The sequence below is a fragment of the Rhinolophus ferrumequinum genome, chromosome 18, assembly GCF_004115265.2.
Source record: "Rhinolophus ferrumequinum isolate MPI-CBG mRhiFer1 chromosome 18, mRhiFer1_v1.p, whole genome shotgun sequence".
Classification (NCBI taxonomy): Eukaryota; Metazoa; Chordata; class Mammalia; order Chiroptera; family Rhinolophidae; genus Rhinolophus; species Rhinolophus ferrumequinum.
In genome coordinates this window covers 35,622,202-35,694,290 of record NC_046301.1, presented here as the reverse complement: position 1 = coordinate 35,694,290, position 72,089 = coordinate 35,622,202, and positions in this window count along the sequence as shown.

Genomic DNA, 72,089 nt, shown 5'->3' with positions numbered 1-72,089 from the left:
CATGATTTTTATCAGGTTTGGGAATGAAAATAAGGATATACTTTTTCACAGCACTTCATGTTCCCCACGTTACGTTACTAACTTATTATTTCTGTTGGTAACTCTTGCTTAATTGTGTGGTAGGAATACAGAGCCCTGAATTTCCTCAGATAATCAATCTGCAAGGCAGAAAATCAATTTTACAACACATAAGGTTTGACTGAAAAGAGAAATCAGAGTGTAAATAATTATTGCCACACAACTAATTTCTCTTCTAAAGAACTCAGTTTGTTATATCTCCATATTCTATACCTGCAGAACTCCATTATAGATCCCTATTTTTTTGTGTGATATGTTTCTATGCCACTATATTATTTGTGATGAAACTAATGGTACAGAGAGGTTTAATCACTTGCACAAAGCCACACAGTTATTCATCAGCAGAGCCAGGACTCAGAACTGAATCTCTCTCAGATATTCTTCACTGGTTCTGCCAAGTCAAAGAGCTGAAAGGAATTTGAAGATGTTACTGAAAAGGAAGGACCCTGGGGCCAGGGAGACTGACAGAGCTCTCAGTCACACATACCTGGTGTTGGAGACAGAGTTAGCATTCTCCTGACCCTGGAGCATTACTACCTCACAAAATTCAATGGGTCCAGAACTAAGGAAATGGGAGTGCAGAGCGCAGAAACGACGTGGGAAAGCATTCCACACTTTACTTACTGAAGTATCAGCCACAAAGGGGTTGCAGGCAGATTTGCGTTTTAGGAATCTCGCTCTAGCATGGTGTAAAGGATGAATTTGACAGGTGTGAATAGGTGAGAAATGATAAGGGTATGTCCTGAGATGGTGACATGGGGCAAAGGTAAAAGGGATGGACTAATGAGATGTTTTTCATATAATAGTTCCCAGTTGTCTGCAGGGGATATGTTCCAGGACCCCCAGTGGATGCCTGAAACTGCGATGGTACAGAACTTTATACTATATTTTTTCCTATATACAGAGGGTGCCCAAAAAACGTATACACATTTTAAGAAAGGAAAAAACTGTATTAAAATTCTAATACTCAATATATACCGATAATTTCTGAAATTACAAAAGGTGCTCAGAGTGGTTATCATCAGCATCCAGACACTTCTGATTACGGTGAACTACTGCTTGAGCAACGTTGCCCAAAGTGTCCACTTGTATACATTTTTTTGGCACCCCTGGTATATACTTACCTATGATAAAGTTCAATTTATACATTAGGCAGAGTAAGATATAACAATACCTAATAATAAAATAGAACAATATACGTACTGTAATAAAAGTTACGTGAATGTGGTTTCTCTCTCTCTCAAAGTATCTTATTGTGCTGTCCTCACCCTTCCTGTGAGGATGTGAGATGATATAATGCCCACTTGATGAGATGAAGCGAGGTGAGTGAAGTCGGCATCGAGGCACAGCATTAAGGTACTAGAAGGGTGACTTGAACACAAGCACTGAAGTACCATGACACTCGATCTGATAACCAAGGTGGCTACTAGTATGTGACTAACGGGCACGGGGTGGGGAAGAGCATACGTGCGTAGAGACGATTGAAGAGTAACGTTGGGAGTGGGAAGGAGCAGGACTGGCGAGATTTCATCAGGCCACTCAGGATGGCGCGCGATTTAAAATTTATGAGTTGTTTGTTTCTGTAATTTCCATTTACTATTTCCGGGCTGTAGTTGATGGTGGTTCACTGAAACTGCAGACAGCGAAACCACAGGTAAGGTGTGTCGGGGGGGGGGGGGCTGCTGAAGTTGGCATTACCTGCCTATTACAGATAAGGAAGAAAAAAAAAGACTGAGGCAACGATAAGTTAAAAAAAAACACAAAAAACAAAAAACAACAGAAAACTTTCCTGAGACCTGCTGTGAGTAAAGCCACGTTTGAACTAGGATAGACTGGCTTTAGTGTTTAGATTCTGAAACACTGGGCTATGCACCTCCCAGGACATCTTCGATGAAGTAAACCAAAGAGCATTTGCGAGACAACTGTGGGTTGAACACTAGAAAGGTGCTGTGATGATTGCGTTACCGTCCTAGGATCCAGCTATAAATTTTGGGGCCAGCTAGAGAGGCTCCATGTTCACAAAACTGATGGCAGGTCAGACAGACAAGAGCCTTGAGGATGTCTCTAACAGTTTTTTGGTGGAGAGGTGAAGAATGAGTAGATATGTTTGGGAGCTTACAAGGAGAAGTTGGGTACCTGTAACCCAGCTCCTTCCTCTCCCCCTTGCTTCAAGGGAGAAAGCTGCCCACGGGGAGCCACAGTCTCCTCAGCTTTTCCATGCTGTCAGGACAGGGTTGAGGTGATGTGGTTTTGTTTCTGAATGGACTGGTGATTGTCTCATTCTGGGGTTTGGTATTAGGAAGTCTAACGGCCTGCAGATATGATCTATGTCCATCAACCTAGGCTTTATCAGTAAGACATGCGATACTTTGGCTCTCCTTCAGCTGACTCTCTTGTCTTAGTATTTCCCAGTTGGCTCAGAACTCAGTGTGGAGGAGAGGTTCCAGTTATCAGATGACCTCACAGACTCCAACATCTCTGCACCAATGGGTTGAAGCTTAGGTGGTTCACAAGAAGTGCAGCTTGTAACAGTGACGAGTGAGGTTCCTGACCTTGGCTGGTGCCTGCAGTGCTGACGATTCTGTACTAAATGCTAGACATGCTCAGTTTTCACTATGGTGAGTTGCTGCAGAGTTTAGCAATTTGTCCCCAGTCAAGGGACTGCTTTTAAACAGGTGATACTGTTTTTCTACTGGCACAGGAGCAGGCGCCAGGGTCTGAGCTGAGGTCTGGACCTTTGGCAAATCTGTGGGGATCTAGAGGGCAGATTGCTTAGAGGGTGTAGCGAGCATGGGATTATGGGGAAGAGTCTTCCCCTGTGGCCTTTAGCTATTAGGGAGCAGAACAATATTGACCCTTTGAAAGCTGCGACAAGTTGGTCTTTGCATGGGCTAAAGAGCCCTGGTGATATCCCACCTTTTACCAACACACCAGATCTAGGTAGGAGCAGATGGCTGCCTCAATTTCTGTTTTGTACTTCAGTTGTTTTATCTGCTTTCCCAGGCAAGAGAGGGAAGGACCCATCTTGAATTCATGTGGCTTGTCCACAGCAAAAGAAGCCAGGCACAAAAGAGTATATACTGTCTGATTCCATTTATATGATGTTCAAAAACCAGGCATAACTAATTTGTGATGATACATATCAGAATACTTGGTTTCTTTTGGAGGTTATCACTGAATGGGTTTCTGAGAAGGTTTCTGGGGTATGTAAATGTTCTACCCCTTGATCCAGGTATTGATTGCTCAGTTATATACATAGATAAAAACGCAGTGAGGTGTGTACTTAAAAGTTGTGTATTATATCTTAATTTTAAAAGAAAGCATTTATGTGGACATAGGTGCACGCATAGGGCTTCTCAGTGCAAGCAACTTAGCGGCATGTTCCCAGTCTGAAGTAATTACCCCATTTGGTCCCTTAATTACCAAAGGATACACAGCTTACCGGGGGAAAGGTCTTGTTAGACTCTGTAATACCCTACTGTGGGGAGGGAGTCCCCGAGAGCAGTTTCCAGGCTCTCGATCTCATGTGGGAAGGTTCTGGCTTGGGTAATAGATGGCCATCAGCTGTGACTCGTTGGCCATTAGCCACTAATATAACTGCTATGGCTACGCTGGCAAGGGGATTGTTGATTGGTTGGCAGAGAACCAGATTGCAGATCGTGTGGCTCCTGCTTCCTGTTTCTCCAACCCAGCCGCCAGCGAGAATATAGTGGTGTGACTCCCCTATCCATGACTCCGTGGGTGTTCCTTTGTGGCCTCACCATATCCTGTGTTCTTGTACGGGGAGGGGGAGCTGAGATCCTGCATGACTCCTACTGTTTTCAAGTTTACTATTTATTTATTTATTTATTTATTTATTTATTTATGATGCCTTCTTGGTCCTTCTCAGCTGTTCTGGAGACTCACCAGTGGAGGGTGATGACCCCAACATGTTCCCTAGTGTTTACCACACAAATAGATCAATCCAAGGTTAATGTCCCATCTTCTAGTAGGGCAGGTCCTCTAGCCAGCCTGAAGTTTATTCCTGTACCAGCTATAAAATATATGTGCAATATTGCAAATTTCTGCCCGTATACAACAATTATCCCAACCAGATGTTGGCAAACTTTCGGTAGAGGACCAGATAGTCATTATTTTCTGCTTTGCTGGCCATATGATCTTACTTCTTCTTGAATGCAGGCATAGACAATATATAAACAAATGAGTGTGGCTGTGTTCCAATAGAACTTTTATTTACAAAATCAGGTGGTGGGCCAGATTTGACCTAGGGGCCAGGTCAGGTGGGCAAACCCCTGGTCTGAACTGTGCAATCATCCTAAAAAGTTGACATGAAAATGCTCATATTCCATTTTTCTCTTTTTCCTTTTTTTTGTTTTGTTTTGTTTTGGTTTGGTTTGGTTTTACAAGGAGACTGCGGTTTGGTAAGGTGCATGAGCTTCCCAGGTTATTCATGAAGTGGTGAATAATTTCCAACTGGAGCTCAGATGAGGATTTACATTCATGCCATTGACACTTTATTGTTGTGTTTTAAGGTCTGTGAGAGTAGGGGCCATGTCTAGTAGTGCTTAGCATTCAACAAGGTTGCTCAATACATATTTTCTCACTTGAGCATTTTTGTATAATTTCAAATCTTGAAACATGTTCCTATTCAGGCTTCCTTATGAGATTATAATCAGACAATAGGGATGAATAAAAAATCAGAAATCAAGATTTAGATTCTGGTGTTTTGCAAGCTAGCTGTGTGACTTGAAACCACTTGCCGGCTGAGGCTTCATGTGGCAGTTATTCCAGGGATCTAAATTTTAAAAGAGGACACCTAAAGCAGGTAACGTTCTAACTCAGTTTTCAGTGGACCCAAATGGTACACAGATGAAGGAAATAATTCAGAAGAGCATTTTAGATCACACTGTACTGGTATTCTCACCTTGTTTATTAAGATGACATGTGACTATAGCCACACTAAGTGACATGAAAGGCCTATCAATCATCCCATCTTTTTGAAGCCAATAACAGATTAGGGAGAGTTTTCAGACCAAGAAATAAGATTAGTCATTGTTAAATACTGTCCTATCACAGGATGCAAATATGCATTTCCTTCCCCTCAGTGTTTCTGAACTCTACCCAAGAATGAACAACACTCATGTTTTTTCCCATATTTATATAAAGGAACTAACAGGCAATTGTTTGAGTGGCTGCTTTATTGTCTTCACTTAGATCTTATTAATTAATCCAAAACACAGCTGGGGGTTGCATGTGAACAATCCATTTTTACTACTTTGTTCTTGAGATGCCCCTTTCAAAGTGTGTGAAACATAGCACTCAGGAAAAAGGAAGGAGAAAATGATGTTTTTGTGGTATAAGTTATCTACTCTTTTCTTGCTGCAAAAATATATTTTAAGGGGAAAGTACATTACCCTTCAATTTAAAAGAAATGCAACCATATTTTTTCTCAATGCAGTTTGGCTAGATTGGGCATCACAGTGTCACCGAGGACCTCCATGGAAAAGTGAGACAGACAAGTAGAGTGGCAGAAGGGTGGTGAAAATCCACTTTGCTTCCTTCACGATTTCACTTAAGGCCTCATAGCTTTCACGTAGGGCCGGCCCTGCAAGACAAATATTTCTTACTTGCATATTCTAAGGTCGTTTTGCTAGAGATAAATTTACAGTCTTTGTTGTCCTCCAAACTATTCTGTATCTGAAGAATCCTCCCCACGTATAAATCTAATCGTGTTAATTAGCTACTTGGAAATCCTTCAGGTATTCCTCATTGCCTAGAGGAAATGGTAGACCCTCCTTAGCTTGGAACATCGTCCTTTCATGATCTGTCTCTCCTTGACTTAAAGAAATGTTCTATTTTCACATGAACTGCATCCATTCTAAACGGACTTTATCTCTACATGCCGATGTGTTTCTAGACTCACTGCCTTTGCACATGTTGTATCTTCTACTTAGAATACCCTTTCTCTGGTCGTCTCCCTAAATAAGCACTCATTCTAACTCTGATATCACTGCCTTTGGGAAATGTTTTGGACTTTCTTAGCAAGAGATTGCCATTTTCTCTGTACTACGTAAGGATGGCTACAAAAGGACAACTTTTCCTGAGTGTCAGCCTCCCCCACTAGACTTAGTACCCCAACAAGGTCTGTTTACTTTTGTATCCTTAGTGTTTGGCACTGTGTAGAATTTCATTAGCGTGTGTTAGAAATAGTGAATGGCTATTTTATAAAGGAGAAGATAATTTTAATTTCTAATATTCTGTTTTATGTTGTTAACATAAAAAATATTTTTTTCATAATTTTAGTTACAATTTTTAAACATTTATTTTTTAGTGAGACATAGTTGACGTATAACATTATATTAGTTTCAAGTCTACAGCAAAATGTTTTGATATTTGTGTAATTGTAAAATGATCTCCACAATAATTGTACTTAACATTTGTCACCATGTGAAAATTTTTTTCTTGTGATGAGAACTTTTAAGATTTATTCTCAGCAACTTTCAAATATGCAACACAGTATTAACTATAGTCACCATGCTGTATATTACATCCCCATGATTTATTTAGTCTATAATTGGAAGTTTGTACATTTTGACCCCCATTACCCATTTTGCCCATCCCCCACCCTCCTCCTCTGGCAACCTCCGATCTGTTCTCTGTATCCCAATAGAAGTGTTTAGAGGGCAGAGACTAAGTCTCATTTATATTGGTATTTCTTATGCTAACATGATGCCTGGTGGTAACACTTAATAAATATTTAGTGGATGAGTGGTGAAATGGATGATGAGGTATAACGATCCAACAGATGCCAAGGCTCAAACTTCATCTATCACTGTACATGACAAAAGAAACCGAGGGAGTTGATGGCAGTGCCAAAGATGCAGCGCTCCTCTCTCTTTAGATGAATGTCTAATGAGATGGCAAAGGGTCTCACAGCCATTACTCAAATGCTGGCCTGGGGTTAGCATAGTGAAACATGCACTGTTGAAGTCCTTAGTTCATTCATGTATTGATTTAACAAATATTTATTGGACCACAGTCCTAATCTGAAACTTGTGAGGCCAGATGGGTTTCACGATTCAGATTTTTTTCAGGTTTTAGATTGGTAATGTACCATATAGTATATAAAATGGGGTCTAGGGCAGTACTGTGTAATAAAATGAAGCACAGTAATAGTTTTGGAGAAAAGTGCATTTCCATTTACAGTATCTTGTGAAATAAATGAAAACTATAAATAGGCTTATGCGGGATCAGGTCAGGTTTTAACCTCGAATGAGTTCAGGTCAGATCAGGTTTTGCTGCTAACTGTGTTATGAAAAACTTTCCATTTTCAGAGCCTTGGGGGTTTTGGAATAGTGGATAAGGGATTGTAGAACTTTAACGATGTTTCTCTGAAAGAAATTTCCTCCAGAAATAGAAATTTAGAAATACATCCAACAAATATATATTTCATCAGTGTTTCGAATATGGTTTTACTGAACAAAAATCATCTCAATAATTATTAAAACCTGAAGGAAAATAAATGCAAATGTACTTTTTAATGAAAAGATAAGCCTTGATATCACATGTATTATTCTTAACCAATAAGTAGGGTAGAGGGTTTCTAATTCCAAAATAGCTGTTACTTGCCATCTTTACTAAGGGGAAAAACTGGTGAAGGGCAGGACAAGCACAACAGTAAAGGAACAAAAGGAAGTAGCTAAAATTAGAGGTTGTACTGTTCCAGAGTCTGGGAATTAAATTTGTACTGTACCTGCAAATGCTCCAGAATTGTTACTTTTTCCTGTTATTTAACACTGGACATTCCTTTATCTGTGCAGGATGCATGTTTTTACAGCTGAAAACAAAAAGCAAGTAGATGTAAGGAACAGCTGCACTGTGTAAAAAGTGGAGAACAATATTCTCTCATTAAACTTTAAGCCTCATTGCCCCTATCCAGATGGTGTCTAAAGTTATACCACTTGGTAAAAATCTCATTAAAAGCTGATAAGAAAAATACACCATACTTCCCTCAGTTCTGGTTCCCAAATGCCTTTAAACTGTTCAACCCTAGTCTCCAACTTTCTTGGCTTTTGTGGGGAAATTAAGAGTCTATAGTTGAGCTACTTTTACAAGGAGCTTCTTCAGAGCCTACCAAAGTGTCTTGAGAAAAGTGTCACACAGAGGAGCTTGAAATACTTGTAAATCTTGTGTGCTCACATGGATTGGGATTATGTGACACTGTGAATGGTGCAGAGTTCACCGAGTCCCAGCCATCTCTTCCTCCCGTTTCCCTCTTGTTGTTTTCTCTGTCCTTATTTACCCCATCCTCCTAACCTGCCCTGGCTTGCTCACTCCCTCATGTCATCCTCAGGCTCTTTCTACGTGTATTCTCTGCTTTGATCAGTAATGGCTCACTAACACACACATGGTCGGGGCCGGCCTGGAGAATATCTGGGAACTTTTACAGAGACAGTACTTTTCTTCTGTCTTTCTTCTGAGCTTTCTCATACGACCAGACATGGCTGATTCTCCTTGTTTATGTTTATATGAGGGTAACAGTGACAAGGAGAAGGGAGGAGTGTCTCTTTCCCCACCACTCTGACACTTAGAAAGGTCACCAGGGAAGACAGGTGCTGCAATCTTTGTCTAAATAGTCAGACAGACAAGAATGTGCAGTATACAATTTTTTTCTCCCTTAAAGCTTTTCCTCCTCTTTATTTACTATGGTGGTATTGAGACTAATTTTAGGAGGAAGCAAAGGTTCACTTGTGTTATAGTGCTCCTAGTGCCAGGGCAGGGGAAGTGTACAGAAGGGAAATTGTTACAGTTTAAGCGTTATTTTTCAATTAAGGGATGAAGGACTCTGCCCTCATATAAAGGATTTCAGGGATCAAAGTAGATGGAAGATTCACTTCCACAGGGCTGTGTGATCTTGATAGAACTAAAGGCATTCATTTATGTGTGAGGCTGACTCCTGAGCAGGGCATATCTCTGTGAGGTCCCAGCAAAAACCAGCAGTGGAAAGAATCATTGCTTTGGAAACAAGCTCATACTCGAACTCTTTCATAGAAGGCATCTGTTATGATTGAGCATTTAGTAAAATCAAAACACCATGACTCTCGGGCCTCACACACGCAGAGACTTCAGAATAAGGATGTTTGGGAGTAATGATACAGCAGTCATTTACTGAGCACCTACACATGCAGGTACTTAGCTAAGCAACTTACATGGATTCTTAATGCCATCGTCACAATACTCTATGAGATGGGTACTATCCATATTCCCCGTTGGATGGATGGAGCCACTGAGACCTAGAGCAGATCAGGAGCTTTTACGTGGTCATAGGGCTGCTGAGTGGGGAGCAGGCAGGCTGGCTGCAGAGCCCCATGCGCAGCCCTGTAATATTTGTGGTGGAGGAGAGGCGGGAACCACAGCCTTTCACCTTATGTACAAGCTAAAGACATGGCCGAGGGCAAGGGTGACGGTGGCTGCAGGGAAAGATGACTTTGGTCTTTCAGCACATTGATCTGGCAGGATAGTCTCAGTGTTTGCAGTTTCTATGAACAACTGCATGCTAATAAAATATACAGATCAGTGATAATCCAAATTTAAAATAACCCTGAAGAATTAAAGGAGAAGCATAGAGAACAGATGACCCTTTCTTTAGGTTTTGTCCATCACTGCAGGCTGAGCTACCTGTTTTTGAGAAAAAGCAAAGCTGGGGTTGGGGTGGGGCCTGGAGCCTGTTACATAAAATCTGCCCTCATTTTCTTTTGACATCTTAACAAGTCTGGGAATGTAAATAGTTGAACAAGAAAAACAAGATCCAAGTCCAAGTGGAGGATAGGAAGGTGTGAGTGAAGGAAGTAGAGCAAAGGTGAGAGCTGAAGCCTTCTCAGGAAGGAGGCCTGAGGGTCTCTGAACCTTCCTTTTGGATACAGACAATGATGCTTTTTCCATTTACGTAAAGTGCTATAATGTTGGAGGTTCAGTGGTCTCTCACCAGTAAGACTGCGGCCCTTAAGCCTTTTAGGAATAGAAATTCAGCCCCAGAAGTGGGTTGAGAAAATTCTGGGGAAACAGAGGACTGGCACAAACTCAGTAGAACTGGCTCTATGAAGGCAGTGGACAACCTGAGCTGGAGACTTCTGTGGCCAGAGGGTGGGAGAAGGCTCTGTTCTGGGGGGAGGAAGCAATGGAAGATGACTGGAAAGGAAATCAAGTTACTGTCCTGATTCTGCTAAAGAAAGAACAGCACAAGAAAACCAGTTCCTTGGTTTACATTCTTTCCAAGTTTTATGCATTTCACAAATTCAGTCTGCTCAGGTATTTCTCATACAATTTTGATAATTTAAGACTTTCAGTAGGAGTCAACAGCTGATAGGTACTTACTGTTACATATGTCCCGTCAGGAAGTCGACATCACGCTGTGACAGACTTGAAAGCAATAGTGAGCAAACATTTCAGTGGCTTGTAACAGAGTTGAAAGGGCATCAATAGCCAGTCTTGGGCTTGAATCCTGGCTCTGTGAGTTACTTCTGTGTCTTCGGTCACTTTGCAAATCTCTTGGAGGCTCACTTTCCTCATTTTTTTAATGGACATACAATCTACCTTGAGTGATTGTGATGAAGATGAAATGAGATGAATAGAAGTGCCATGATGTTCAACAAATAACAAATAGTAGGTATTATTATCAGTGAGCAGATCTCTGACAGGAGCAATATTTATGTATGGATCGAAGCTCCCAACCTAGAGCTAGCAAAAGAGAACAGGGCATGGATATTCTGAACATAATTTATGTGTGATGTAGAATGCTTTGTACATATTCCTTCAAGCCTACGTATCTTGCCAATTACGGGCCATTCTAGCTAATGCTGGAATTAGTTTGCCTTTCTCAGCAATCTCTGGTAGCTTGTTTGGTAGGGACAGTGGCCCAGAAGCATTCTGAGGAGTTTGGGAATAAATGTGTTCATGGAATTCAGCTTCAGTGAGAGTGATCTCCCTGCCTCCCGTCCCCACCCCTGAAATGGTTATCTATAAAGAAGAAATCCTTTGGAATTTTTTTCCCCTTAGGTGTTCATTGTTTATTTTTAGTCATTCCCTTACTTCTCATGTGTTCTGTAATCTTAGCAGGACCAAAATAAGTTTCCTCCCTCTGACTGCTCACAAATGGCAATACGATAGTGTCTTGGATGTTATAACATATTGTATCACTCCCATAGGCACAAGGAGACTCGTTTTCTCAGATTTCACTTCATCTCTTCTACATCATCCAGGAGAAAAATAAAACCATGAGGCAGAATGTCCTCATCGACCAAGCATCCGTTTAATGTCTTCCCTTTTGCTTTGTGGTACTATGACCTCTGATCTTGGCCATGTGGTCTTCAGGGTTTCAATCATCATTGTCCTAACCAAATGTACACACTTCCACCCGTAGTTATTGAAACTCACCTTGTGTGTTTTCACTTTAATTTGAAGGAATACTAGCTACATAATGCTCTTTAATCCTAATAATCGGCAAGCCAACAAATAAAGCCTGGAACAATGCCTGATTGCCCGTCGCTTGCTTCAGACGATCACTGTTTCTAATCCCCTCACCTTCCCCCTTACCCCCACCCCCCCCCCGCCCATCTAGCAACCCTCAGTTTTTCCTCTGTGTCTCCAAAACTGTTTCTGATTAGTTCATTCACTTATTCTTTTCTTTAGATTCCGCATCACTTGTAAAATTGGGGTTGTAAACTGTACAATACTGTAACATTGAGATACCCAGTAAATCACAGTAATTATAACAAGTTTGCTTTCGTCAGTGGGTTGTTAAGCAGGAACACCCCCAAATAAATTGGTTTTAAGTTCGAGTTAGCCCTTGGTGCCCATGTTGAAGAAGTATGGTGGTACCTTGATTTTTGAACGTAATCTGTTCCGGAAGACCGTTCGAGTTCCGAAACGTTCAAAAACAGCCGATGGCTAGGCCTCAGGATCTTGCACTCAGCGGAAGCCGCGTGACGTGTTCGACTTCTAAGGCGTGTTTGAAAACCAAAGCATTTTCATCATAGAAAGCAAACAATTGCCTAGTATGAATGAGAATAGAAAGAGTTATCACCGCCACATGTGGTAATGTGTCTTAAGTTGAAGGGAGCCATGGGAACTTGTATTATCATCCGCCTGTGATCTGATACTGGTGTTCTTTCTCAAGCATCATCCTAAGGAGAACCTTGTGGAGAAAAATGTAAGGCCTTCCATTGGTTGAGTCACTGGTTTGGTGATTCTTTTTTTTTTTTTTTTTAGTTTCAGGTGCACAAGACAAAGTAACACTTAGACGTTTATCATTTACATCCCTCACACTGTGTGAACCCCCCGCCCCCATCCACTATCCCTCTGACATCGCACAGAGCCATTACATTTCCACTGTCTCTATTCCTAATGCTGTACTCCACTTCTCGTAAGTATATACATACATATATATATATATATATATATTTATATATATATATATAAAAAATTATAGTTGGCATTCATTATTGTTCAGCTTCAGGTGTACAGTGCAGTGATCAGGCATCTACATCATCCCTGATGTAGACAAGTGTCCATCAGATACCTACAAAATCTTTACAACATTATTGATTACGTTCCCCAAATTAATTTTCAAAACCCGGTGGCCATCTTGTGGTTACTGACTGTTTTCTATCCCCTCACCTTCCCCCTTATCCCCACACCCCTCCCATCTAGCAACCCTCAATTTTTCCTCTTTGTCTCCAAAACTGTTTCTGATTAGTTCATTCACTTATTCTTTTCTTTAGATTCCGCATATAAGTGAGATCATATGGTATTTGTCTTTCTCTGTCTGATTTATTTCACTTAACATAATGTTCTCTAGGTCCATCCATGTTGTTGCAAATGGTAAGGTTTTTCTTGATATTTTGAAATTTTACAAAAATGCTTAATCTACATTATGTTAAATAATCCTCACTATGAAGTAGATGTTAGATCCATTTTCACAGATGAAGAAATGGAGGCTCAGAGTCAATAAATTGTCCAGTGTCACATGGTTGATTAATGGCAGGACCAGGATTTGAGTTCTGATCGATTTGACAGGTTAGCTCATGTTCTTTTCTCTGGGACATGTTGTCTGGTGTGAAGTTCAGGGGGAATATTAAATCAATAAAGCATTATCATATTCCCATCATCAAAAAAGCTTATACTCTCCTGGGTGAAACAAGCCATACAAATAAGTTCTAAAGAGAACAGAGTAAGTAAGTTTAATTGCATACAAAAATGTCAATTGGTTTAAGCTATGTACTTCACATGGCAAGCTATTGTATATTGCCACAAAATATCTGGCAAACTACAGCCTGGGGCCAAATTTGGCTATGCTCATAAACGTACATACCATCTATGGCTGTTCTGTTGCTACAGTAGTGGCAGAGGTGAGTAACAACAGAGATTATATGGCTTATCAAGCTGGAAATAGATGCTATCTGGCTCTTTACAGAAAAAGTTTACTACCTGTCTCTGCTGTAGAACATAAAAATGAATCAATAGCAGAAATAAACATATAACAAATAAATATATGGCAGAACAAGCCATCGGCTATCACAAATAATGTCTTTAGCCCTTTACAAGAATTAAATGCCTTAGTTCTTATGAAACTTATTTTTATTACGTGTTATTATCAATATCCATTTTTAAGACCCTGGCAAAAACATATAGGTTATGGATTGGTTTAGTGATGGACTCATTTCTTGCCATTTCAAGTTGTTATACTGAAAAGTTAGAACTCAAGAACAAACAAACAAAAAAACCCTTCAGCATGCCTCACTCAAAACACATCCAGTTTTGATGAAACTGTCAGCCAAATGCAAAATGAATCAGGATGTTAATCCTAGTAGTTGGAGTTCATATCTATCTATTTTATTTAAGAGGAAATATTTTAATAGTTAATAATTGCATTTTCTTGGCTCTTAATAAGCAATGTCCTTAATTACCTGAAGGCTTTACATTCTTTAGCCTGGTGGCTGGTTTTCAAATTTCATGTAATGATTAGCTTGAGTGGAAAAACAGGAAGTAAGGCTACAGTGTGACACAGAGGAAGTGGCTCAGGGAGCCTGGAGTTCTAATCTTGGCTATGCAGCACACTGGCTAAACCAGACATTTAATCTCTCTCTGCCCTCATTTCCTGTAACCTGAGTTTGGAGACACACAGCTTCTGTGTGTGGGAGAAGAGCCTCTAAACTTTATTCCTATCTACCTTCTGTCTGAAAAACCTATTGTACCTCCCCATATCTTTGGGATTCTTAACAACGGAATTAACGGGATTCTCCACAGTTGAGTTACTAATTTCAACATCTATTAGAGACTGTTCTGAAAGCACATTAGCCTCTTCCTGGCTATAAAGTAAGATATTCTAGGAGGTTAAGTGCAGTGAACCAAGAAAGAGGGAGGCCATGGTGTGTTAAGAACTAAAATCTCTACCTTATGAAAGCCTATTGATCCCTGTAACCCTGATTAGGGAACAGCAATGGGAAGGGAAACTTTAGTTCCATCTGCAGAAGTTCAAAATTCTCCCTTCCCAGAAATATCTGCTCTATTCAGATGACCAACCAGGCCACGCTTGAGTGTCAAAGTCACCCAATATGACCTAATCAAACTTCTGCCAGATCTGACTCATCAACCTGCTGCCCATTGCCTTTACCTGTATTGTCTGTTCCACTGAGGATCTGGAAACTGTGGGTACCATCTCTGGAGTCTGTGGGTACCTAGCTCGAGAACCCCCTCCCCTATTCTTTTTATGCTGTGGTCCCTATTTTTTTCGTACAGTGTCAAGATGGGCTCTCAATTTTTCGTGTAGGGTTGTTTCTTAAACCTCCCAACAATGTTTCTAGTCCTGACTTTTTCTCAGGCACAAGGTGAAACTGGCTTCATTTGTCTGGTCCCTGTGGAGTCTGTGGTTTTTCAGTTCTCTCTCGGGACCATTCTTCATAAAGCAGGAAGAGAACTTAGTCTATTCTCCACAGGGGATTATTTGGGAGTTGCTAGTTTAGTGTTCTTCCATTCTTATATATCATTTACTTTATTGACTGCTTACATTACCTCTTGCTGACAGAGGTGTATAAAATTTCTATGAGACTGTAAATTTGTCAGTTCTTCTTTGTAATTCTGTCAATTTTTGCTTTGAAAAATTTGAAGTTGTATCTTAGGTGCATACAGGTTTGGGATTGTTTTATCTTCTTGGTGAACTTTTTCTTTTTATCGTTGTTATTCATCTTTCCTTTCCTACTGATTTTCCCCCCAAAAGTCTATGTTGTTTAACACTTGCCTGGTATATCTAGTTTTTTTCGCCCTTAGATTTAATTCACTGTATCTTGCATATATATATATATATATATATATATAAATTGTGGTGGCCACAGAAGAATCCCAAGTTCTCTGTGAGTGTGGATTTTTAAGGTGATTTTTAAGTGCAGATTTTTAAGGCTCAGGAGACTGAGTTTTGTCTCTTCCTAGGTCAGAATGAGAAAGTAGTGCTGTGTCTTGGAGATAGCATTAAAGGAGGCTTTAGCCGAGTTACCCACGGTGGCAGCAGAATACTCTTGATTAACAGAAGCCTGTTGGGAAGAGGGACAGAGAAATTGCCACTATGGAAGGGAAGAAAGGATCGGATGCGCAAGCACAGAGTCACAGGGCTCAGCCAACTTGTGAGGACAGAATCGGTTTGCTGATTTGTTTTCTAAGTAGTCTTGCCTCACAATGGATGTCTTGCCCAGATGGTGACACTCATGAATGGCAGATGCTACTTCCTTGGAGGATTTGACTTTGAGATCAATGAGTCATTATGATTCCCACTAGCTAAGGGGACCTTGGAACCGGTTTGCTGGTCACCCCTTTTAGGTCTCTGAAAAGGTGCCATCTTTAGTACCTCATCCTCAAGAAATGGCCCCACGAAGAAGTCAAGGAAGGAAAGGAGAGAGACCTTCTCCAGGAACTTCATTGTCATGTCATTGACCAGCCAGCCCAGGTTGGTGTCCAGGGCCAGTTTCCATCCCTGCCTGTCCTAAGCACCCGCATCATCTGCAGCCTTTAGCCTCTGGTGATTGTTCGGAGAAGCCATCGTGGACCTTTTCCACTCATTTCTTCAAATTTATCTGATTTAAAGATAGATTTAACCTCTTTTTGAAGATAGGTTTAGCCATTTAACCTCTCCATTAATGTCAGTGATTATTTATTTATGTTTTTACAAATTAAACACTAATGAATGTTAACTATTATTATCCTTCTGTTAATAACTTCTAACATAGGGATTGTATAGTCTCTCAGGTTTTTCCACCCTCTTGGGTTCTTGGAGGAGTTCACTTTCCTGTGGCTGCTGGATCTCCCTTAGGGCAGATTGCTTCTTTGTGAGCTTTGCAATTTTTTAACGTTTGGCTCATTTTTAGCTATGTGTGTTTTTAATTGTGAGAAATTCAAATGCTTTGGGTTTATTGAGCAACTAGGGGTTTGCTTCTGTTCGTTCTGCTCAGGTTATCAGCATTAATTTCTCAATCGTGGAATTTGGAACTGCCCATGGTAAACCCCGCAATTTTTTACAGGATATTTTTTGGGGATACTTTTTCTATACACATTTTGTGTGTGTGTGTGTGTGTGTGTGTGTGTGTGTGTGTGTGTGTGTAGTTATATTTTATTCAATAGTCAAGATTTTGCAGGATTTGGAGTCCTTTATTCTCTATGTCTGTCTGCATGGTAAATTTTCAGTTTGCAGCCAACTATTCAATATTTGGCCTTTCCTCACAACACAAACAAAACTCAACAAACTCCCTATAATTAAGGAAAATCTCTTTATTTTATTTATCCTAAAGATGGTAACAAATTGGCCAAGGAACTATCATAAAAATTAAAAACAAACAAAACAAAACAAACTGACTGCTATAGGCCAGATATAAAAAAAGGCTGTGTTGTGGCATTTAGCTAAACCTTATATTCACAAACAGTGCAAATAGAGTCAAATTTTTAAATATATATATATGTATATATATGTATGTATATATATATGTGTGTATATATATATATATGTATATATTTGGAGCTTTGAGGTAGTGACAATAATATAAAATGGTAGGTTTGCTGAAAATATCTGGCATTGAGATTTATGTAGAATTTTTTTTTATTGCTATCAATAATTAGGTGGTATTTCTTAACTTTTCTTAGGCGCAGAAAAATGCACTTATATGAAAGATTTCTATGCATTTTCAAGGGAGCCACAGACTTCTTGGAGCCCACTCAAAGAAATCAGGTTATGAACCATTGAATCATGTGGAGTTCGGGCTGGAATTAAAATAAATTCATCATATTTGAGCACCCTTGTTTGGGTTTCTGAGGGGCTTCCATTCAGGGCACCCATCTTTTCCACCTAGTCTCTTACTAATTTGATCAATTTTTTTAAAAATGTGTAAAGTCTAAAGAAATCCTCTTTATTGTAAATAGAGATCAGGTTGGAGGATATGGGTTAATAGGGAGCCAAACAGTTCTCCAAACTGAGCCCTAGGATTAGCCTGATTTACCCACCTGGACCCTGGCAGGCCAGACCAGTACTTATCTCTACCTGGACAAGTACTAAGGCAGGGAAGTACTAACAAGAAGGAAGGCAGGGAAGATCAGAAGGGTAGGTTCCCTCTGAGAGAAAGAAGGGAGTGGAGCTAAGCGATAGATCAATATATTTTCCAAATTTACCAACAGCAGAGGATGTAAGTGGTAGAGAGAGGCTTGGGGGAAAATGCTTCACCTGGAAACCAGGAGAAGGCAAAATAGTTCCCCTTAGCCGTGCTGACTGGAGATGACATGTGCTTACTTGTGCATAAAAGGGACCAACAAGCTTCAAAATTTGCTGTGCAAAATCCTCAACTGGAGTGATTTATACACAGATTTCCCCCCTAGAATTGTTGCTGTGTGCTGGAAGCACAGCCTTCTCATCACCAGAGGCATTTATGGAGGCTGATTTTGAGAAACTCATTCCTGATAACACTTGTTCCCCTGGCAACACACCTCTACCTCCACAGCTTAGAACAGAACTTTCCCAAGTCCATTGTCCTTGGGAAATTGCATGCAATTCACTGAATACCTGGAAGTGATACTCTTCTTTACTCTTAAAAGGCAACAGTTTTAAGGAATTTATAGTAAGATTCCCACAGGCTGATAAAAATCACTAAAAGGTCAAGTCTCTCTGTCTTAAGACATTACCATTATAGCTGGTGCTAAAGGAGGTAAATCCACTGCTTTTTAAAGTTTAGTGCTTAAAAATGTCTATTGTTATTCACTTTCATGAAATCTTAATTTTTCCCTTATGATTTTTGGCTTGCACTTTTTGAAGTCGCAAATCTATGACCACTTTGTACTGTTCTGTGCTGCCCCTGTGCCTTAGGTCATTCAAAAACTCTTTTTCCCCTTTCAGATTCTTTCTCATCTTTCTCGTTTAGGGATTCATCTCATGTTCCTAAAAACCTGTGAAAGCTAGTGTATCTATTAAGAATCCTGTAAGGCACAGTATTCTCATCAAAGAAACTTTGTGTAGCTACCGTGAGACTGAAATCTTTGGCTCTAATTTCACTTGAACTGGGATTAATATTTCTGGGGCCAGAAACTCAGCTGCCTCTGTAAGGCTTCAGTGGTTATAAGCCAGGACCACAGAGCACAGCTTTAAGTTACTCTGTCAGGACCCCTTCCACCTCATGCTCACTAGTAAACAGAGTTGTTAGTATTAATACTTAGAAGGAAACGGAAATGGCTTTTCTTGGATTCCAAGCCCATCTTTTGGTTTCATTCTTGACAGAGCTCTCAATTTTCTCAGATTTCTGTCCTGCTCCTAAAAGCAATTCAAGAAGTTGTTGTAAGGGAAAAATGTTAAATGTTGATTTTGAGCCAGTTATTTTACTCTTTATTTTTTAGTCGAGTCTTAAACAACCTTATTTTACAAATGAGGAGACTGAGGCTTAAAAAGAAAGTGGAGGAGCTTGGATTTGAACAGCAAAGCCAGTTCTTTGCACTGCTCTACAATGTCCTCTTATTTCAATCTTTAATGATTTTTTGGAGGTTGCATCTCTGTTTACCTTAACATCATGTCAGTCAAGGCAAGTTGTAAAAATTAGACTGTATTTTTATCTGAATAAACTACTTGGGAAAGATTTTCCATCAAATGTTTCACATCTGTTCAACTCATTTCACAAGGCCTTGTTTACTGACTTTCATCACCATTCCAACAGGTTTTATATGTATTTCCAGATGAAACCACTGAAAACAGTAGGTACTTATTATTACAGCCCTTTCTATATGTACTTGTTTAGGTGTTTATATACATACACACACATACATAATTTATTCATTTAAAATGCAGTTAGACTATGCTTGTCGTTTTGGACTTGCTACTTTTTTTTTTTAACTTAATATATCTTGGACTTGCTCACTCTTTGTTTACTTAATAATATATTTTGAAGATGTTTACGTGTCAGTTCAATATGTCTACCTTATCCTTTTTAATGGCAGCGTAGTATCCCATTCCCAATTAACACCAACATTTCCTAAAGTGTGTTCCATGGTCAAAACAATGGGAAACAAATACAAGGTTAAACACAGTTAACTGGATCTCTTTGCTGTAGACGCTCAGAGCTTTCATTATCATAAAGTGCATTATAACTCTCCAAGAGGGCTATATAGGATGGAGTGTTTACCAAGCTAAGTTCACCACTTTGTTTGGTTTCAAGCTTCTCCATGGAAGACGCTGCCTCTCCTAGATGACACAAATTTAGAATGGTAAGCTAATACTTAGGAAGCCAGATTTCAGCTGGCTGGACCCAAGCTGTGCAGTCAATAGGATACAATTTAATAGGAGTAAAAATGTTGTACATTGGTTTTAAATATCAGAAGCCCAAGTATAAAATAAGGATTAGTGATTTTTAGAAAGAGGAAAGTTAATACCTGTCTATGAATGCAAGTTTAATATAAGTTGTCAAACTGATTTGGTTGCTTAAAAAGTTAATGAAAAGTGAAGGTACATAGCAGGAATTATGGTATTCAGATCAATTCTGAATAATTCACTGTAATTCACTGTACTCCTGTTGATCCAGCTTTAGTCCTGCAGTTTCTCACAAGGAGAGCTCCACCTCTTAGCACCAACAGCTGATAAAATGCCCTTGCCCTTAACCTTGACCCATCCTTGGTGGAGGAAAGAAGGGGTCAGGAGGAGCAGATAGGAGCCTGCAGATAACTTAGAAACCCAAAGCAATACTGTATACAGACATTTTAGAATTCAGACAGGGTTTTCCCATGAACCCGTTTACTCTCAATTCAGTGCTCAGATATTATTTCCTTCATTGCATAAAGGCAGAAATAAGCCTCAGAGGGATTATCAAGACCAGAGTGACGTTTGACCTTCTTTTGGTGCCCAGTCTAGGTTATTTCAACCACACCCCCGTTGTGTTTATATATGTGTATATTTGAACATTCCTTCTTGATTACCAAATGCTTTCCAACTCTATTGTCTGAGTCTTTGCCGCTCTTCAGAATACTTCATATAACAATTGTGCTCATCCTAACGGAGTTAATCTGATTTCTGACTGTTCACCTGCTCTGTATATTCTTTTTCTCCTCCTCCTCCTCCTCCTTTTTCTCCTCCTCCTTTTTCTCTTCCTCCTCCTCTTCCTTCTTCTTCTTCTTTAAACATAAATGCTAAAATGATTAATGGCAACAGGGTTTAAATCACTGCACTACTCTTCCAATTTATTCCTCCCTTCTAGTCTGGTCTCAGCTCTTTGTTCCTCCAACAGGGATCTGCTGCTGTTCATTGTCCCAGATTTTGCTTGCAGAAATCATCCCCATCACTTAAGAAACTGTCATTCAATTACTTATTTGGGTGGCTGAATGCTTATTCTTCTGTATATTTCTAGCTAAGGGCTAGTCAACATGAAATGTTCTGGAGTAGTCTTTGGTAGTATCCATTCTTTTTTATAGTGTGTTTTTTAAAATTATTTTTCAATGATAGTTGACATATAGTGTTATATTAGTTTCAGGTGTACAACATAGTAATTAGACATTTGTATACCTTATGATGTGATCACCCTGATAAGTCTAATACCTGCCTGACACAATACATAGTTATTACAATATTGTTGACTATATTCCCTATGCTGTATTTTACATCCCCGAGACTATTTTTATAACTGGCAATTTGTGATTCTTAACCCCTTTCACTGTTTTTGCCCAACCTGCCTCCCATTTGGTCACTATCAATTTATTCTCTGTATCTATGAGTTTGTTTCTGTTTTGTTTCTTAATTTATTTTGTTTTTTAGATTTCACACGTAAGTGAAATCATATGGTATTTATTTTTCTCTTTCTGGCTTGTTTTACTTAATATGATACCCTTATAGATCCATCTGTGTTGTCGCAAATGACATGATTTCATTCTTTTTTATGGCTGAGTAATATTTCATTATATGTATGTATTATGTATGTTATTTGTATGTATGTGTATATCTCGCATCTTTATTCATTCATCTATCGATGGACACCTACGTTGCTTCCATATCTTGGCTATTGTAAATAATGCTGTAGTGAACATAAGGGTGCGTATATCTTTTCAAATTAGTGTTCTCTATTTCTTTGGATAAATACCCAGGAGTGGAGTTGCTGGGTCATATGGTAGTTGAATTTTTAATTTTTTGAGGACCCTCCATACTGTTTTCCATAGTGACTACACCAATTTACAATCTAGTGGTCTTCACTCTTAATCATTCATGGCATAAATATAAAATGCAAAACTAAAAATTAAATATCTAGGTAATAAAGAGTAAATTTAGAATCATTTTACTGCCAGGGCATGAAAGCTGTTTCTCTATGAAATATAGCTGTTACATAATGATGACAAAAATATTGGTACAATGCCCAGATGGCTCTTTTTGTCTTTTTCATCAGGTTAATGGAAAACATAAAGATTTCTGGTTAATAAATAAAATTTGCAAACAAAATTTTTTAATGCAAATGATGAAAATTTGTACATTACTTGGGTCATATATTCTTTAATTGACATATGTCTCTCAATAAACTATCATGGATATCTTTCTGTAGCAATACATAAAGATCTATTTTATGCATTTTAATGCTTCATGTTATTCCATTGCATATATACATCATGATTTAATTGTATTAATGGAAAGGTTGGTTGTTTCTAATTTTCAGCTTTTTAAAAATGGGCTGTCATATAATGCTTTTATATATACATTTTACCTACTTCTGTCACACTTATGATCCTTTGGATAAATTTTCAGAAATTGAATGTATGGATTAAAGGATGTGCAAATGACCATTTTTGGTATATAGTGCTAATTTGCTTTCCAGAAATTTTATGCCAGTTTATATCCTAACTAACATATGAGGTTATCTATTCCCACACACTTTTTTGCACTTGATATTAACTGTTAAATTTTGTCAAAATAATTGGCAAAATTTAATACCTTGGTTTTGTTTTCGTTTGTATTCCTTTGATCATTACTGATGTTGGGCATATATTCTTTTGATTAATGTCCTTTTGTCTTTCTTCTATGAATTGTTATTTATATTTCCCCACTGCTTGAACAGAGATATTATCTTTTATTTATTTCTAAGATCTCTTTTATATTATGGCTTTTAATTCTTTGCACTGTCGTTTGTCCACATATATCTTGGCAAATATTTTCTCCACATTGTCATTTGTCAACTTTGTTACTAAAATATGGCAATATTTACATTTAATATTTAATATATCTGGAATTTATTTTGGTATAAAATAGGAATCTAACCTACTTTCCACCCAAATGGTTCAATTCTCCCAGCATCATTTATTGAATAATTCATGATGATGGGTTGATTGCAGTATTGGCCCCAATTTGCTCACTCCTCCTTGTATCCAAGCTCTTTGGTAGTACTCTCCTTCACTGACTGCACTGACGTGAGTTGCTTTGGCCAGGTGGACAGTAGCAAACATGATGTAAGCAGACACGTGAAAAGTATTTGTGCATTGAGGCTTTCTTGGTTGCTGCTCTTAGAACTCTGCTGTTATATAAACAAACCCAAATTAGCTTGCTGGATGAGACATGTGGCTCAGTCAACCCTGTTTCTCCCAGTGAATTGTGAGACATACTCGTATGCGTGAGACCATTTAAAACCAGTCAGCTCGAGCTGACCCACCAGCTGACCACAGACCCAGATGAGTCAAGATCAGCCAAGCCTGGTCCAGATCCCAAGAACCACCCAGCTTACTCCAGCCCAAATTGCCAAACCACCAAGTGATGAATTAAATATGTGATTTTTTTTTAAGGATATGCCATATTTGTTTATTCATTCATCACTTGATGTGAATTTTGGTTAGATACAATTTGTTAGATATCTAACAATGTAATGGTTAGATATTTATCAGTTATATCCCTCACACAGTGATAACCCCTTCCCCCATCTACTACCCCTCTGACATCGCATACAGTCATTACATTTCCACTGTCTCTATTCCTAATGCTGTACTACACTTCTTGTAATCATATATATATATACATATATATACATATATATATATAATTGTAGTTGACATTCATTATTGTTCACCTTCAGCTTCAGGTGTATAGTGCAGTGATCAGGCATCTACATCATCCCTGAGGTGGTCTCCCTAATAAGACAGGTGTCCACCTGATAGCCTCCAAAATCTTTACATTTTTGATTACATTCCCCAAACTGACTTTCATAACCCCGTGGCAATCTTGTGGTTACCGATTGTGCTTTCTAATCCCCTCACCTTCCTCCTTATCCAACACCCCCCACCCTGTCTAGCAATCCTCAGTTTTTCCTTTATGTCTCTGAGACTGTTTCTGATTAGTTCATTCATTTATTCTTTTCTTTAGATTCCACATATAAGTGAGATCATATGGTATTTGTCTTTCTCTGTCTGACGTATTTCACTTACCATAAGGTTCTCTAGGTCCATCCGTATTGTTGCAAATGGTAAAATTTGCATTCTGCAATAAATGCAGGAAAGGCATTTGACAAAATCTAGCAGCCATTTATGATAAAAACTCTTAAGAAAGTGGGAATAGAGGGAACATATCTCAACATAATAAGGGCCATATATGATAAATCCACAGCTAACATCATATTTAATGGGGAAAAGCTAAAACCATTCCCCTTAAGATCAGGAACAAGGCAAGGTTGCCCACTTTCCCCACTTCTACTCAACATAATGCTGGAAGTTCTAGCCACAGCAATCAGACAAGAAAAATAAATAAAAGGCATCCAAATTGGTATGGAGGAAGTAAAATTGTTATTATATACAGATATCATGATACTATTTATAGAGAACCCTAAAGACTCCACCAAAAACTATTAGAACTGATAAATAAATTTAGTAAAGTAACAGGATACAAAATTAATATTCCGAAATCAGTTGCATTTGTATATACCAATAATAAAATGTCAGAAGGAGAAATTAAGAAAATAATCCCATTTACAGTTGCTTCAAAGACTATAAAATACCTGGGAATAAATTTAACCAAAGAAGTAAAAAATGTGTACTCAGAAAATTATAAGACACCGAAGAGAGAAATTAAAGAAGATACAAATAGATGGAAACACATACCATGCTCATTGATAGGAAGAATTAATATCATTAAATATGTGATTCTTATTTTAATGTGTTGCATTTTTCAGGGTGTGTTTCTCCATAAAAGATAACTGGTACATGCATTTTTCTTGTACTGATTTGAATATCACACGTTTTATACACTAAATTCCCATTTATACATATGTCTGCTTCTGAACTCCTTATTCTATTTCTTTAACAAAAAAAAAGTTTTGTTAAGATTTTATGTCTAATTGCATTAAGTGTTATAAAATTTACTCATGTAAACATTCAGATATTTTTAGGTGGGAAAGATATGAAGATTTAATTCCAAGGTGCAACAGAAAATCATATTGGAAAGAACAGTATAGCTGGCACAAGATTGGCAGTGGCACGATTCCAAACAAATGTTAGATGAGAGCGGCACTTCATTTGGGAGAAATTTAAAATAATTTGAAGCTTCAAGAGGCAAGATATGTTCCAGTTTAAGACACTAACAAATAGTACCATCAATGAAAAAGGAAATCAACCTATAAGTGTATCAAAAGGGATGTAAGGCGAACAAGAGAGAAAAAAATGTTGCATTTATTGAGGTACAAATAGGAGTGTTCCATAAGAGGGACATTAATTATTATTAATGGCAAATGCTGAAGATACAGAATAAAACCCAAATCACTTGTCACATAATTCAAAATTTACATGTAATAAAGGCAAGTCAGTAGACTTAAGTTCTGGCCTGTCAAATATTGACTACACTGACGTTAGCTATAGAAGCACTTGGACAGTTTGTACACAGTGATTCCTTATTCACGTCCAAAGATTTCTGCAAAAATGAGTATATAGATACACTGATCTAACAGAGAGATTTTCCATCTCCTGGGGAGGGGAGTTACAACTTAAAACGAGATACCTGAGGTTTTATTTCTTCAGTTGCCTTATCATAATCCCAAATGTAGATTTCAGGTTTTTTTGTTTTGTTTGTTTTTAAAGATACTTTCCTTGATATGTGCACTATGGCTAAAATTAAAAACAAGTATAATAAAACAAAATGATCACTTGAAGGAAATGACCCTCCCTACTCCATCTAGAGACTTACCTGGCTGAGGCCACTGAGGAAGGACCGTGTAGCCTTGGACAGGCAACCTTGGCTGGGAGGGTGGGCCTTCGACACCATGTCTCATCATTGGAGTCAGCAAAGGCTCTTGTGGAGGATGAAGAAAAAAAAGAAAAACAAAACCCCAAATGCCAAAGGAATTTCAGTGAGATGAAGTTTCTCCATCATTTACTGTACTTTTTAGTCACTTCATATTTTTTACCCAGACCCCCAACCCACCTCCTATCTGGCAACCATTAGTTTGTTCTCTGAATCTAAGAATCTGTTTCTGTTTTGTTTGTTCATTTATTTTGTTTTTGTTTTGTTACAGATTCCACACGTAAGTGAAATCATATGGTATTTTTCTTTCTCTGTCTGATTTATTTCACTTAGCATAATATCCTCTAGGTCCATCTGTTGTTGCAAATAATAAGATTTCATTTTTATGACCGAGTAATATTCCATTGTATATATATGTACCATTTCTTCTTTATCCAATTGTCTACTGATGGACACTTAGCTTGCTCCTGTATCTTAGCTATTGCAAATGGCACTATAATGAACGTATGGATACATATATATTTTTGAATTAGTGTCTTGGATTTCTTTGGATAAATACCCAAAAGTGAAATTCCTGGGTCTTAAGGTAGTTCTGTGTTTAATTTTTTTGATGAAGCTGCAAACTGTTTCCCATAGAGGCTGCAGCAATTTGCAATCCCACTAACAGTGCATGAGGGTTCGCTTTTCTCCACATCCTTGCAAATACTTATTTGTTGATTTATTGATGATAGCCATTCTGAAAGGTTTGAGGTTATATCTCAGTGTAGCTTTAATTTGCATTTCCTTGATGATTAGTGACGTTGAGCATCTTTTCATATGTCTATTGGCTATCTGTATGTTCTCTTTGGAGAAATGTCTATTCAGGTCCTTTGCTCATCTTTTAATTGGATTATTTGTTTTTTGGTGTTGAGTTGTATGAGTTTTTTATAAATTTTGGATATTAAACCCTTATTGAATGTATCATTGGTGAACATCTCCCATTCAGTAGGTTGTCTTTTTGTTTTGTTAATGGTTTCCTTCGTTGTGCAAAAACTTTTTTAGTTTGGTGTAATCCCATTTGTTTATTTTTTTCTTTTGTTTTCCTTGCCCAAGGAGATACCCTGTTTCCCCAAAAATAAGATCTAGCCAGCCAATCAGCTCTAATGTGTCTTTGGAGCAAAAATTAATATAAGACCCGGTATTATATTATATTGTATAAGACTGGGTCTTATAGTAAAATAAAACCGGGTCTTATGTTAATTTTCTCTCCAAAAGACACATTAGAGCTGATTATCTGGGTAGGTCTTATTTTCTGGGAAATACGGTATGACAGAAAAGATATTACTAAGAGCAATGTCAGAGAGTTTACTGTCTATGTTTTCTTCTAGGAGTATTATGGTCTGGGATCTTATATTTAAGTCTTTAATCCATTTTGAGTTTATTCTTGTACATGGTGTAAGAAAGTGGTCGTTTCTTTCTTTTTTGTTTTTGCATGTATCTGTCCAAGTTTCCCAGCACCATTTGTTGAAGAGACTGTCTTTATTGCATATTCTTAACTTTTTGTCATAGATTAATTGACCCTATAGGTGTGGGTTTATTTCTGGGCTCTCTATTCTGTTCCATTGATCTATGGGTCTGTTTTTATGCCAATACCATGCTGTTTTGATTACTATAGCTTTGTAGTACAGTTTGATATAAAGTATCATGATAACTCTAACTTCTTTTTTTCTCGAGATTGTTATGGCTTTTGGGTTCTTTTATGGTTCCATACAAATTTTAGGATTATTTGTTCTCATTCTGTGAAAAATGCCATTGGTATTTTGATAGGAATTGCTTTGAATCCATAGATTGCTTTGGGTAGTATAGACATTTTAACACTGTTAATTCTTCCTAAACACTAGCAAGTTATATGCTTCCATGTATTTGTAGCTTCTTCAATTTTCTTTCATTAATGTTTTATAATTTTCTTAGTATGGGTCTTCTGCCTTCCTGGCTAAATTTATTCTCAGGTATTTTATTTTTTTGATGCATTTGTGAATAAGATTCTTTTCTTAATTTCTGTTTCTGATAGTTCATTAATGGTGTATACAAATGCAACCAATTTATGAATATTAATTTTGTATTCTGCTTTTACTGATTCATTTATCAGTTCTGATAGGTTTTTTATTTGTGTGTGTGTGTGTGTGTGTGTGTGTGTGTGTGTGTGTGTGTGTGTGTGAAATCCTTAGGGTTCTCTATACATATATCATCTGCAAATAATGACAATTTGGATGCCTTTTATTTCTTCTTGTCTGATTGCTGTAGCAAGAGACTTCCAATACTGTGTTCAATAAAAGTGGTGAAAGTGGACATCCTTGTCTTGTGTCTGATTTAAGGAAAACACTTTTAGCTTTTTCCCATTGAGTATGATGTTAGCTATAGTTTTGACATTTATGGTCTTTATTATGTTGAGGGATGATCCTTCTATTCTGACTTTGCTGAGAGTTTCTATCTTAAATGGATGCTGGATTTTGTGAAATAATTGCATCAATTTTTAATTGTATGTTTGTTTTCAGAATTCTCATTCAAACTCTGAAAGATGTTAAAAATTTCTACATATGATGGTGGATATGTCACATTTGGGCATTCTGCCAGCTTTTCAATTCAGTGCAATGTCCCTTGGTGTAAAAGTGTTTATGATTGTTAAACTGTTTTGGTGGGTTATAATTTACCAATAACTATCTTTTTAACCAATTAATTTTTTTTTTGATGTCTACTTTGACATTAACAGAGTTACTTCTGCTTTCTTTCTCCTTGCATTAGTTTGGAATGTTTTAACCTATTCCCTTATACTATAGCTGTCTCATTTGATTTAGGTGTATTTTATGAACATATTGCTGGACTTCATTGCTTCTATGAATACAGGCCTTTAATGGATCCATGTTTGTTTTGATTGCTAATGTAATTGATTTTATTACTACCATTTTATTTTAGGCTCTTGCTTTTGTGTTTATAATGCTTTCTTGATATTGTAGTTGACTCTTCCTGGATGTATTATACTTTCTTTCTGTGTATTAGTGGATTTTACTTTTTAGTGTACTCTTAGAGGTACAGAAAAATTGAGCCGAAAATACTTAGAGCTCCCATATGCCACATCTTCTTCACCTCTCCACTTCACACACAGTTTTAACATCTTATATTAGTATGTACATTTGTTATAATTCATGAATGATTATTGATACATTATTATTAACTAAAGCCCATAGTTCACATTAGGGTTCACCTTGTATTGCACAGTTCTATGTGTTTTGGTAAATGCATAATATCATGTATTTTCCATTATAGTATCTTACAGAATAGTTTCACTGCCCTAAAAATCCCGTGTTCTACCTATTTATCTCCCTTTTCCTTCCTACCCCCAGCCCCTAGCAAACACTGATCTTTTTATTTTCTCTGTGATTTTGCCTATTCTACAATGTCATAAATTTGGAATCATATATTATGTTTTCTTTTTAAAATGTATTTTTGCCTCCATTAAAAAGTTAAGACTATATTTTTAGAGTTTTAGGTTCACATCAATGAACCTAAAAATTGAGGGAAAGGTACAGAGATTTTCCATATGCCTACACAATGTGTAGTAGACTCTTTTATTATGCTTCCTTTATTCCTTTCTCCCCCTCTGCAGATGTCTGGATGCACACACACACACGTAAATACATGCACACAGAATGAAGTTAAAGGAACTCTAGCATAGGAGAATTATTACTCTAGCATAAAGCTGAGTTGATTTAATAAAGTTTACAAAATCTCTGGAGTATTTGAAAGAACACCTGTCCTCTGTTTTACATTATTTAAATTATCTGAAATATCCAGTTCTTATTTCTGTTTATTGCCTAGTTACAGCCAAAAAGGATTGAATGTTTCTTTTGTTGTGTTTTGCAAATATGATTGAGCAGATAGCAAGATTATAATTGTAAACTGATGTGTTATTGTTAGAGATTTAATTTAATATTATTAAGTTTGACCTATATAATCAGGCTTTGGCAGTGGAAATTACCCTCAGAGATCTAATATTAATATTAAGGCCATTTTCTTCAGCTATTATATCTGGAACATGTAACTAAGACTAGAAACTTGGATTCCCCGCAGTGGTGTTTTTGCTTTAGCACACCATTATTTTGTTTAAAGATCCAGAGTTGGAATTATAAACTGTTACAACTAATGCTTTGCAGTGAGAAAGGTTTATTTTATTGGTACATAGGTATGCTATAAATTTGTTGAATGGGTAAATGTAAATATACTAAAAAATTTCAAAGAAATAATTATATTTTACTTTTTTGTTATTAAATATTTCTGGGATGATTAGGACTCTCACTGAAGAAATGGAAGAGAGGTGAGAAGGATGAGAAAAGTGGAAAACTTTTGTGCTTAGATAAATATAAGCAATGACTTTATGTTGAATTTCTGTGAAGTTCTCGTTGTTGGCTGTTAGTCCACTTCATAAAACCAATTAATTGTACAGATTGCTGAGCAGGTGTAACAGATGCATCAAAGCTAGTAGCCATTAGTGCTACTCACCAAATATCACTAGTCTCTGTCCTCTGGGCATGTTAGAAATATAATCCCCGGTGCTTTTATGATTGTGTGGGCCTATGTGACTGCTTGTGGATAATGACTTAAAAGCAGAAATGACAATGACAAATGTCATAGTTAAGCCAGAGCATTTTGTTAGTGAGGCAAGACCTCCCAGAGCTCCCTTTTCTTTTGGTACGATCATTAGCAAGGTCCTCATACTAGTGGCTGCTTCATTACCCTGGATTCTGGCATGAGGGTGACATAGAGTTCCCAGCTGAGTATCAAGAATCATGTATTCTGAATTAGAAATAAGTCTTTCTAGTTTTAGATGCTGAGAATTGGGGTAGTTTGTTAGTGCAGCATAACCTAGCCCATTCTGACCAATACACAGAATTTATATAACCTACTTCAAGGGGAGACCTGACTTAATCTCTTGCTTCGAATACTGTTTCTGGGCCCAATTATCTGCACTGTTTCTTATGGCCCTCCAACAGCTTTTGTATTTTCCTGCAGCATTGCATCTTGCATCTTACTGCCTTGCCCACCTAATGGGCAGAAATAAAACACATGTTACTGTTTTATAACATTAAGATTTGAGGCTTGTACTTTTTCTTCTCTCATTCTTTTCATTTCTTCATTCATAAAACAAAATTTTGAGCACTTGCTATGTATGAGACAGTTTAAACCACCAAGAAAAGAGGACAAACAAAAAGTCATGGAAATTATATTCTATTTGGAAAGACAAAAATCAATCAAATAATTATACAAAGAAATGTAAAATTGTCAGTGACAAGTGCTATGAAGAGGAGATACGCATATTATCTCTCAATCATCTATCTATCATCTATCTGATAAGGCAAATGTGGCAAAATGTTCATAATGAGAAAATCTTGGTATACAGGGATGATGGAATACAGAAAGTTTTGTCCTCTTCCTGCAACTTTTCTCTAATTATGAAATTCTGTCAAAATGCAAAAGGCTTTTTCAAAGCACCAATTGGCTTTTATTGGGGTTGGTTATCTCATTTCAGTACTTCATTTGAATTCTTGGCCAAAGTATATTGTCTGGCATTGCAGTCCCTCATTCTATATCTGTGCAAATCGTTGTCCCTGCAAAATCCTGTGGCCCACACATGGTAATAAAATAAAAGCAAATCCAATTTAAATTTCACTGAGTATATTAAAAAAAAAACAAAAAAACAAATGAAAAACTCTTTCCCCTTTCATTTTTTCCTGTTTTTAAAAAAGTGATACATCATAAATATAGAAAATCAGGAAAAGATATAGGAAGCCTGATAACAAACGAAAATTACTCATAACTAATTAGTAGTCAGTGACAATTGCTGCTGGTATTTTGGCAAATTTTCTATCATGCATTTTTGGTGTTCATTTAACAGTATTATCTGTTGTGTGTAACAAATTACCCTGAAACTTAGCTGCATAAAATAATCAACACTATCTCACACAGTTTCTGTGGGTCAAGAATCTGGGAGTGGCTTAGCTGAGAGGTTCTGGATCAGAGTTTCTTATGAGGTTGTAGTCAAGTTGTTGGCTGGGGTTGCAGTAATCTGATAGGGCTGGAGAATTGGCTTCCAACCTTAACTAACAGGTATTGGCAAGAAGGCCTCAGTTCTTCACCCGGTAGGTCTCTCGACATAGCTGCTCACATAACATGGAAGCTGGCCTCCCTTGTGAGTGATGAACTGATGTGAGAGTGAGAATGAGTGAGACAGAGAGAGAGGAAGAGAGAGAGAGAGAGAGAGAGAGAGAGAGAGAGAGAGAGAGAGAGAGAGAGAACACAACAAGACAGAAGCTGGAATCTTTTATAACGTAATCTTGAAAGTGACATATCACACTTTTTGCTGTATTCTAATCGTCATACTTGCTAAATGCTACCCCGGTATAATGTGGGAGACGACTATACAAGCGTGTAAATAATACCAGAAGGTGGAAAACACTGGGGACCATCTTGGAGACTCTCTACCATGTAACACTCTATCATGAGCATTTTAGCACATTATAAAATATTTCCTGTGATATTTAGTTAAGTAATAATTTTTATTCATTTTATTACTAAAATTAGTGTATTAACAATAATTAAAAACATGTAATTGCATTATTGCTATAGGCCTTCAAACTCATGAACAAAGATATATTATAAAGTTATGAGGCTATTTTAAAAAATATATACCAGAATGTATCCATCCATTAAAATCAGTACTGTCCTTTAAAGTGTTCACCTTGGGAACCCACGGACTTATTCAAGTGATGATGGGCTATTGTCTCAAACATGCCTAGGATTTTTCTTTTGAAATTACAGTTGGAGTCTTGCAGCATTTTCAATAAACTCAAAGGGATATGAGGTAGTTATATTAGCAAGTAGAACATGTTAAATTTATTCTTGTTCTGTTGTTCAGATTGTAATACCAAATCAGATGTATTAGTCAAAAGTGTGTTTTTGACACTCAAGTGCAGCTTACATATATACATATATATACTTCTTTTTACCCCCCCAAATAAGTCGTCATATGAATGAACTACATATGGAATGAACATTGTTGATTCAGAGATTTCAGCTTTTTGGGCTCTGAATGCACCTTCACCCCTGTCCAGTGAGTATCCTAAAACACTTTTTCCTTAAGTATAATTCTTGGAATAAGTACTATTATTATGGAAACTTACATCTGCCAATGTATAAATTGTGTTTATATTAGCCATCAATTTTGTTGGCAAAAGGAAATCATGGAATATAAAAAGCAACATTAGGTTAGATTCAAGTCTTATTTGACTTTGTCTCTTCATGGTGCCTAGTACACAGTAGGTACCTAATACGTGCTTGTTGAATTCGTCACACATTGAAATTCTGCTGTCATAAAAAAATGACACTTAAGTTAATGATACTTGCCTAGAAGTCTAAATCTTAAAAGGAATCATGCTGATACTTGTATCATGGTTTCCTTTTTTCAGTCCTTTGTTGTGACATAGTATTTCTTTATATTTCTTAAGAGTCCTGTTGTAACATTTGTTGGGCTAAAATAGATAACATATTGAAAAACATGGACATTTCCCCATGCACAAATTTCCCAAACAAAAACAATCACCACCAAAGCAAACCAAATGTTGCAATTAGTGTCAGATTTTTTTTTAAAGCTAGAATCATATTCTAACTTTCCTTGACGTTGTAATAGGTTTGGTTGTGCTTTTCCCACACTAAAAACCATTTCAGTGATTGGTTTTCTCTAAGACATACAGAAAGATGCATGTCTGTGCTATATTTGTAATCACAGTCTTTTCACACAACTGCTCGGGGAGCTGGACGAGGCAGTGGGGAAATAAGCAAATTGCTACTATTCCACCAGAAAGCAATGTTATATATTAGCAGTTTTATTTCGGAGGAAGAAAATCTAATTTCAAGCCTGGCATAAGTATTGTGCTCATTACTCACTCACTTCCTTCCATAGGTGGTAGAAAATTCTGTGATTTCATGCCAAGCCCTCTAATAAGGACAGCACATGGCTTTTTGCTTCGCATGGTTTCTTTCTATTTTAAAGTGATGATGTATACTTCCAGAATTAGTGGCAGCTTCCAGTGTTGAAGCATTGAGACCAGACCATTAAAAATAAAAACAGAACACATTTTAATGAAAGGAATAGACATTCCCTATAGGAGTTTTACAACGAGAGGAGAAGTCATTGGGTGCCCAGGAACAGTCTGAGAAGCATGCATTTAATGAGACGCTGGTGAAACGGTGGGGGACTAGCCATTCTCTCCATGTGCGTGAACAGTTCATGTCAGCATCAGCCTCAATCGTTGGCTAGCGCTCTCTCTCTCTCTCTCTCTCTCTCTCTCTCTCTCTATATATATATATATATATATATATATATATATAGATGATAGATAGATAGATAGATACATATATATATATATGTATATATATCTCCACATAACTTTACACTTACACAAAAGTTGAAAGAATAGAACAAGAACTCCTGGATATGCTGTCAAATTGTTTACGTGTTCCTCTATTTTCTTGCTTGATCGTTTTCATATTTCACTCTCTCATACACACATTCTTTTTCACACACTCGCACACATTCTTTTTCTGAACCGTCTGAGAGTAAGTTCAAGGCATCGTGCCCTTAACCATGAAATACTTTAGCATTCTATTTCCTTCAAACAACAACAACAAAAAGACTTTCTTTTACATAATCAGTATCGTGATCAAAATCAGGAAAATTAATGATACTATACTTACCTCGTGTATAGAACTTACTTAAAGTTTGCCAGTTGTCTGACTAATATCCTTTAGAAAAAATGAAAAAAAAATTTAGGATGGTGTGTTGCGTTTAATTTTCATCTCTCTTTATTCTCCTTTAATTTGGAACAGTTCTTCTGTCGTCCTTCATCTCTCATGACCTGAAACATTTTGAAGAAGATTCAGTTTGGGTTTATGTGATAGAGTTAGGTTATGATGTTCGCTAGGAATGTTACAGAAGTGATGCTGTGTCCTCCTTCTTACAGCACGTCAAGAGCCACATGATGTAGGTTTGTTCTAAGACTGGATGTTAACCTTTGTTGACGTCAGAAATGTCCACACGTGTAGAGATTTTTTATAAGATTTTCTTTGAGACACACTGACAGCAATGCCAGATAGCAAGATCTTAAATGCTCTGGAGAATGACAGCTTGCAGTTTCTTTTATGCATTTGGAATGAAGGAGGGAACATAAGGAAGATTACATGAAGGTGGGAGAAAACAAGGCTGGGGAATCCGTGTGATTGGATTACGGGATAGTTAAGATTATGTGCTTGCTTAAAGGTGGTTATTCTTCTGACGGTTCTGAAAGAGAGGCATTTGTGTGTTAGCCTAGATGCACGAGAACAATGCACAGGGCTGGCTTAAGGCAAAGATAAACCTTTTATAGACCTGGGGTCACCATGACCTGCCCAGTTAGGAATTTATGATCAGATCACTCCAGGAGCTCACTTTCTATCACTGGACTTACCAGTTTTATTACAGAATCCCATTTTCATCCACACCTTGACTAGCTTTTTGAAATCTTACCTTCTATTATTCTGTGACATGAGACAAAATGTTAACTTCTGAGACCCTTGGAATCACAAATTGAAGGTGGCTCTCTACTGGTTACTCTCCATGTATCCCCATCCTGCATCATTTTCTCCCCTTTGCTCAGCTTCGTGCCCTGGAGGCTGATTCCTGGGGACGGCATCACCTGAGCTCCTTTGCTCCTGGCTTCTGACCAGATTCAGCCAGCGTGAAATTCCTACAGGAGATCCAAGAACTGGAGGAGTGAGAGGTCAGGGAACTTATTCTGCTGGTACCCTAACTGCTTTGTTTTAGACCCTTATTTCTGGCAGTGGCCGCATGCCTCCATGACCACAGCTGTTGCTATCCCCCAGCTTTTCTCGTCCTCTCAGCCCAGGATGGTAGCAGCTTCCTGTGTCACTAGTCTTTAGGGTTCTCCACATGCTTTGTCGGCTCCCTGAACACCTCATTTCTGTAAAAGAAGTATTTTGTTAAGGATTCTTTATTTTTTAGAGCTGATTGGAGCTCTGTTTTCTGTTATGACTCTTACTAGTCCAGCTGTCACTATTTGTGGTATTACTGGGGAACATGTGTGGAGAAAGAAATAACTTTTAGAAAATTATATAAAGGTCAGTGATATGACTTATTACCATTAAGAAGAACAAAAGCCAGTTGTTGATCTATATGTAATAATACACGGTGCCTGATTGAGTCCTGAAGAACTGTAAGATGTAGTTCTTTTCCCTCAACATGCTTTGAATGGAATTGAGTAGGGAGATGGTACATGCTAGAAGAATTCAGAAGGGAGATCCCTGAAGTCTAGAGTACTGAGGGAGATTTCTTGGCTACAGAGGAAATGAAGGAATTAAAGTGGATAGAGTGTCTTCTCTTGCCCAGGCATATTACCTACTGCTTTTCATTGTTTTCTCTCATCTCTCTCTTACAACAACCCCATTTTATATGAGGACACAAAGGTTCAGAGGACTCAAATGATTTGGCTGAAGTTATAACTGTGAACATGATGGAATCCAAACCTAGTTTTCTTTGAAATCTAAAACTCATATTCTTTTAATTACAAAAACAATAAGAAGTGAGAAAGAGTTCCATAAAGGAGAGATGGTGGGAGAAATGCCAGGGAAGTAGAAATGTTTATGATACTTGGAGTTATTAATTGTTGTGGAAAAATAAAGCACACAGGAAGAACCAGACTTTATGGAGGCTACAGCGTTTGCACAGGCCAGCCTCTGGTTACAGGTATCAGGGGGCTGCTATTCCCTGTGGTCAGAAGCCAATGATCAACTAATGTGGTGAAGATGAAAGATTATATAAGGTGAAAGTTGGCTAGTCACCAGAGTGGGATTGTCCCAATACCTTATCGATGGTTGGTGATGTTAACCTAAGAAACATCCATATCTGTAGAGAATTTTTATAAGAATTTATTTGAGCCAAAACTGATTGACAATGAATGCCAGGCTCTCAAATGCTCCACACAACAGTTTTTCAGTTTCTTTTATGCATTTGGAATTAAGGAGGGAATGTAAGGAAGATTACATGAAAGTGGGAGAATGCAAGGTACAGGATAGTTAGTTAACGAGATTATGTGCTCCCTTGAGGGTGGTTACTCCTTCGAGGGCTCTGGAACAGAGGAGTACTTCTGGCATTTCAAAGGTGTGTTAACCTAGATACACAAGAACAATGGACAGGGCTTGCTTAAAACCTTTTTCTAAAGAAGTTATAGGTCTGGGGTGTGGCTCCCTACCATGACCTGCCCGATTAAGAATTTATGATCCGCTCACCCTGTGAGGTTACTTTTGGTCACGAAAATTGTTCATATCCTCTTTTCTCCACAATGAACATATCCTGACTATAACAGTCTGCCATTTTTGTAGCCATTTAATTAGGAAGAGAGAATGTTCAGCCAAGAAATAGTTAAATGTTTTATGAACACATATTCCAAGTTAATCACAATTAGGTTAAAATTTAGTCCAAAGGATTGTATGCTATGATTATATATTTGATTATATAAACCGGAAGTATATAGATTTACACAGCACCTTTTCTCCAAAGAGTTAAACAGTAGCAGCCAAAGGCAGGTGAAATAATTCTAAGTGGCAGAGTAAAGGCCAGTCTTAGAATGAAACAGATTAAACCAATACAAATATAGCATTTTGCAGTTCAAAGTGCTTAAAATGCACATTGTCCTGGTCCTTTGTCACAACGACTTTGTAAGACAAGTGCTGTTAATGTTAGCGGCACTTTACAGTTGACTAGTTCTGAGTTTACTGCTCCTCATCGAATGGTCAGAATACGTTCTCTCATGTCCTGTCTTAGGGCCATTGTGTCCTTCTAGGCCCCTTCACTCTCCTCAGGTCACTTCCCTCACTTTGTAACACCTTCTACTTTGTCATAGTCTCTTACTTTCATCTAACTGTCTTTCCTTGCTGAGACGTTCACTGATATTTCAGATAATAGCTGACAATAACTAAGACGTCACCTTTCCTAGGGGCTCTGAGTTTGAATGGAGAATCCCAAAATGAGGAGATCTTCTACTCAAAGGAAGGAAGCTTTCATGGTGCAATCAAAGGTGATTTGCTATCACGTTCTGTGATAAGGAAATCCTCTATACCACGTACTCACAAGGAGTCTGAGCATGGCCTTTGGAGGTGCAGAGAACGTGGTATGGACCTTCCATGAGGTAGACAGGATAGAGAGGAAGTACTTTTGGTTTGCTTTTTTCCTTTTTCCCTGCAGACCTGTTTTCTTTTCTGTGAAGATGGTAGGGATCTGGAGGGGTGGTCCCTTGAGGCATCTGAGCCTGGTTGTGTGATGGGCGTGGCCATGGCACCCCAAACTCCTTAATCTAGTGAAGGGAACAAAAGGAAAAGTGACAAATGTGTGGCTCCCATCACCAGAACATTAAAAAGGAGAACCATTACTCTACTGACTGCTCCCAAAGAGGAATACATACATGAAAACTTGGAAGGCCACCTTCAAAATCCTGCTGACAACTGGCTCTCTCACAAAGCTGTCACAAGGAAGAAAAATAGGGTTTTTGTAAAGTTTGCTTTTCATAGTGTTCAACTGTCCTCTTGGTCACAACAAGTAATCTCTCCTAGGTTAGGGACAAAATGTTGATTTATTGGGTTTAGCATAAAATTCCTGGAATGGACAGAGAAAATAGTGTGAGAGGTTATTGTTGTTTTTCCTCCTTATGTGCTGGGGAAGAGCGCCCAAAGGTGTTAGGGATGATGATGGCCATTCTCCCCTCCCGTCTTTGCAACCCAAGCAAAGGAAGACAGTACAGGGATCTCTGCCCTTAGCTCCCAAGAACCCCAAACCACGCTTTTCTGCATGGGAGCTGGGAGTGGGGTGGGGGAAGCCATTTCTGTGGATGGAAAGCAGTTCATAGCAGAAGGGAGAGCTAGGTGGCGCTTGGGGAGAGTGGGAAGACTGGTTCTAAGTGAGCATGCTTACCCGCCAGACAACTCCTTCCCATTCCTAGCCTGGACCCAAACTGAATATTTGAAACTGATACTTTTCCAGAAGATCTGAGCAATATGGTCCCTGTACTTCTATAGAGACCAAACTTTTGAGAAGTAACTCTTTCCACACATAGGAGAACAAGGGACTTTTCTTCTACCTAACAGTAGAAAACAACAAAACAAATCCCCACATGGGGTTGCAGATGGGATCAGTAGTGTTTTACCTCTTAGTTAAGATGAGGGTAAGTTTCCAAAACAGATTTCATGTCTTACTGCTGAAATCTTGGTACATGTTGCTTTTATCCTTCATTTTTTTGACTTTGGTAAATTCAGGTCTCAATTCTAGCCCAGACAGCCGACATTCCCAATCTCTGCATTTTATATTCAGTAGTGATTCAGAAACTGCTGTATTCTAAATTCAGGCTGTGCAAAACTTTTGTCCTTCCACATTAAAGTGAAACTTTAAAGAACAGTAAATGGTAAAGAAAGATTAGTTTAATATAAACCTAATGCAGAGGCAATGCTGCTCATAGCTTTGCCATCTGGGGTTTTGGTAAATTAGGTTTAGATTATCTTTTACAAACTGTAGTTCACCTTCAAAGAGGCCAAATGCTATTTCCTGTCAGTTTCCTTAATTACCTGTCAAGCATTTCTCCTCTCTCAGCCTGGAACTGATTACAGCAAGGGAGGCATAAACCACGGCTAATCCAGTCGTCCTTTAGAGTAAAACGGAGTAGCTTAAAATCAATTGGGTGTTCCTGTCAGCCAAATTTTAGAATAAAATATTTGAGGGGCACCAACTCTCTCCTTCAGAAAATGGCACAGATTGTTGTCTGGGGTTTCCAGATCCATACCCACTAAAAAAAAAAAAAAATGTCCCTTACAAATGAACAAACTCCATCTATCTGTATGTAAAGACTGGTGAGTCATAGAGCACAGGGAGGCACCATAATCCATTATGAGGGTGAGAAGATGTAGGTGTTAAACAAGATCACAAAAGAGCCCCAGTTCCTGCTTTCAGCTCAGCCTACATATCCTGACTGTGAATCTCCATGACACATTCAGGTTCTTGCAATGATGCTCTTTTTAGTCTTATGATTCAGTTGATGCGTATTCATTGAAACGCTACAGGAATATGTTATATACAAGAGCAGAAAGCAAGAGTGGGCTCAGAAAGCAAACATGATCACCCTCCAGTAAAGGTGGGGAAAGAGAGGACAGAGGAAGAAATACTAGAATCGTGAGAATTTCCTCTTCTTGTGTGTGCAGAGTGACATCCTCAAATGCAGGCCCGGATGAGGGTATAACCCGGTTAAAATATACTGCTGGCTCCATTTGTCTCTCATTTTGAGGAATTTCTATGTTTTTTTTAATCTGGGGGAGAGATAGTACTTGTTTGGGATATCTCCCCACATTAAATTATTCCAGTCCCTCCTTGAGAAGATATAAATCATCTTGCATTGTATTCTTCCATTTATCTACTCCTGAAAGAGATAAGTAAAAAGAATAATCTTCAGGCATTGCAAGATGCACATGTACACCTACGAATGCTGATGCTGTAACCTCTGATGCAGTCAGACCATCTGTTTCCTGAGCTCTCCAGTCATCTTGCTCACACCTGACTCTTGCCTCACTGCGAATGGCCTTCTGAGCCACTCCTGGACACAAATGCCTACAAACCTTCCAAGTTCAGCGTAGGTCTCCATCCTCCACAAAGCATTCCAGTGTTTTGGACTCCTTTGTGTCATTATTGCACAGGTTCTGTATATGTTTCTTATCTATTTTTGTTTTCCACCTAGAATGTAAGCACATCTAAGTGTGAGACTGTATCTTCGGTAAATGTCTTTTACAGTCAGTCACACAGTAACAAACACAGAGCACACAGTGGGTTCCTCAATAAATCCATATGTATTTGTAGAGGGTGTGAGTCATAGAGAACTATCAGGAGTAGGAATTTACTGCCAGGAAAAAGAAGAGGGAGAAGAAGAAATGGAAAAGGGGTGGGAAACTCAATGTAAAGCTACCCAGCTGACCATTTGCTTATGAAATTCCTTCACCTGTTCTGGGACAGAGTGGAATGTATAATTGTTTCCACATGTAACAGCTGCAGGGTAAAAATGTCCCAGACTAAATCTCTTTCTCAGGCATCAGTCTGGTCTTTGACTATTTGGGCTGCCCTCCTCTTGGACTTAGTTCTCTAGAGGGTAGGTTGGGACACACTTGTCTTCCTGGACCCGGGAGCTCCTGTGGGGGAGCCATTAAGAAGATGGTGTCCATAAACACCCCGCTAAAGGTGAGGGTCCCCCGCTCCACTCCTCCCAGGGATTTTAGAGATGGGGACGTCTTCCTTGACAATGATTTATTTCTGAAAGAAAGCAAGAGAGAAATATTGGGGTCAATGCCCAGAAGATACCCTGCCTCCCTAGAAAAACAGTGGTCTGAGCATTACCCTTTGTCCTGGAAGGTGTGGCTGTGACTGTAGTTCTGAATTAATCTTGCTACATCATGAAAAAATTCCAGATACAAAATCTGTAGGAATAATGGCCATGAGTGATGTCAAAAGATAAAAGGGAATTTTAGCTCTGATGAAAAAAAGAAAAAAAAACTTACGCTGATGAAAAAATCAGTGATTACTGAATATGAGGTATATTGATAAACACACACACACACAACATGCGTATATCTGTACATATTTATATATACATAAATAATTGATGTATGTGAATATTATATGATATATCACACGCACAGGCCAGTTGAAAAATAGGAAATAAAAAATTAATCGAGCAATAGTTTTAAAGGCCTCTGCTATTTAACCTGCACTGTGCTCGAAGAATACATATGCAGGGCCAGATGTTTAGATGGCCTGCCCTTAGAATTAGTTTTTAATGGGGAGCAAAGGCAGAATATAGCTTTATGGAAACATCTAACCATAGATCCTGGCCAGGAAAAGAACATTAAAGCAGTGAGTTAGGGGTGCGCAAATGGACAGATAGGACCCCAAATCCTCTGAACGGGGCCATCCCTTGAGTACATGGAGCAGTCAGTGGGTGATTGAGGAGACTCCAGTTTCTCTCAAATCATATCTCCTTCCCGTTTCATAACATAACTCCTACTCATTTCATCCTCTAAGGGTATTATTAACACCCTCTGTTCCACTGTTTTCAGCCTTTTAAAGCCTGTTTTCTCCTGACAAACACAAAACATGCCCTCCTTTAAAGTTATTTAATACTTTAAAATAAACAAAAGGTTGTAACTAAGAACAAAGCAAGTATTTTATTTCAATTACTTCTTCAAACCCCACAGACCCTCCCACCCTCTTCTGATAGAGAATCACTATATAGATACACAGGGAATGTAAGCTACATTGTTGGCTGCTGTTTCTCCAGCTCCTAGAAGCATCTAGAACATAACAGGGCTCCTGTTGTCCTTTGTCCTAGAATATATGGCTGGGACTTTGAATCGCAATGAATTTTGCTCCGTGATGAGAACAACCAAGGCACAACATTGGTGGGGATGTTTCATAAGTGGGTCTGTGTCTTGGGAAGTCTATTCTAGTCTTCTTTAATCCACATGTGTTGGTGTGTTTCTGGGAGGACTGAGAAAGCTGCCCTTAGCAGAGGAGGTACAAGGCTTATAAGTTTCCACAGGGTAGGAGGAAGGATAAGAGTAACTAGCCATCAGTGGCCACGTAAATATAAGACTGTGGTCAAGGAAACAGACTAGGACAGGTGTCACAGAAGCAGGTATTGGGCAAGGGAGAGGGAAAATTGTCTTCTCTGCGGGTGGCAGTGGAACAGAAAGGATAGTGGCTTTGGAGTGAAACAGAGCATCTCATTCCCTGCTCAAAATTCTATCTGCTGTTCATCTCTCTACAAGAGGATCCAGAGCCCTTTCCGTTGGCTCCGCCTTCAGCCCCATCTCACATCCTGCTGCCGCTGGCTCACTGTTTCAGCTCCGTGGTCTCTGTGCTGTTGTTGCCTAACACACTGCACCCTCTATAACTTCACGGCCTCGGCTCTCACTGTTCCCTCTGCTTGGGAGGTTCTCTCCCCAGATATCTGCATGACTTTTTCACTCGCCTCATTCAGGTGTTACTCATGGATCACCTTCCCACAGAAGCCTTCCCTGAGCACCTCATCCAAAATTGCACCCCTTGTCTGTCACTGTTTATCTTCTCAGTCTGCTTTATTTTCCTTTATGATAATCCCCACTCCCTGCCATACATCCACATCTGTATTTATCTTCTCAGTCTGCTTTATTTTCCTTTATGATAATCCCCACTCCCTGCCATACATCCACATCTGTATCTATCTATATATACACATACACACACATTTGTCTATTGTCTTCTCCCACATTAGAATGTAAGCTCCCTGCTGTATTCCCAGGTGCTACCCTGTTTCCCCAAAACTAAGACCTAGACGGGCAATCAGCTCTAATGCTTCTTTTGGAGCAAAAATTAATATAAGATCTGATATAATATAAGATTATATATATAATATATTATGCTATATTATATTAGACCAGGCCTTATAGTAAATAAGTAAATAGTAAATAGTAAAAATAGTAAAATAAGACCAGGTGTTGTATTACTTTTTGCTCCAAAAGTCGCATTAGAGCTGATTGTCCAGCGAGGTCTTATTTTGGGGAAACGGTAGAACAGTACCCGGCTCATAGCAGGCTCTTATCAAATGTTGGTGAACAAATGACTAAAGTGGATGTGACTTTGAATCCAGGCCTGGGTATTTATTGGTTATCTTGAGCGAATTCCTAACCTCCTTAATGTGACTTTTGTTACTGGTAAATGATATTGATGACACCTATCTCAGTAGATTGTAAGGATACAGTAACCAACGCCCAGTAAATGATGGCTATGATTTTTAGCTTGCCTTAGGATTTTAACAATCTGTGCTTTACTGTCTACAGCTCTGAAGGGTTTTCTAACCTAAATTCTATTGTGTGACTTTTCTTCTGCCGGGACTGCAGGGCTGTGGTGAATCTCCTATTGACAAGGATGATGGAAATACCAGTTTTAGTGAGATGCTGAAAGCACAAAAAAAAATCACAAGCTTCATTTTTTCTTTAAAATATCACACATATATTTCCCCGGGATGGGGAGATGTTTCATCCTTCTTGTTTATTGTTTCAGTTTATGGGAAGGATATGTGAGTGTGCTCATGTGTGTGTCTTGCAAGATCATGTCTAACTGTCCTGTCTCCCCCGGGGAATACTAAATTTGTGACACACTTTGTCCTTCTGAGAACAAAACCCTTCCCAAGCAAATGTCCCTGGAACATATATTTATTTCTGTTTTATTTGATTCTTGGTTGTGTTGGAGGAAGGTGACAGTTGGGAAGTATAAAAGAAAAAAAAATTTAAGAATAGAAAGAACTAGATCAATCTTGAAGCATTTTTTCTAAAGAGGCAGACAATACTTGAAATTGTGGTTGTGGTGACCTGGTTTATTTATTTAAACCACTGTTTGTCTATTTAAGAAAAGAGACTTGTGAAGAAAATCTAATGGATGAGTACACCAGAATTTATGGCCCCAAATATACTAGGATGTGCCAGATAAGATTAATATTTTGTATCCTGAAAAGTGTTTTATTTCATGCAGTATTGCACAGTTTGTGCTTGTTTATTTGAGAGTCTGTATCTCAGGACATAAGTCATAAGAGTTGCTACTTTCTTTAAGCATAAGAGATAAAAAGAAAATCTTGGAGGTATAGTCCTGGGTAAAACAAGGTAAAGAGGGCAGGCTTGCTGTAGAAAACATTGCTTTATAAACGATTGATCTATAACATTTCTTGAAACTAGAGTAATATTGTATGTGGAGTTTCATGTTTTATGAAACGTTATTGAGAACATTATTTGCTAAAACTGAGCATAAAAGTGTATTTTTCTGGCATTGATGATTAACATTTTTACTTATTTCTTATTTTTCAGATTGTCTAATTTTAACATTATTTTCCTTTTTCTTCTGCTTCTTACCTCATGAAAGATAGGATTGGCTTATCTTTTGTTTATGAAAACAGTATCTGGTGGAGTCCTGGACTGACAATCAAGGACTCGCTGAGCATCTCCAAATTGTACTCGTAGTTGTAATGCTGGGTATAAAATCTGCCTGGATGCTGACTTACTGTGTGACTTTGGGTAAGACACTGCTCTTCTCCATGCTTCTATCATTCATTCTGTAGGAATGAGATTACAACTGATGAAATTATTCACTAAAAAGCATTTGAATAGCTGAAAAAGAAAGGATGCGAATGCAGCATGTTATTGAACGGATAATTCTTGATTTTGTCCTTGCTTTAGGGAAATGAGGATTAAAAGAAAGACTAGAAATTGAATTCTGTTCTGTAACATAAGGACAGCTGTCAGGCTAATCCCTGGTACCCTCAGAAGATAAAAATGGGGTGCCACAGACACAGCAGCAGTGGTTCTTTCTGACAAAGACCTTTGGCCCTCCTAGTCCCTTACTCCCCTGGCCCCTGGGAGAAGGTGTGACTGATTCTCAAGCAGAGCCTCTGGCCAGGTCCTGGGAGTTTCCTCACAGAGGAAGGTGCCATGCCACAATCATTTTCAGGTTTCAGTGCTAAATTTTATTCTAGGGTAACCATTGTTGTAGAAAGTCAGAGCGATTCATGAGCGCGAAGCAGAAGATAAATTAATAGATGACATACACTCATATTTTTCTATATGAGATCTGGAAATCAAGTGTTAAACCCATGCAGTGGGCACCACTTTTCCACACTATACAAGTCCATCTTTACTAGAATAAAATAAAAAGCAGTAATTACTAAACATGATATTTTGGAGGTGTGATGGCCATTGGAGCTTGCTTGGCACAATCCCTACAGTCATTCATTGCCTTGGGTCTTGTTATTCTTATTTCTCATCTGGATAATGAAATAGTCTTGCACTTGGGCCTCCTTCTTAACAGCCCATCTGTCTTCCATCCTGTTGCCAGAGTGATCTTCTCAAACCCAAGCTCAAACAAGTCACACTTCATTTACACTCAGCACTGGCTACTCATGGCCATCAGACTGACGTCCAAATTCCTAGACAAGGTGTTCAATGGTCAGTGAGGACTGGTCTTTAAAATTTTGTTTGACTTTGGAAAATGTCATTGAGAGGGTTACCAGGAGTTGTGTTTTTGTTTGTTCTCTCTATGGTAGAGATTAAAATTTATCTTTGGAAATTCCCTTTGTTCAGAGAAACCATTCTGGTAGTCACCTTTAGTTATGCAGAAATAATAAGAGATATAATAGGGACTTAAATATTATTCTTGTGGATGGCTGAAATTGATGATGTATCCTAAGTGAGTGTGCTGCCGAATGAGATGTTAAAGACCCTATTTAATAATGCAATACTAAAATTTATTGAGCCAAATGCTATGTGCCAGATGCTCTTCTAAGCTTTTTTTCATGTATTAATTGATTTAATATTCATAATAACTTTTTTTTAATCCCTTGCTATTGACAAAATAGAGACACAGAGGTGCCAAGACAAGACTATGTAAAGTAAAATAACAGGAATATTTTATAACACAAAGGAAATTGTTGCTCATATTTGTCAGTAAAACAATCTGTCAGTGATGGAGGGTGAATCAGCTATAAACATGCAGTGCTGCCAACTCTCCATTGTGCCTAAGTAGATGATCTCTGCAGATTTTCTGCAGTTTCATGACCTGTGTTCTTTTTTCATGGGCAGACAGGAATTGAAGTTCTGGCACACACAGGTTGAATATCTGTGTGTATCAAAGTGCTTCTTAAAGGCGATTCTCATTGATTTCAGGACTATTTATAGTTTTGTAATGTTTTCACCACTTTAGGCTGCTACCTTGCACAGTCAAGGGCAGTTCGGGGAGAGGATCGCTGCAGGCGACTTTGTGTTTCAGAATAATGAAGGCCATAAAGGACCTAAGTAAGAAATCTAAATTGAAATTTTTATGACCAAAATTGCCCTGTTGGTTTCATTTTTATAAGTCCTAGTGATCATATATTGAAATTGTTAGTTTTTTTTAAAAAAAATTATTTTTAATTATGTTGACATAAAAATTATGTTAGTTTCAGGTGCAGTGTTAGTCTTTTAAGTGGCAATTACCCTAACTTAAATTACAATGTGGTGTTTGAGTAGCCCTTTATAAGCTGACTTGTAAAAAAAAGCAGCTTTGTGAGCTAGAATTCATATACCATACAACTTACCCACTTAAAGTCTTAAATTGAATGATTTTTAGTATATGCATGGGGTTATGCAACCATCACAATTTAATTTTAGAGCATTTTTATCTCCCCTAAAAGAAACTCAGTACCCACGAACAGTCGCTCTGTATCCTGCCCTCCACCCATCAGCCCTAAGCCACCGTTAATCTAGTTTCTGTTTCTATGAATTTGCCTGTTCTAGACATTTCATACAAATGAAATCATACAACATGTGGTCTGTTGTCACTAGCTTTTTTCACTTAGAGTAATGTTTTCAAGGTTGATCCATGTGGTAGCTTTTCTCAGTATTTCATTTCATTTTATTTCCTAGTAATATTCTGTTGCATGCATATGCCACATTTTAGTCATCTATTCATCAGTTGAGGGACAATTGGGTTGTTTCCATTTTTTTGGTTATTATGAATAAAGCTACTATAAACATTCACGTACAATTTTTATATGTATGTTTTCATTTTTCTCGGGTATACACCTAGGAGTAGAATTGCTGGATCACATCATAACTAGTTATTTGAAGAACTTCCAAATTGTTTTCCAAAGTAAGTTGACTTTAAAAACATTACCTGTACTGCTACCATTCTCTCTGAGACTAGTTTTTTTCATTAATTTATACATTTTTCAGATATCATATTGTTGTTACATGTATACGCAGACTTAGTGAAGTTGTCACCTCAACCATGATTTGAAAACATCGGAATGGCAAAATTGTCTGTTTTTCCCGGTCAAATGAATTTTTATAGAAACCTTTCATTTTTTTCTGGGACTGCATACAATTAATGCAGTTGAAAATTTTTAATTTGAATATAATTTTATTTATTTGCTTTTTGAATAGGCACTAGAGCCACATGGTTCAAAATTTTGGAGGTACAGTAAGATCCATGGTGTATCGTCACCCTCCCGTCTCTGTGCTACAGACTGGAGACAACAGTGTTGTTTACTTCTTATGTAGTCTTCCAAAAAAGGCAATTTTAATTTGAAAAGAATAAACTTAAAACACACACACACACATAAAAATGAGTACGTGGGAATATAATGGGTTTGTTCTAAACTTAGTTAGTCTGGTTAATGAAAGTCAGAACAATGTATGCCTCAGTGATGACTTTATTTCAAGGTTGAATAGCAATAAAAAACTTAGTAGTTTAATAATTGTCTTAAATAGCTTGAGGACGTAATCAAAGTTGTCTACTTCTCTTTAACTTTTAGTTTTGCCCCAGGAGCCAATCCTTGATCCACCACCTTCTGGTTATTATTTCACTTTGTCTGCATTCCGGAGACATACAATATGCTGATTTTATCTTCTCTAACTCCATTTTGGCTTCAAATGCTTTACTTTATGGGAATCATTTTCAAAAGTCTGCAAAGCTGGCTCCTGCCTGACTCCCAGCCACATGTCACACCCTGCTCTTTTCTCTCTTATGAGTTGCAGACACACAGACTTCCTTTCAGTCCTTGAAAAAGCAAGTTCTTCCACCTCAGCACCTGGTACTTACAGGTCCTTCTCTTTGCTGGGAAGGTTTTCCGTTCTTCCATAATTGCCGTTCCTGTCCTTCAGGTCATAGGTGAACTGTGGCTTTCTCTTTAGCTAAGGCCATCTTCACTAAGGTTGGCCTCTTCTTTACTTTCCATTGCATTTGACAGTTGATTTCATTCATAGTACTTACTGTAGTATTTGTTTTCTTACTAGTTCATTATCCAGAGTCATCTATTCTAATATAGTCTATGGTCTAAAATGAGAATGAGTAAACTACAGTCCAAGCCCTTGATCTAAGAATTGCTTTACATTTTAAAAGGGTTATTAAAAATTTTTTTTAATGCATGCAACAGAGACTTTGTGATGTCTGCAAAACTTTAAGTATTAACTATCTGCCCCTTCACAGAAAAGTTTGCTGACTCTTGGTGTAAAACAATAGTTTTCAAAGTGGCCTGTGTACATTCCAAGGTGTGTACAAGACAATCCAGTGGGATCTTAATAATTTATTCTTTTGCAGTTATTTATTGTGTATATTTTATAAAGTGTATAATATTTAGAATAGTGTGTGCATATAACTTATAAATTAATTATATTTATGCATTGAGGATGGTGATGAGAAATTTTTTAATATTGAGCTTATGATAAAAATTGTGGGAAAAAAAAATTGTGGAGGCCACTGGTACTAATATATATATCCCTTATGAGGACAAGGATCGCATTCTCCCCTTGCATATTCCCATCATCTAATACATACGCAATAGAATATTTTTTGAATAAACAATGGCAGCAGATTTACCATTTATTGAGCACATATTTTATGCTCCAGGCATTAACTAAGCTCTTGCTCTGCAATATTTTCTTTAATGATCATGTAGGTCTTTTTACTTCTATTTTACAAATGAGGAAATTGAGGCCCACAGAGGTTAAAGTACTTCTTATAGGTCATGTTACTAGTAAAGAAAGGTCAAGTTCTGCTGCCTGTCTGATTCTAAAGCCAGTAGTTTTCTCTCATTTTATTTCCTGTGACTCTTTGCATCAGAATACAATCACATTTTGTAACCCCTTATGCCTCAAATGATGAAGAGAAATTGGCTGAGAAGGCTCAATCAAGTTTCCCATAGCAGTCAGTTGATATGAAGAAGACGTGTGTATATTTCTAATACAACAAATCACCTTCAGTTATTTGTTGCAAACTCTCAATGTTAGAACTGGGATACACGAGTCTAAGTATGGTTCTGCAATTTACTAGATGAATCATTTAACTTTTGTGAGCTAATTCCTCATTCTACAAATTGGGGATTATAATATTTACACCAGAGGTGGTTTTGAGGATTAAATGAGTTTGAAAATGATTGCATATTAAGGTTTATAAAAATTAGTCCTTCCTCTTTAGTCATATATAACTGTATAGGGGCATACTTTTCCTGCTATTATTGTTTTGGCTACTACCGTAATATGTTTTGCTTAACAAAGCTCTTGGGTAACTATTCAAAGAAAGCAGCACCATTCTGGCATAGGAAGGAATCAGAGCCCAGATCTACATTTGACATTCTGTCTCTAGGCTTCTTATAAACCCTCGTTTACTTGACCTTAGTCAAAGGTGTACATAACTACTATCTGCAGTGCAGATTTAAAAGAGAAAAGTGTAGTATTAATCAGTATCGCCTTTACCCACATAATGGAACATGGAAGAACATAGTGTTTGAATTGTCACACCCATCACCATTTGAATTAAATTGGAAGTTACTATTTAGATTTTTCAAGTGCAACTCCTACTTTGCAGTCTTCAGCTTAAAAAAAGAAAAGCTCAAGATTCTTTTTAAAAAACCGTAGCTCTTAAAGCTAAATTTACATTAGATTATAAAACAAAACCCAAAGCATATACAACATTTTCATTTCAAATATCTTTCACACATTTTAAATAGTGAGCTCCCAAGGCCTTAAGCTAAACCTGAAATAAAAACTTTCAGAAGGAAAATGAGTCACATAGAATCATTCTCACAGAGTTCTGAAATTTTTCTTGTGAACCTTTTATCTTCCTTCCCTACAAGTAGGTGTCTTCTGGCTTTTCTTCCACAAGGCCCTTTTGCAGTGGCAATAAGGTCATATTTTTCTCTTGTTCTCTGCCTTTATCTTTTCTCCAGTTCTAAGTTACTTACAGATTCCTAATACATGGAGTTTGTTTACCACAGCTTGTAAATATTAATCGATCTCCCTTTCCTCTAAATGGTTGTACCAGTTTTTGCTTGATGGTCTCTTTAGCAATTAATCAAGTTCTGCCTTGTGACAAACTTCCTCTTTTGACTTGAACCATTATTTCATTGCTATTTAATTTTACATGACTCTCTTGTTTTCTCTAATTACATATCAGCGTCCTTAAAGGCCAGGTCTACCTGCTTATTTTTAAATCCCACAGCATGGAGCAGAACACCTGACAATAGTGTGCCCTTTGGAATTAGGCCTGAGTTTCAAACCTAGCTCTGCTCTTTATTACTGTGTGACTTTGGTCAGTTTTGCTAACTTGATGAGCCTGTTTTGTCATCTGTAACTGGAAATGATAATCCTACCCTACGTGGTTATAAGTATTGACCCGTATGATTGTGGGATGGACCAGCATTGCATGCTCCAGGGCTGCCATCCATGTAGAATGTGATGTGGGTGGTATTGCCTGGTTAGTGGGCCTGGTACCTGTTAGGCACTCACACGTGACAGTGATTATGGCTATCACTGAATCCCAATCACTTAATAAAGAAGACAAGCAGAGGCAAAGTTGAACAGTGTGTAAGTTGTTGGCAGGAAAAGAGCTACCTTTGGCTCAGGCTTCCAGGATCCACACACATTTTAACTTTCCTTAGGAAAAAGCCAACTGTTTTGTGAAGCTATCACATTTGTTGTCTCAGTAAGTTTCCTTTCGATAATCAGTTCTAATCTGTGTCATATGGTTTGAGACGGGCTGGCGGAGAAGAAAGGAACTACTGAGTCAACTGGGTCCTCTGACCTTAGAGCTTCTCTGCTCTAGTCTGTCCTCTTGGGTTTGGTGACATGAGTCCGCTCTCCCAGCGGAAGATGGACACAGATTTACAATGAAGTTTTGAGCATTTTCAGATGTTTTGGGATGTGATGACACTCAGATGCTCGATCCAGTCCTTATGGTTAGCAATTGATTTAGTGCATCACAGCAAAAAGCAAGATCATTTGGATAGGATAAAAGTAGGAAGCGGCGGAATTTAAGGGCTGGTGAATGGAGAATCTGAAACGCCAGGGAGATTTTTTAGTAAGGATTGAGGATATGGCCCAAAGAATGGTCTTCGTTTAGTTGAAGAAAAGGAAAGGTGTCCTTGAATAATTCTTCAGGGTCGTAGAGTGACATTGGTGGAGCAGGCAGAGTGGTTACATGGTTAGATTAATGTCACATCATTGCATTGTATAGAAGAACAATGTAATATTATTAGGCAGTTGTGAAGAGCAAATCACAGGAAAATATTAACTGGTTAATAGAATCATAGGTTAACAGAGCCGAAGGCGCTTTCAGAGATGACCTGGCCTAGCCATCTGTCTTCAGGCAAGGGAGTGTCTAAATCACCCAGGACAAATGTGACTCACGTCCCAACAAGCTCACTAAGGTTAGAGAGGCCTCTACAGCGTTTGGTGGCCCACATGATTTTATCACACCAAGAGTTAAAAAATCTCATCCTTATCCAACCTAAAATGCAGACGATTAATTTAGATTTGTGTTTTCTTTCCCACAAACAACCACAGATTGGTGCTTGTGGTGATGGTGTCATGCTGATGGAAGACTGAGAGCAAACCCAACTTTTCACTTCTTACTGTACATCTTTGTTTAAGAGGAGCAGTGAGGTTCAGTCAGTTTATCAGATATTTATTGAACACCAAGCTCTGTAATAGGAGCTGAGGATGCAACAATGAGTAAAACAGAATCTCTGGCCTCAAAGCATGTGTAGTCTGGGGGCAGGAGAGCACAGAAGTAGAGAGGTAATACTTATTAGGTAGTGTGGCAAGGGTAATAATGTTTATTATAAACATGTGAGTGTTTATCACATGCTGAAAATTGCACTAAATGCTCAGGCCCTTCATTTCATTCATCTCATAACTGCTCTTCTATCATAACATTGTAATTGTAAAACAATATGTAAAATGCACACTTTTCCTTCTGATTGGAATATTCTTTATGGCCCATCCTAAGTTCTTCCTGTTGATGGCTTAGAATAAATTTATGGTCAATACTGCATGTTTCGCTGCTGAGATATACAAGAAGTGTTTTAGGCTTCAGAAATCCTTCATCTCTCTCCAAATTTTAGGCTTTCAAGACTATTATTTTTCTGTGGGTTTCAAAATGCTATTCTGGAAGTCAAAAGCTTTCTTTCTACTTGCATTTCTATAGTAACAATTCCAATGCTCCTTAAAACAGATGGAATCCTCTGGTGAAAGAGGGGAAATGTCATATGTACGTAAGTGAAGAAAAAAGAAGGAATCGGAGCAGTTTTCCATATACCATCTCTCTTTTATAATGTAAATGCATGTACATAGGTACTTACCTATGTAAGTATAGGCTCTAGTATTCAATGCACATCCTCATCCAGATTTATCTATTTTAACTGGCGATAATTTGTAAACCCACATAATACATATTACTTCTAATTATGGAATTTCAGGCATCAATGTACTGGGTAAGGTTGTTTGTTTTCCCTTTACCAATTTTTCTTCTTTGCAGAACCCACTGAGCTAATGATAGTCTTAACAAAGTTGTTCCTTCATGCAAATTAGTTAATTTTCCACATGCATTACAGTTTCTGTAAAATCTTCATAGGCACTTACTGCGTCTCAACATTTTTACATTTGACTCCCTGCATTGTCCATACTCCACATACGTATGATTATAGGTGTCTAAAATAATCATTGTGTGGATGATAATGATCCAGAATGGTCATAAAAATAGTCTCTGATTACATTTCACCACAGCAAATATGAAGAAATGCTTCTTCCTGCTTGGGTACATTTAATGGCAAATGGTATGATGATGAAGAAGACAGCTGTGATGACCATTTTGGTCAACCTGTTACCTGAGTAGAATAGAAGTTAACCATTTGTGAAAGAAAGGCTTCCCATTGCCTTAATTGTATTACTGGCCATCACATACTCAGGGTCCTAAACTGAGGACTTGCCAAAGTAGTAACCGAGAGAATGAGCGTGGGTCCTGAAGCTCACATTTGGTGTAAGGGCAAATGCTATCCAGGGTGTGTTAGTTAGCAAGATGCTGTCTGGTACCCTCCTCGCCCCCATCCCCACCCGCATCGTGTACCCATCCCTCCCTTCCCCCCGTGGCTTTGAACTGAACTTGCTGTGCTGGCTGTTAAAGTCCTTGAATGCATTCCCTTCCTCAGCTTGGACGGATGGTGTTAAGAAGGTCAAAAAGGAAGTATATTCTCTCAGGTTTTGGAAGTACCCTCATAGATCTCTCTCAGTCTTTGGTAAGGTTTTCTTTCTTCCTGGATAAATAGGAACAAATCTGGCAACCACTCGAAGTGACACACTCTGAACACCATAGCAGCTGTGTGTATGCCTGGGCACCTTGCGGAATGTGTTAGGGAGAGCATGGTTTGGCGGTACCTCTTTTCTTCCTGAAGTCCAGGTCATCTTTGTATACATATATTTCTCTGCTTCTCTGCCCCTTTGTATCTTTCTCTGTTTATGTTCATCCCCAACACCCCATAACCACGTTACAGGATGGAGTAAATTTGTGTTTGCTCTCCAGGCAGCATGAGAAACAGCAGATGTGGTTGGTGCCAAGTTCAGGAGGAGAGTTATAGTACACAATATATGTGCTAAGAATTAATGGGGAAAGTTAATTATCATCATTATTTATTATAATGTGTCCTGACTATATTGTCATTGATCTGCTAACTTAATATTTCAATGGGACATGCAAGATGTTTTAGACCTAAAATGTCAAGCACCTAAGAAGGTTATGATTTAAAGACACTATTTACCACCATGGGGCAAAAACAAAAATCCTTTAATTTCCCCTCTGAATGTTCCTGAATTTGTTCTGTCTTTTCTGGGGTGGAACATGGTGGTGCTGCATACAAATAAATCTGCCTGACTCAAGTGGTCCTTTAAGACTCTTTTATCTATTTACTTGGATTCTTGAGGGCCAAGGAGCCTGCAGTCTTTTTGGCGTGAGTAGCATTAAGAAGAGAGGGGAGATAGACATGGAGGGAGAGAGAGAGGAAGGGAGGAAAGAGAGAGAATAAATGAATGCAGAGTGGTAGGAAGGGACATAGAAAAGACATGGAAATCATTGTCGGCAAGCAGGATGCACGGCTTTACCGGTCTATCTCATAATTCCACCTGGGCCAGGTACCACCAGGCTATCGTTTCTCATTTGATTGAAGCACACAAGGAAATGAAGTCTTTAACAGGCCTGCCAGGCTGTGAGTTAGGAGATGCTCCCGCTGATGTTGGAGCCTTGGGTTGTTCCCGAAACGTAATTGTGCCATCTCCTGAGAACACAGTGTGCTGCAGAATGGCACAGTGTAGGTCCTGCTATTTCGGTTGGCAAAGCTCCCGTCTCTGCCTCAGACTCTTTCTCCTGCCACCCGGGCTCCAGACAGTGACAACTAAATATTGCTCTGCACGGTCATTTGTCTGAAAAAAAAAAAAAAAGCTTTAAAATTGTACCAGCTTTATGGGTCCACAATTGGGGCATTTATGTAAAATTTGAACCTAGCCATCAAGAGATCTGCTAGAAAAATGTAATTTACTTAGCAAAATCAAATTTCAAGTCAGCATTAGTCACCGTAAGGAAAAGCACCGATTTAGCAAAACGGAAGGCAAAACTAAAATTCACCTTCAAAGCTAACTATTGAATCTTACAACCAATTTAACCTCTAATTCATTGGGGGTTTAATAATCTCCTTTATGTCTGGTTAAATCTGAAGTTAAGTGGTTAGCAAAAGGTTTTGGCTTGTTAGAGTTTTCTCTCCTTACAGATTACATTTTTATACATGGAGATGAGTTACTGGTTTAAATGTTTCCCACAGCTGGATTCAGACACATACTGTTTCATCAGTACTCCACTGGAACAATTAAGTTCTTGTGAGAAGGAGAAGGAAGCCAGCTTCACAGTGGGGAGGCTGGGGAGAGAGAAAGGGAGGAATGGCAGGAACAGTGGCATTGCCTGGAGCAGAGCCACCTAGATTACAGAAGCCCCAGAGCAGGGCCCAAGCACGGCCGTGGGAAGCAGAGAGGAACTGCTTGGCCAGCTTGTGCAGTGGTTCTCCCTAACAATTTCATTTTGCCCCAGGGAGACATAAACTTTTAGAAACAAATATTCATTGAGCACGTCTTATGTGCAAAATACAAGGACAAAGAGAGGCAACCAAAAATAAAAAGAGAGAAAATATGTACATAATGACAGTGACCTCTTACAAGGTTATGTTTGTCACAGGAATGGGATGGCCTAAAGTGATTCCCAACTTTTTGGAGCATGAGCCACTCTTTTTTCTCCCCTATTGAGTTTACATTTATTAATACACCAATTAATTTTAGTTAATAAAATGAAATGACCTACGTAAATAGATTTCGATTTCATAAGCCATTAATTTGAACATAGCTTTTATGAGACATAATTTCACATATCGTAGGGTGAAATTAATCCGAGCAATTTTTTTGCAGTTAGCTTCAAATTACTCCTCACTAAAGCTATAGCCAGGTGCTGCTAAGAAAAATACACCTGTCATGGCCCGATTTGGGTTCTCTAATCCTTTTGTTCAGCTGGTAACGCAACATTTGCTGGTCTTCTGTACTATTCCCTATTATAGCACATCTTGAGTCACCCCTTTTTAATATCAAACATTTGGGGAAATCCACCATGTGATAGTTACTTGAATTATTTGTTGACTGAGGAAATTATATATATATAAAGCTATCATGAAATCGGGGATGCGTTTCTCGATCACAACAATGACGTGTTTGAAGGTAGTAGAAGATACATGGGTGAGACAGCACATGGATTTGGCTTTATGATAATGATTGGGGAGCATGTAGATTCACAGACCAGTTTATACTAATGTCAGGCCCCACAGGCCACTCTCCTGCAGGGTTTTGAGGAAGGTAAGAGCGCCTTTAGCTGGATTCCTAGGGAAGACTTCCTTGGTGAGACTGCATTTGAACTTTGGGCAACCAGGTCTCCCTGTTCCTAAACTTTGCACTGTAAGAATGTAGCTGATGGCATCACACTGCCAGATGGCTGAGCAGTATCTAGAAGCTGTTGGTGCTCTGACTACAGTGGGAGAAGAGTAGCTCTTCTGGCCAGTGTGACTCTAGCTGGCGTCTGAATTTGAGTGACATCACAAGCTTCTCCCTTTGGAACTCGAGCGCGTAAATACTAATCTCTTCCTAAACAGAATTCATGCCTAATATTAGCTTCCTACTCTTTAAAGTAGGATTACCTCCAACCTCCCACCATCATATTTTTACTTAGCCCACTAGAAAGGTCTGGTACAATATATATATCGTGTTGCTCATGATAAGATGGAGCTCTTTCCCTGAGGCTAGAGAGTAGTTGGTCCCTTGGGGTCCCTGTCTAGCTTGCATTGAGGACCTTCCAGCATCCCTGGCAGCTTCCTGTGACAGTGCCTCCTGCCCTAAGATGGTTGGTATAAGGTACATGTTTGACCCCAAGTGAACTGTTTTCATTTCTCACCTGGAAATTTGAAATTTGGACTGAGAGGCACAGAGTCTTGGGGTTTTCAGAGCTGAGCTGCATTTACAGCAGCTTTCTAAAGAGGAGGGGTGGGAACTTTAATTCATCCTTGAGTTCTATGGGCTAATCTTCCCCAAAACCCCCCGCTTTTTTCCCTTAAACTAAGCAGAAGTGGGTTCTGCTATTTGCAATCCAAAGAATTTTAGTTACATAGGTGTTTGGGGGCTGGAAAGTGGACTATTCTATTTTGGATTCTAAGTTAAACCCACTGAAAATTTTAAGGATTCTTACAATTAAGAGTTGCAAGCCACATATATGTTAAGAAGTTATGGGATTTAGACTAACCCATCGGGAATCTACATACACACATACATTGCTGATGACCAACTTTGTGTTTTCTTAAAGGTGGGTAGGGAATAGCAGTGCTTTCTTTTGACCACTCCCAAGTTTTATAAGACTTTCTCATGTGCAGCAAATTCCGTTCTCTGACCCCACAGAAGCTAATCTAATGATTTGGCATCAGACTTGACCAAGCTTATCTGGCTTAATGCCACCTATAAAGGGGGACAATCCTTCTTATTTCCTCCCTTAACCATCAGGGCTGTTTTTAGAAGGAATGAGTAAAAAAATAAGTGCTTTATTTAAAGTACTGATTTTATATTAGTAAATGTGAAAAAAGTAAAAATGTTATTTAAAAAAAAGTATACATGTCTATGCATAGTATATCACTATAATTAAAACATAAAAAATCTTTAAGAAGATTTAAGGAGCAATAGACCAAAGTGCTAATAGCCATTTGAAGGAATAGTGGAATCACAGATGTTCCCTTCCCCATCATTTTTTCCAGTTGTCCAAACTTTCTATAATGTGATGTCATTGCATCTATAAAAAATTTTGAAAACATAGGATGTAGGGAGAATAAATAAATACACCTAGTCCACTTTAAGACCTGTCCTCTATCTGTCTGTCTGTCTGTCTGTCTGTCTATCTATCTATCTTCTGTCTAACTGTATATAGAGAGAGAGAGGAAGGAAGAAAGAAAGGGAGAGGGAAGGAAAGAAAGAGAAGGAAAGAGAGATAGGAAGGAAGGAATGAAAGAAAGAAGGAAGGAAAGAAGGGAGGACGGAAAGTGAAATTAGATATTGTCAAGTATTGTCAGATTGTCAGAGGGAAAAAAAAAACAACCTGATAAATCAGTCTTGAAAAACTTTATAAACTTTGATTTTTGGTCGAAGTACCAGGAGATTTTTGTGTCTACTTTTAGTGGATGACTGACTGAGTGGTATTTGTGTCAGCATTTAAAAAAAATGGAATAGAAACTAATGTAGTTTTTTCTTCAGTGTAACAGTTTGAAATGCCTGATTCTCCTAGGGATGAAGCAGCTGCTACAATAGCCACCATTCTTGTGTAATCACTTGAAATGTGGCTGGTATGACTAAAGAACGAACATTTTCATTTGATTAAATTTAAATTTAATAGCCACATGTGGTTAGTGCTCTCTGTTGAACAGCACAGATCATGCTTATTTGGCAAATAAAGAAAGAAAGAGGCTAAATGAGAAGTCCAAGACAACTGCCAAATCCACCATTACTATTTTCTATCAATTTTCATTCAGGAGAGATTATGGAAGGGAAGGAAGGTGAGTGAGTTCAGTACATTAGTGTTCTAAGACTGCTCCCTGATAAACCTTTATTTTCGAACCTCTTGAAACACCTAGAAACCACCGACCCAGCAGCGGTCATGGGTAAGATTACCCAAATAGATTAAGTCCTCCAAGCCCACTCTGATTGTCACACTAATAATACACCCGATTGTACTTTGTGGTCTTCAAAGCTTGTTCACATATAGGATATTCTCTCATTTGCTTATTTCAATGACCACATCAGGTTGGAAGAGAAAATATCCCCACTTTTATATCTGAGGTTCTGCTAGGCCAAACAATTAGCTCAAATGGATGTGTTTTGCAAGTGCCTCTGCTAGAAAAGAAGCTTTTGACTCTTAGTTCAGGCTCTTTCTATTATACTCGACTGTCTTTCATCTAAGTCCCTGAGAAGGGTTAAGACTTGGGAAGCTGCCTTAGTATTTAGGGCAAATTAGGGAAGCCCCACAGAACAGAAGCATCTCACACAAAATATCCTCTCAAAAGTCTAGTGGGAGGCTGCATAGACTCCAGAATCAAGAGGATACAGCATTGATGCCACTCTGTTGAACTTACTAGAAGTATACCTTGGACAAATTACTTAGCCTCTTTAAATACCACTTTCCTGATTGCTACCTAGGAGACTTCTTGTGCAGGTTAAATGAAATTATTCATGTAAAGTGCTAAGTGCAGGGCATATAGTAACTCTTCAATGCATGTTATTATAATTATGCATATTAATATAAAAAAGATGGGAGCTGTATTTTCGTTTTTCATTGGCCTATTTCCAGATTCAGAACTAGGAGATGGTGACCTTGGGTTTGACAGGCTTTAGAACACTAATACATCTCTTAGCATTTCCCTCCATTCTTCCTTTCCACCATAATTCTCTATTCTCTTTCTCCCACTACAGTACCATCAGGAAAATGTAGTTGAGTTTTCACCCCTGGAATGTCTTCTTCCTTGCTGTAACCTGTGTGGAGTTCCAGGGGAAACAGTGAGAGCAGACACCAGCGCGCCTGGTGGGATCTCGGGCACATTGATTGGTCTCCCCACGTCCACCATCATTGTGGGAGCAGCAGTGTGAAGCCACACGCCCAAGTCAAAGGAATATATTTTGACAAAGTTTTCTAAAATTGAACTCTTTCTCCCTGTGGAAATATATCCCCCACACTCCTACCATCATTCCCACTATAAATATTGAGACATTATCAAAATAGATGGGAGAAATCAACTTGTACAGAAAGCCGTCATCCCCAATTCAGAGGTTATGTCATGGACACTTCCTTTCTCCTTCTCCAGGCTTGTTAATGAGCTTAGAAAATGTTCAGGATGGACCCCAAAGCATCTTGGTGTCAAGGATGTCATTCAGATCTATAGATTTCCTCCCTAGTGGTCAGCCCCACTATGGGAGAAGACTACCCAAATCCTGTAGATCCTACATGTGAAATAGGAGAAAGGTAAAAAGCAAGAATCTAAGTTAAAATGGAATGCACAGGATTACCTGTTATCCCATCTGGTGGGAGGAAATGCATAGCACTAGGAAATAGTAAAAGCACCCACCATCCAGGGAGGTAAATCTTTGCCCTGTGGTCTAGGTGAGCATAGCTCATTTCAATTCCACTAATTACCATTCTGTGAAGGGCACTCCATCCACTTCAGTACATCCTCCCCCTGGGGATTATTCAAATGGCATAATGTTTGTAAAATCCTTCTTTGGCGACTCTGGATGATGACCAGAGGAGACTGTAGTAACGTTAGGGCCCCGATCTTGACAAAACACAAACAAATATTTAATAATTACTGTGACCAGTGATGTGCCATGCAACTCCGTTCTGGTCAGAGCTTCTATTTTTGTTTTTGCTAACAATCTACATCATGGCAGGGGTGTGGACAGATACCTATAAAGCCTTTTTAGCAACTGGAAAAAAATATTCTGGTTAAAGCATGGTGCTAGTGTAATCAAGATCACGATTTTGATCTCTTTGTAAGCCAGTTAAATAAAACATTCTAGTTCACATTTATAGACTGAACCTCCAGCTGGGATCGGCCTTTTAAGCAATATGCATCACTAGACAAGATGACTGGGCTACAGAATGTTTATGGCACATTTTCCTGTCATGATTACTGGAAAAAGCAACACAAAGACATTGGCCTTCTCTCTGATGGACAGTGCATTATTAACAATATAGTGAGAAAGTGTTAGACCTAGGTTCAAGCTCAGACCATTTACCAGCCATATGACCTTGGACCTTTGAATTATGGTTGTGCTATTTGGAAAATAGAAAAAAAAAAAAAGCTTTTCTTCCTTTATCACAAGGGTGTTGTGGGGAATAAATGAAAGAACGAATGAGCTATCTCTTTCTAAATGTGAAATACTTATGCAAGTATAAATTACTATTAATATTTATAGCCTAAATGCTCAGAGATTTTTTTTTTTTACAGTCGTTGTTATGTGTTTATTTTGTTTACCCCTGGGATAGCTTTAAAAAAATGCATCCTGCCTTTTAGTTATGATGGCATTTAGACCTCTGCTTCATCAAAATCAGGGACAAACTTTCATAAATTCTTCTTTTTTGTTGAAAAGAAACCCCATGTGTCTCCAGAGGCACATTATATAAACAAGTACTCAGTTATGATGAATGACTGTGAAGCAAAGTTGATGGCCACTGCATAATTATACTTCCACATAAATTACATTGAAAACAACATTGTGTAACACCTGCAAGACAAGGCTGGCTTTTAGGGAAGTTATTTTTGTTGAGAGGGTGGAAAGGAAGACAGAAAGGCAGGGCACACGGAAATGCCTCCTGATGGGCTATAAACACACCAAGGAAACAAAAAAGCAAGCATGGCTTTGCTTTCTGTTTTACACCCACCTCTTCATGCTGCACAGCTGAGTAGTAAATATTAAAACCATAAACACAGAGAAGCTCCTAATTCCCTTCTATTGAATTACGTTTTACTTTAAAAGTCACACAAGATCTCAGTAATTATCTATTTAAAATATTACGTTGGGTGTAGAGAGAAGCAGTTCAGTGACCTGGGTCGAAGGTGGGAGGAAGCAAGCAGTATCTTCTTGTATCTCTATTCCTTAAACTTTGACATTGTTGAGTGAATTCCTCCACAACTCAAATACTGAGGGGGCAAATGCCATGTTTAGTGAGAAATAAAGGACATAAAACAATTTGACCAGTGATTCATAACAGAAAAAGGAGAAAAATCTTGCTGAACTGGGAGAGAGAGAGTTCAAAATCAGGTTGAGTTGATACTAAGTCCCAAAGAGTAGACTAACAAGGCCCTTAAATCTTTGCAGAGCTTCTGGATTCCAGATTGGAGTATGAGCCTCCAGGCCATAAGAAAAGTGCTCCCTTGTGTTCTGAGATATTTCAGGAGGGCAACCAGATAAGTGAGGCCAAACATAAATACAACATCTCATTCCTGTAAGGATTCATGCCAGATATATATTCCTCAGGCCTTGAAACAGGAAAATCTCTAGTTTCTTGAGGTACAATGCAGAGTTACTACACAACTGCTAATATGAGGAAAAGAACAGAATTCTTGCTGAGGGAGTCATTGGACCTCCTTTGGTCCATTTCTCATGACAGGGAAAAGGGGGACGCTTGCCTAATTTGTTTTTTTCTGGATACCGTGCTCATTGAATCATCTGGTAGATTTGACTCAAAATATGGCCTTTCCCCCTAGAGCCTGGGGAAAGATAAAGAGAATTTCAATGTGTTTTAAGTAAGGTCTTTTGCTTGGAATGGGTAGTAAAGCTATTGATAGAGGTAGGAATATACCTCCTGTTTAGGAATATACATGTATGGATCCATGAGAGTGACTGCCAACACCGAATGCCCATCGATAATCAAGAAATTATTACGTGTGTTTGCTCCTAGACATTTCTATTCTCAATCTATTGCCTTGGTGAATTAATGGTTGATATTTTTACAAAGGGTTGTTAGGCTATCTCACAATGACAGTTATGCTTGTGTTTTTTCCCCCACAACCTAGATTAATTGCTAGGTCATTAAAAAAAATCCTAAAGCTCCTTTAAAATTAGTTTACAAATAGTTCCACTATAGGCACAGCTTAATGCCTTGTTGCTTTCTGATGGCGTTTAGCGATGATATATGTTACTGAAAATAGTGCAATTTCTATGTGAAAGTCGTATCAGCTCTTTTCTAGGATGTGGTGAGGAACTGGCTACTACTTGACGGTATTTAGCTAGAGTATGCCTCCTCCTATGAGGTCCTCAAGGGAGTCATTCACACAAAGAACATTAAATAAGACACAGTATTTTCTTTTTAAAAAACTTTTTTGAGTCTGATCTAAGCATGATACCACCACCCACGCCCCCAACATAAATAGTTTCATCTAATGGAAAAGGGTTTTAGCAATGCAGTACAAAGGAGTCAGGTAACTTCAGCGATTCTAATCAAAGAAGTAGTTTATTACTGGCAGCTCCCAAGGTCGTGGGATCAGAACGTGAGACAATAATAAACAAAACCAAGCCTCAAGAGAGAGTTGTTTGACCAGCGGATATTTCCAGCTTCTTCCTATCATATGCTGCATATGGGTAGGAGTGCAAAAATATGAAGGGTAAACTAGGTAGTAAATGGTTATGATAGAGGGGTAAAAATCTGGACTGTGGGACTATGGGCTTTTGGTCCTAATCAAAGTGACATTGCTTGCTATGTGATGCCCACTCTCCTAGGATGGAGCATGTGGCTTAGACTAAAGAGCAATGTGGAGCTTTTACTTCTTCATAATCCTAAAAATGGAAATCTTGTACCCTTCATCTCTGGATAGCTACATGGTACAGGAACCTTCCATTGCATTATGGAAGCAGTGATCAGCCAGCTTAGGTAGCCATGCAAAAAAGAAAGAAATGGTTGCTGGTTCCCAAGACAGGCCATGGTAACTTAACTGATCCTTCTACATGGGCTTAACTGAATGCCTAACAGTTACTTTAAAATTAACATGTCCAAAACAGGGGCCTCCATATCCAACTCCTATTTTAAATTTGCATATCTCTGAGTCTTTCCCACATCAGTTAATAGCACCCATTGCTTGCGGCAAAAGTCTTTTGAGCCACCCTAAATCCCTCTTTTTTCCTTACTCCTAACCACAATATCTGATCCATTCGCAAGTCCTCTCGGTTTTACCACCAAAACGGCCTCTGAATCCATGCCTTTTGCCCTCTTTTCGCTGCTGCTATGCCAGTCCAGTCCTTCATCACTGCCTGCTGGATTACTGCTGCAGTGTTGTAACTATGACCCTGCTTCTGTTCTTCCCTTTACCACAATCACTCCCAGCAGCACAGCCAGGATTGGGGCTTAAATTATAAATCAATTCATGTCCTTTCCTGTGTAAAATCTCCCAGTGGGTTCCCATGCATTTGGAATAAAATCTCAACCTCCTGGCCACCCGACCATTATGGCCCTCGTGGTTCTTCACAGTCTGGTGGCTGTCCACTTCTTGCACCTAATCTTGACAACTTCCCACCCTACTCCTGACTCAGCTGTAGCTTCTTTGGACTTGCTTCATCTCATCTTTGCCTAACTGGTTCCTTCTCTTTATTTAGCCTACATTGTCACCTCCTTAGAGAGGCCTTTTCTGACACCTGAAACTAAATAAGATACTTTTCCTCCCCAATCCCATTACTCGACTCTATTTTATTCTTAGCCTTTTTTAATATAAGATGATCTCATGTGTTTGTAAATGTACTTATTGTCACTTCCTGCTATGAGGAGGTTCTAAGTCAATTCACTGCTAATCCCCAAGGACTGAAATAGTGTCTGGTGTGCTCCATAAAGCAAGCATTATTTATGAGGTCTTCAATGAATAATGGTTTAATAAATAAGTGATTTAAAAAAGTCATCCCCCAAAAGTAAATGTGGCCCAATCAATGTTCTGCAATAGAACCAATTGATTTGGCATCTCTGCCTTTTGGGAAGACGTGAGAAGGAAGGGGGAGCGATATGAGCACATGGGTGAATGCTTTCGTCTCACTTTGTATCAAGCAGCGTGCGTTAGGTGCTGTTAAAGATCTAAAAGTTACTGAGCTCTGAGAGCACATGGTGTAGTTGGGGGTTATGTGAACAGCCTAAATCAACAAAAGGAGAACGAATTACATGCTAATAAATACAATAGGAATTTAAAGAGGGAAAGGTCAGTAGGAAATGCAATAGGTGAGCTAGGCTTCATGAAAGTAGAAGGATTGCTTATGACACATGGAGGCAGAGAATTTGAACAGGCAGAGAAGAGATGAAAGCCTCCCCAGGCAGAGGAAGGGGCCTCAATGAAGGAAAAGAAGTAGGAACAAGGATTGGTTTGGGCCAGATTTTGCCGTTGAAAAGCCAAGAAGAGAATGGATTCAATTCTACTCAAAAATACCTATTTAGAATGCTCAACTACATAAGGTCCAAAAGAATTCAGACTGGACCTACAGAGACAAATAAATGGGATGGAAGATGATTTATCAAGGCATTCTCCTCTCCTCTCTAAGAGTCTGGTGTTATTTTTTTGGGGGGAACTGGTGTTCATTTGTTAAGCAAATATTTATTACCTGTCTACTCTGTACCAGGCACTGTTGCTCGGGTTCAAGAGTAAACGAGAAGGAGTCCCAGTCCCTGGGAGTTTGTAATCTGTCTATGGAGGTTTACAGCACATGAATAAATTCACACTAATGATTTAAGCATAATTTAAAAATTGTGTATTTCAGGCAAATTCTTTCATACTAGCGGTGCGGGGAAAAGTAGAAGGTAGTAGGAAAAGAGGAAGACCAAATAGAGATAGATTGATTCCACAAAATAAGCCAAAGCATGAGTTCGTAGGAGCTGAGCAGGACAGGACATTGTGGACCTCACTCATTCATGGGGTCACCAAGAGTGGAGCAGACTCAGTAGCAACACACTCTACTCAGATGTGCGAAGAAAGTGCAGTTCTTTATTTTGTATAATGATCTGATCTTCCTCATGTACTCACCCTGCTGGATGGCGATGGGCAATGGAGGCAGAGGGTATTGTCAGACCTTTCAGTAGGTCCCTCTATATCTACAGGTTTCAATGGTCTTTTCAGGTAACTCATTCTTCTTTTGGCAAGCATTCAGTGTTTCAGACATCTTCCTCCTTCCCCTGATTCTCCCTGCACGTATAGGATCTGGGAGTGTTACATGGTGGCGGAGGGGAAGGAGTCTCTAGTCTAGATGCCCTTGCTGTCCTCTGGAGCCTTGCTGGTGTTTATAGGGGGCTGCTGGTCTTACCTGGCTCCAGGGCCTTTGGCTGGTGCCTATGAGCTAAAGTGGAGAACTTCTGGTTTCCACTGGGCTCCATCAGATCTTGGTGGGTTTCCTTCCTGTGCTGATCTGCCCCCACAGGATCCTGTGTGCACTAGAGGCTGCTCGGAGTCGAGCTGTGTTTCCACCAAGCCCTCTGAAGCCTTTTCATCAAGGTCACCTTCCCCGTTGCCATGACAGCTTCCAGCTCTCGCCCACTGCTCTCATCTCACTGGCCTTCCTCTCAATCCTCGGGCACGAAAAGACTTTTTCTCATGTTATACAGGAGCCAAGGGCAGCTCTGATAAGGTAACTCAGGCTCTCTCCATCTAACCAGCCGGCCCTGCCCCTCTCACTTTGCTGCAGCTGCTCCTGTTGCCTGGGACCACCCTGCACTTCCCCACGCACAGTTCCCCTCCAGTTTCAAACTTCTTCTCTGTTTATATGATGCGGCCCCCCTTCAGGCGATAGGCCTGGAAGGGAGCATGTTTCTGACCCATCTCCCAATCCCTGCTTCCTCCTTTATATGTTCGATCAGGGCAGAAGGGGTGGCTCTGCCATTTTCTCTTGTAGTGACTTCTACTCCTTCTCCTCTTTCTTCCTATCTCCTTAGCTGGGCCAGGGAGAGAAAGTGCCTCAGAGTAAAGAAAGATCCAGAAAGTTTACTTTTCTAACACTAATTTTTGAACATTTGAGGATTTTCTTTTCTTTCTTGTTTTTTTTTTTTTTTAAGGAGAGTGTAGCTCACAGTGGCCCCTGCGGGGATTGAACCGGCAACCTTGGTGTTATTAGCACCACACTCTAACTAGCCACTCTAACCAGCCACCCCCGTATTTGAGAATTTTCAAGCTAATTTGTCCAAGGACACTTCTTCCTTAGTTTCTAGCAAAGAAACCCATTCCAAGCTATTAATATGAAAGGAAGACCTTTCAGAAAACGTTGAATGTAGAAAGTGAGACGACTGGCTTATGAAAACAACAATCATAGCACATGAGGTCTCTTGCTATCTTCTTTAGTCTTTATGCTTGGCCAGGATTCAACTTAAAAGTGTAAATGTGGAGCAGTACCCTTTTGAGCAGTAAATGGGCAAGTAATTGGACCTTCACTTTACACCGAAAACCAAAACAATATCCAGACAATTCAACAGTTAAATGTTAGAAAATTAAAGTGTAGAACAACTAAAAAAATATAATTAGATATTTATCAAATATCTGGAGGAGCAAGGACAGTAGTGAACTTAGAAGTGATAGCATTCATGAAAAAAATAATGGGCAGATTTGACTGAATGAAATTAACTTTTAAATTAAAATTAATTTTATGTAATTAATAGTTATCTTAGTGGTAAATTTAATTATACAATTCAAGTTAATTTTCATTTTAGTTGTAATTTTATTAATATTTATTTCATCAAACATTAATTAAATTTTAAAATTAAATTTGCTTTGTCCTAACTGGCTGTTAGTGAAAATTGTCATAGATAAATTGGATTTTGACTGATTGGTTTGGTAGAAATTGGCCAGTTTCTCCTCTCAGTGTGTGATGGTGGGAACAGAGAGAAGAAAGAAAGGAATGTGAATAATGTTGCTGGAGGCAAAGACGCAATTGGTGACTAATGAGAAATGGAGGCAGGTAGGATGGAAGAGTCAAAAACTAATCTGAGGTTTTGGGCCCAGGTTGCTGGGACGGTAGTGGAACAGGTTAACCCAAAAAGGAAGCAAAGGGAGAGGAGCAGGTTGGCTACTCCAACTTAAAATCACTATGGCCATTGGTTCTCAGACTAGTCTGTGTCAGAATCACCATCAGGATTTGTGAAAACACACCTTGCAGGGTCCATCCCCAGAGTTGCAGATTTAGCAGGTAGGGGTTGGAGGCTGAGCATTTGCATTGCTAACAAGTTCTCAGGTGATGCTTACCTGCTGACCAGGGGACCTCACTTTGAGAATGACTACCTGGTTTTTGGGGTGGGGATCATGGGAGGAATGCAGAATAGAGAGCCTGAAGCCCCTAGATAAAAATAGTAATTGATACCCTTTGTTCTAAAGCCTCCCATTGGTGTGCCAATAATGGGCTAAAGTAGTGATCATCCCCGAGGGTGGGAGCTGAGAGAGTCTGAAGCTCTAGGGCCCTTTGTCTTTGACCTGAGTGGCTGCTTCCATTTACCCGAGTGCATACAAATGTTATCATTTTGCTTATGTAAGCAGTGATACGAAAAACCGGAAAACATTGAAAAACACTGATTTATTGACTTGCTTGTTCTATGGCAGGCTGAAGTGATATCTCCATGAGCTCAATGCTATTACTGTCTAGATTTAAGACAGAAGAAATGGGGGTTTAAAGGTTAAACCACTTCAATGATTCATTTCAATGTCACATGGCTACTAATTGGCAGAATCAGGATTAAGGCCCTGCCTCGCCCATTTCCAGACCTTGAGTTTCTAATCATTATTCCTTTTAAAGGATTTGAACAGTATCTGCAGAGAGGTGTTATTTTAAACAATGAGATTGGATGAGACTACCAAGGAAGAGAGTTTAGAGAGAAATGTTCATGTACCTTGAGAAACATCTACATTTAGGGGATGAGGGGAAGAAATTGAGTCCTCGAGTATGTCACAGTCATGAAAGGGGAAGACATCAAAAGAAAGAATTGTGCTAGTGTCAGATGCCTTGGAGCTATCAAGAAAGAAAAAGACAAAGAAAAGGTCACTGAAATTTTCAGACTAAGGTCATTGTTGATGTTTAAAGAAACTTTAATTTCACCAGAGAAATAAAGATGAAAAGCATTGTAAGTGTTATAGTTATCAATTGCTGATTCACAAACAACTCCAGACTCCGTGTATTAAAATAATAGCATCGTTCATTGTTTCTCACATTTCTGTGAGTTGATTTGGCTCAATTGGGTGGTTCTTCAACTCCACATGGTATTGGCTGGGTCACTGGGAGGGTGCAGTCATCTGGAGTCTTCATTGGCAGGAACATCCCAAATGGCTCACTCACATGATTGGCAGTGAGTGCTGGTTATTGATTGAGAGCTCAGCTGGGGCTGTTGCTCGAAGAGTATTGTTTATCCTCCACATAATTTATCCTTGAGGCCTGGGCTTCTAACAGCATGGCGGTGGGATTATAAGAAGATATATACCAATACATAACAATCAAAGCTATAGATCTCTTAAGTCTTAAGTCCCAATTTCTGAATTTAAATAGCATTATTTCAACCACATTCTGATAGTAAAAGCAATCCACAAGGCCAACCAAGATTCAAGAGTTGGGGAAATAGGCTCGACTTCTCAATGAGACGAGTGGTCATGCATTTGAGGCCATGTTTCATTCACTGCAATGTAGGTGATGAGAATGTGGACGTAGCTAACATAGACTATTTACCATTCAAGAAATATTATAATAAAGAGAAAACGAGAATAATGGTGTTTGTTTGAGAGCACAAAACTTTTACGGAAAGGCTTTTTTAGGCTATAGGTTAGAATATAGATTATGCAGTGCTATGGGCCAATATTACCACAAACTTGTAGTTTAAAACCACGAAAATTATTCTCTCACAGTTTCTTTGGATCAGGAGTCTAGGCATAGCCAAGCTGGGTCCTCTGCATTAGGATCTCACAAAGCTGCAATGAAAGTTTTAGTTGGGACTGCAGTTTCATCTGATGCTCGACTAGGGAAGGACACACTTCAGGCTTTTGTGGCTTTTAGCAGCATTCAGTTCCTTGCAGGCTGTTGGACCAAAGACCGTAGTTTTGATGGCTGTTGGATGGAGACCACTTTCAGTTCCTTGCCATATGAGAATTCCAAACTTGCTTTCTCAAAGCCAGCAAGAGGGAGTCCGTCCTCGCAAGACAGGCATTGTGTATCATGCACATCCTATTGTCTCTGCCGTATTCTAATTGTGACAGAGCAACTCATAGGTCCCACCACACAAGGTCATGAATACCAGGGAGTGGGGATTATTAGCCACCTTAGAATCTGTCTTAGAAACTTGAATTTGCTTACAGAATGGAAGGCAATGGCCAGAAGAGAGGAAAAGTCAGTCTTCAGATAGGTCAGGAATGACTGATGGAGAGGGTTTAAGGTCACATGTCAGTTAGATTTGGAGAGGAGGACTTTTTTATTTTGAATATATAGGAAGAGGGAAGGAATCAAAGAACATCAGAGAAGGTTTAATGTGTGAAAGTTTCCAAGAAAGCTCACTTCCGGGTCCCTCTGTCTTCCTGGTAAATAGGATGTGAATTTGTTTACTGGGTCTGAGAGCTGGGAAATCCATGCTTTCAGGAAGGTGGAAAATACTTGAAATAGGTACTATGGGCAATGTCATGGATGTTGCTTAGAAGTGAAAATAGAGAATGAAAAGGATAATAAATAGCAGACTGGGCCAGCTTAGGTTGTTTAACGTGAATTGATTAAGAACTATTGGTCGACAATGGTAAGGACAATGTCGAAATTGTTGGTAATGGGATTTAAACTATGTATGGAGGCCAATGAAGTGAAAGATATGTAAAACAAACAAACAAACAAACAAACTAAAAGAAACAACAGTTTAAAAAGTGGGAGATTCCCATGATGGCAAATAGCAGTTTTAATAAGACTAAGAGAGTGGTATAATAAGAGAATGTTAAAAATTCTTAATCTTATTTGAATTTCCAATAAAATTTGAAACACTCTCTCCTTGGAAACTTCTCCCTCCCTTGCTTTCCATAACATTCAGTGTCTGGGTTTCTTCCTTCTTCTCTGTCATCTTGATCTCGATCAGCAATTCTTGCTCCTCTGTTCATCCTCAGGGTTCTTCTCTAGGCCTTCTCTTCTTATCTCTTGGGGTGATTTCATCTGTCCCCATGGACTTAAGTCTCTAAAGGCTGCCAGCTTCCAAAAGTTACATTTCTAGGCTGGGTTTTCTCAATAGTTTCAGCCGTTGCCCAACTGCCTGCATGTCGCACAGGCACTAAAGCTGGACATTCAAAAATAGAAAAAATCATTTCTCCCTCTCTCCTTCCTCTCTCCTTCCTTCCGTGTTCCCTATTTCGGGGAATGACACCAAAACCTACTTGTTTGCTTAACTAGGACACTCAGTGTCATGCTCAACACTACCCTTTTCTTCATCCCATACCCATCCATAACTCTTTACCACTTTTCTCCTTTCTCTATTGCCCCTCTTTACTCCAGCTACCATCATATTTTGTCAGATTATTCCATTAAGCACCTATACTGCCTCACTACTTCTAATATTGATCCTCTCTAATCTGCTTTCCTCCTTGTTGCCAAAGGGAGCTTGTAAAATGCAAATCTTATTATGTTAAAACCCCTATCCTGACACACATACACTACTTAAAATCCTTTTTTGACTTCCTATTGTGCATAGAATAAGTCATAGGATGTGATTTACTGAGAACTTATTTGGTGTTAGGCACTAGAATTCACATTATACACTCTAAAGAACAAATCCCTTAGCACGATTATTTCAGGACCTTTATTGCCTGGTCCTAGTGTAACCCTCCAGCTTCATTGCTGTCTATACCTCTCTCTTTACCTGGCTCATTCCAACTCACCCTTCAGGAATCAGCTTAGAGGTTACTGCCTCCAGGAAGTCTCCCTTAACCTGGGTTCAATCTGACTTATGGAACATGAACCTAGCATATTATACATACAGTGTTAATCTTCTCATTTGTCTGTCTCCAACACTATTCTGTCTTATTGATTATTTTACCTGTAACGTCTTTCATAGCACCTGTTTCCTAGTAGTTGCTCGATAAATATTGGTTGAAGAAATGAATCATTCTTGGAGTTAAAATAATTCCAGGCACTGATCGAGTTTAAAGGAGTGGCTCCATTTGTGTGTGGCTCCACACCTTCCTTT